Source organism: Scleropages formosus, chromosome 20, assembly GCF_900964775.1.
Source record: "Scleropages formosus chromosome 20, fSclFor1.1, whole genome shotgun sequence".
NCBI lineage: Eukaryota > Metazoa > Chordata > Actinopteri > Osteoglossiformes > Osteoglossidae > Scleropages > Scleropages formosus.
In genome coordinates this window covers 8,969,578-9,022,844 of record NC_041825.1, presented here as the reverse complement: position 1 = coordinate 9,022,844, position 53,267 = coordinate 8,969,578, and the positions used below count along the sequence as shown (strand labels likewise).

General features: G+C 43.5%; 4 protein-coding genes and 1 non-coding gene across 7 annotated transcripts; 2 read left to right on the top strand and 3 right to left on the bottom strand.

Annotated features, from left to right (window-relative positions):
• The first annotated feature begins 17,646 nt into the window (after positions 1-17,646).
• Positions 17,647-31,351, top strand: eri2 (ERI1 exoribonuclease family member 2). The gene is made up of 8 exons (XM_029246871.1): positions 17,647-17,844; positions 30,094-30,174; positions 30,271-30,398; positions 30,490-30,640; positions 30,728-30,828; positions 30,928-31,009; positions 31,080-31,224; positions 31,327-31,351. The coding sequence occupies exons 1-8, from the start codon at positions 17,820-17,822 to the stop codon at positions 31,334-31,336; spliced, it is 723 nt and encodes a 240-aa protein (XP_029102704.1). The 5' UTR covers positions 17,647-17,819; the 3' UTR covers positions 31,337-31,351.
• On the bottom strand, positions 18,760-18,831 carry trnat-cgu (transfer RNA threonine (anticodon CGU)). The gene has a single exon. It is a non-coding gene; the product is annotated as a tRNA-Thr (tRNA).
• Positions 19,307-28,719, bottom strand: rexo5 (RNA exonuclease 5). Of its 3 annotated transcripts, none has more exons than XM_018739288.2 (20): positions 28,569-28,719; positions 27,548-27,641; positions 27,137-27,258; positions 26,922-27,048; positions 26,421-26,559; positions 26,072-26,182; positions 25,880-25,968; positions 25,551-25,666; positions 24,974-25,112; positions 24,694-24,788; positions 24,496-24,598; positions 24,296-24,396; positions 23,984-24,104; positions 23,752-23,871; positions 23,530-23,667; positions 23,341-23,433; positions 22,211-22,418; positions 20,292-20,494; positions 20,090-20,199; positions 19,307-19,696 (listed from the first exon to the last, which is right to left on the bottom strand). In XM_018739288.2, exons 1-20 carry the CDS (start codon positions 28,583-28,585, stop codon positions 19,636-19,638), a joined length of 2,307 nt encoding a protein of 768 aa, XP_018594804.1. In that variant the 5' UTR covers positions 28,586-28,719; the 3' UTR covers positions 19,307-19,635. The 3 variants fall into 3 exon arrangements, with proteins under 3 accessions (XP_018594804.1, XP_018594820.1, XP_018594811.1); XM_018739304.2 differs by having other exon boundaries at positions 26,072-26,179; XM_018739295.2 differs by having other exon boundaries at positions 27,137-27,255.
• Positions 30,450-38,637, bottom strand: acsm3 (acyl-CoA synthetase medium chain family member 3). The gene is made up of 14 exons (XM_018738586.2): positions 38,362-38,637; positions 37,559-37,769; positions 36,474-36,681; positions 36,224-36,367; positions 35,939-36,095; positions 35,465-35,544; positions 34,993-35,116; positions 34,821-34,901; positions 34,297-34,398; positions 33,711-33,838; positions 33,277-33,376; positions 33,085-33,204; positions 32,842-32,959; positions 30,450-30,555 (listed from the first exon to the last, which is right to left on the bottom strand). The coding sequence occupies exons 1-13, from the start codon at positions 38,536-38,538 to the stop codon at positions 32,873-32,875; spliced, it is 1,719 nt and encodes a 572-aa protein (XP_018594102.1). The 5' UTR covers positions 38,539-38,637; the 3' UTR covers positions 30,450-30,555; positions 32,842-32,872.
• A 1,596-nt stretch (positions 38,638-40,233) lies between these two features.
• thumpd1 (THUMP domain containing 1) lies at positions 40,234-43,206 on the top strand. The gene is made up of 4 exons (XM_029246915.1): positions 40,234-40,491; positions 40,632-40,803; positions 42,057-42,305; positions 42,636-43,206. The coding sequence occupies exons 1-4, from the start codon at positions 40,288-40,290 to the stop codon at positions 42,995-42,997; spliced, it is 987 nt and encodes a 328-aa protein (XP_029102748.1). The 5' UTR covers positions 40,234-40,287; the 3' UTR covers positions 42,998-43,206.
• The last annotated feature ends 10,061 nt before the right edge of the window (positions 43,207-53,267 follow it).

Genomic DNA, 53,267 nt, shown 5'->3' with positions numbered 1-53,267 from the left:
AACCAATTATTTGCCATTTCAGAAAGGAACAGGTACACATCACGTGCATCCTTGAGTGTGTTTTTTACAGCGATCGAGCGATCAGATCCGTGACCTTTATTAATTACAGGCTTCCCGGGTGCAAATTAATGACCTTTTTTTCTTACTGTTTGAACGAAAAGAACATTCTGATATTATTTTACAGCTTTTCCTGCAGAACATCTATGGTAAAAATGTGTTCTTGCATAACCAAGGTCTTACTCCAAAAAAAATGACAATTTGACTTGTTATTACAACACTTTTAAAAACACACTGTTCCCAATACATTATGAGCGACGATCCCTGGAAACAGTACATAAATAAATTTAAAGAGGCTATAGGTCAGATCCGTATTCGGTACTTTTATTCCTTTTATTGAATGCAGTCAAATTGAACTTTGTGGCCCCAAAAACTGCCGCGTCGAACATCCAGCTATAAAACTGTGCGCTTTTACCGAATGTCCAGCGTTATCCGGGAGGGGCCAGAAATGCTTCCGTCAGTGGAGTCATTATTCAACGAAAGCGTTCATTTAATGCATTTTAATTCACTTGTCTTTGCTCCGCAACGAGCCGCCAAACGCTCCTCGGTAAACGCATGTATACAGGGTATATTCCAATGAAGGGAAGCGTGTACATTTAAATACGTTAAATGCCGAGCCCGCCACTTTAACATAAGAGCGCGATTCATCTAAGAGGCAGCAGGGGAAATCTCCCCCCCCCCAACTTCCCGAAACGGCGAAATCGGCTGCAGATCGCAGCTCCGCATCGCAAAGGAGCAGTTGAACAGAAAGTTTCACTCGGTATTGAACGCACCCCTGGGTTGAGTCTAATTGCTGGATAGCTGTGTGCATGTATGCATGCACAAGCGTGCAGAATACTAAGGTGAGGGGGAACGGGTATTGCACCCGGAAAGGGAGGAGCATCGCCTTGGATCCCCGGCCTAAGAGTCGTTCAACATTTGACCGTGTTCGAAAGACTCGTTGACGCGGTAGAAATGACGCCAATAGAGCGGCCGTGAAATGACCCAGGTGGTTTTCGACACCTCGCTGAGGATGCGGATCGGGTGCCGTTTCAGGTGCCTTCGCGTCGCGCCTCGAACTCCGGGTCCGCTCGAGAGCCTCGATGAGGGCCGGAAGCATCCGCCCGCTTCGAGGTGGACTGCAGCGCATGCGGAACGGCCACGGCGACACCTGGAGCCACAGAGCCGAGAAGGACAGGACGCACGACGAGATCATGAGCGACGGCATGAAGTGTCGGTTCAGTCCGGAGCTTTATTGTCCAGTCGCGATGAGGAAAAAACACCTTCGGCAATGCACGTGGTCGTGGAACGGAAAAGCATAATTAACAGAGGAATATACCGTATAAAAATACATAATACATGCAAACCGGTAAAAAAAAAAAAAAGTAAAACAACAATAAAAAGAACACGGCTTATTGCAACAAGTTCATACGAGTTATTACGGCCGTTGAGCTGAGAATTTGCTGCAGGCATAAATGATCTATTGGACGTGCTTTTCTTTGCCTGGGAAACTTTGAAGGGAGGACCTGAGGGCAGAAGCCGGATGGAGTTGCGGGACGGATGACAAGAGGCATCCGGAATTTTCTCTGTAGCGCTACGGACAGCTTTGTTGTAATGAACTCGCAAATGATGGCTTTTGAGGACTGACGGCGAATTTTGTTTTATTCTTGGTGGTTAGGCAGTTGTAGCCGATGGCCAAAACGAACGCGATGACAGATTCAGTGAGACTTGCAGACGACCGAGTATTACGTTTACATTTACATTTATTTATTTTAGCGGACGCTTTTCTCCAAAGCGACTTCCAACGAACTCTGTGCAGTGTTATCAACCCACACCTTATTCACCGCAGTGATTTACACTGCTAGATACATTACTTACACTGGGTCACTCATCCATACATCACGTATGACTTTATGACTTTACAATGACTTTATCTGCTATAGATACTTACATATGCTTATATATTTCAGGGTTACAACGTATGAAATATATAAGCATATGTAAGTATCTATAGCAGATAAAGATATGAGTGTCCATAGCAGACAAAGTCTCTTTTGAGATTTTAAAGATTTAAAATCTTTTTTTAAAAATTTTGGAAAAAAATTACTTTTTTTTTAAACGGTGGGAGGGTATTGGGATTTGTCTATCTTGTGTTTTATGCACCGACTCGAACGATGAACCTCGGTGTAGCAAGTGGTAAGTAACAAACTAGGTTTACTTGAGTCACGTGTCTGCAGCAATGTCTCCTTCTCTTAATGCATAAATTGTACTTTTGCTGAGATGCACGTCGCTTTGGACAAGAACGTCTGCTAAATGAATAAATGTAAATGTAAAGACACAGTTAATGTGTCTGAAAATGACAGCAATTGGTCAGTATCTTAATTATTAGGGATTTAGACGGAAGATTAAGGATTTGACCTCTGCTGTCTCCAAAACACATGTCCTTCACTTTTAAACTGCAATAATCTTATTTCTTCTTTCTGAATGTTATGTTATATGTTTAGAGATTTTTTTTGGCCTTTCCATCTGAAATGTTCCTCCAAAGTTAATAATATCCATTGCCATGTATTCATTTCTTGTATATAACAGCTTCTCTGTTCCCTTGTTCTCTTACTGCCCAGAAGTTCCAGCTCCAGAGCCAGTCCTGCTGTTATTCTGTCAAGGAAATCCCTGGTCTGGGAGTCCAGTGAGAGTGACACCGAATCACTCCGGGGAGTCCCAGTACCTCGTAGGCCAAGGAAATGTCTCAAGACCAGCTGAGAAAGTGCAATTTACACAGACGTGCGGGATGACATGCAGAAGAATGGAGTAGAATGGTGTGGAATTCGGTAGGACGGTGTGGGATGGTGGGAGTTGGCGCGGGGTCGTGTAAGGTGACGTGGTTAAGTGGAGACCGATGAAGAATACGTTGGGATGAAATGGAATACTACAGTATATGGAGGTGCGGCATTGTGCAGGACAGCGTGGGATGGTGTCTGACGGTATGACGGTTTCGAACAGCTTGGGATGGTGTGGGATGGTGTAGGATGATAGAGGACGGAGTGGAAATCTCGATGATGGTGTGGGATGGTGTTGAACGGTATAGAACGCCAAGGTCGCAATTTGCGAAAGGCACCATTCAAAACCGCAATCCGAGTAGTAGGACCCCAAAATACCCGTTGCTTCAGATGAATGAAGAGGAAACGTTTTTTGGTAATTTACTTACCGAGTAATGCCTTTTAACATTAAAGGCTTTTGCAATGAATCGTGTCACAGATTCGGAACTCATGCCCATCCCTAGTGCTCCGAAAATTAAAATTGCACAAGGGCTGGTACTGTGCATGGTGTACAGGTGGAAGACACCCACACACGCAGTCTGAGCCGCTCGGAGCAAGAGCCTAACCCGGCAACACAGGGCAGGGGACACCCAGGACGGGACGCCAGTCCATTGCAAGGAACCCCCAGCAGGACTCGAGCCCCAGACCCACCGGGCAGCAGGACCCGGTCCAACCCCCTGCCCCACCGCACCCCCCGGGTGGAAGACCACAGGCTGAATTTAGCGGTTGTTGCCAATGGCCCTGTAGAGAATCCTTTTACTGTCAATGACAAAAACCTAAATGTCAAATGAACACAAGCAGGGCATCTCAGTCTTTGGTCTTTGCTGTTTCAGAGACTGATGTGAAAGGACAGCTGAGAGCACAACTCTTTGAATATTGTATTTATATTGGGTACAAAGCCAAACAAACTATTAAATTATGGAGTTAATGGGAAAAGAAATGGACAATAGAATCTTTAGTATGATGGGGAAAAAACCAACAATTGCATTATATTTTTATGAGATTAGTTTCATTAATTGTCATGTTTCAAGTAACATGAAATACATTGTGCTATTAAACAGTAAAACAGAAGCACTACATGGTCCACCTTATAATTTACAGTGTATGATACTCTCAGTTTGAAGCTCATAGACTGAGAATATGGAGAAAATATATCTACCCTTACAAGAATGAGATTGTGGTTTTGTTAAAAATTAATAAAAAAACTATACACTATAATTGTATAGTGTATAGTTTGCCTGGAAGATGGCTTTAATTTAAATCCTAATGCACAGATATCTACTATATTTAGATACCACAAATTAATTTTTTTTTTATTTAGCAAACGCTTTTCTCCAAAGTGACTAATAACTGTTTTAGAAATGCACTAGGAATTATTTTCCTATTTATACACTAGTGTTACCTCTACTTTTGTGTATTTAGGGATCATACTTTGATGAAGGGTACTATAACAGGAGGTGAGATTTGAACCGGGGTACTTGGAGTGGACAGCAGCACCTCTAACCTCTTGCGCTGCCCCGTAAGATTTTATACGATTTTCATAAGCCATATTCTCTGTGCCATAAACCGCATACCCCAATGCAATCTTTATAAATCCTTTTGAAAATCCAAATTGCTCCATGCAACATGCAATGTGTGTATACAGTGTATATATACAGCATTTAAAAAATATGAGTTATGAAAGGAAGGGGGGCACATTTAGTGGGTCATATGACCTAGTTGTGCAAGGAGGAGCCCCATTCAGGAGGAGCAGAGGAAGTATGGCACAGAAAGAGACAGCGGCGCTGACTGCTGCTGCGAACCCTCTGCTTCCTGGTTGTTTCCAAATCTTTCCGAGTGCTTCAACGCAGAGAGCAAAACAAAAACCAGCACCTCTCCGAACCTTGGCTCCAAACGTGTGAGGTTACCCAAAGGGTCAGCCTGCGATCTCTAGCGCGTCTGCAATTGTTTTCCACACCTATGGAAGCAATTATGTCCCATATACGCTACCACAATAAGTTTCATTTAAAAAAAAAAAAAGGAATGCTATAGAAATTGTTTTTGCTTCCAGCTGTGCCATTTTTAGACATCGCCCGTATGGTACTTGAGTGTTTACAGGAACACCGTCCAAAAGAGGTCCTGCGAGCAGAGAGCTTGTTCTGGCGATACATCCTGACATCCAGGCTGTTTGTAGTAACGTGGCCTACATACACCTGCGTGTGTGTGTGTGTGTGTGTCTGTAGGCAACACAGGGACTCGGAGGGGCTTAAGTGAACCCTTGGAGGGGCTCATGAGACTAAATGACTGACTTAAGGCCTCCTCCTTAGTGGTCTTCCCTAGAGGGTACCAGTTACTTTTTCCCTTGTTTTTCCAGTTCTTTACTTTCTCCTTAGTATATATCATATCTGCCTGCCCATCTGTCCCTCCATCCATCCATCTGTTCACCTGTCCATCCATCCGTCCACCCGTCCATCCGTCCATCCATCCGTCCACCCATCCATCCATCTGTCCACCTGTCCATCCATCCATCTGTCCACCTGTCCGTCCACCCGTCCACCTGTCCATCCATCCATCCGTCCATCCATCCATCCATCCACCCGTCCATCCGTCCATCTATCCACTCGTCCATCTATCCACTCGTCCATCCATCTGTCCATCCATCTGTCCATCCATCCATCCATCCATCTGTCCATCCATCCGTCCACCCATCCATCCATCTGTCCATCCATCCATCTGTCCACGCATGGATCCATCCATCCATCCGTCCACCCATGCATCCGTCCATCCATCCGTCCACCCATCCATCCATCTGTCCACCTGTCCATCCATCCATCTATCCACTTGACCATCCATCTGTCCACCTGTCCGTCCACCCGTCCACCTGTCCATCCATCCATCCGTCCATCCATCCATCCATCCACCCGTCCATCCGTCCATCTATCCACTCGTCCATCCATCTGTCCATCCATCTGTCCATCCATCCATCCATCCACCCGTCCATCCGTCCATCTATCCACTCGTCCATCCATCTGTCCATCCATCTGTCCATCCATCCATCCATCCACCTGTCCATCCGTCCATCTATCCACTCGTCCATCCATCTGTCCATCCATCTGTCCATCCATCCATCCATCCGTCCATCCATCCGTCCACCCATCCATCCATCTGTCCACCCATGGATCCATCCATCCATCCGTCCACCCATGCATCCGTCCATCCATCCGTCCACCCATCCGTCCATCCATCCAGCCATCCATCCATCCATCCATGCAGTCATCTGTCCACTCGTCCATCGTCCATTATCAATGACCGCTTGTCACCTGCAGGGTTGCTGCATTCTGAAGCCCACCCTATAAGCATAGGGTACGAGACAGGATGGGACATCGGTCCGCTTCAGGGCGATCACACACACACGCACAGCGGGCAATTAAGAGACACCAACTGAAACAAAACGCACGTCTCACACAGGAAGAAAATGCCAAATGTGCATGAAGAGAGTCCAGTCCAAACCCGCACGAGAACACGCGCCGCCTTGAGCCGCGAGGCGCCACCGCTACCCTCAGCATCACCGCGCAACGCGACATACGTCATAGCTACGGCTTTATTTCCACGGAAAAAGCACAGGCTATCGGATACGAGGAAAGAGACCGGAATTTAGAAGCAGGCCTCATTCAAGATCCACAGGAGGAGACGTTACGCCCCACGTGTTCATCGCAACGGCTGGACGCAAGGACCCCAACGTACGGCTCACGGCTATCGACGAGTCAACGTGTAAACGTGCTTTAAGAGACCGGGCGGCTGGATGTAGGCCATTCGGTTTCGTGCTCTGCTACTCCATCAAATATTTAAATGTCTAAGGAGGAAGTAGAGAGCGTAGGGCAACAATAATAGTATTTAAGCTTCCCCAACTTATTTTAATAAGGCTACGAATCTGACCTCCTGTACTGGGTTAAGTCTTATGGAATCGGATTAAACGGTCCTTATCTGATTACTGGTAACTGATTCTAGGATAGCCTTCATATCATGTGAAGAACTGCTATTTCCCGGACGGCAGCTAATGAGTAGCGTCCTTGAGTTCGCACAAAGACCCCCATTTGAAGGACTCTCTCCTGCCTCCCTCCGCTCGTGTCTCCGACATGCGCTTCGCCGCCGCTGCTGCTGCTACAGCCCGTTTCTGGGTAGCGCCGCGAGCAGGTCTGCGCTTCCTGGAACAAGGACAGCGTCTCCCCCCCTGCGATGCGGTCGCTCCGCGTGTGTCTCGGGCAGCCCGGGGGTTTATTTAGCGAGGAATCGGTAGACCGCATTCTGTCACACGGCTGTGATTGTCGCGGTGTGGAGGAATCTTGTTGTCGGTGTGAACGGCGTGCGATGCTGAAAGCACTGACTGACCGGCATGTCCGACGCCACTAGAAGGTTCACAACACCCAGGAGTAAAGACGTTAACGTTACTGTACTTCATTTAGCAGACGCTTTCCTCCGAAGCGACTTCCAACTTACTCTATAGTGTTACCAGCCCACACTCCTTATTCACCGCGGTGACTTACACTGCTAGATACACTGCTTACACTGGGTCACTCATCCATACATGAGTGGAACACACTCTCTCTCTCTGTCACTCACACACTATGGGTGAACCTGAAAAGCATGTCTTTGGACTGTGGGAGGAAACCAGAGCACCCACAGACTTACACTGCTAGATACACTACTTACACTGGGTCACTCATCCATACATGAGTGGAACACACTCTCTCTCTCTGTCACTCACACACTATGGGTGACTTAGTCATCGATCCACCTGAACTGCATGTCTTTGGACTGTGGGAGGAAACCAGAGCACTCCGAGGAAACCCACGCAGACACGAGGAGAACATGCGACCTCCACACAGGCTGAGCGGGGATCGAACCCACGTCCTCTCGCACCGCCCAGGCACCGTGAGACAGCACAGTAAGCAGTAAGACAAGAATAAACCTACAGTATGACTCTGCTCAGGCCATAGCAGCTGGCATGACCCCCCCTCTTAGGGAAGGGACTGCTGGATCAACGCCGCTTACCCCAGTTTTACTCGCGGCTCGTTTTTGTCGTTTAATCGTTCTTTTGATGCTGTAAACGTAACAGCAGCAGCAGAAAGGGTAAAAACCCGCAGCACGACACCTCCTCCCAAGCCCGCCTTGTCACGTGAGATTATTCAGCGCTCTCCAGCCTATGGAATCGCCCGGCTGCTTCTCGATGCTGCTCGCGAGGAAGGCGAAGATCAGCTCGGGGAGGGCAGCCGACGCACGCCGACGGCTCCGGCTTCGCGTGGCGAGGCCAACAAAAGGACCGGGGTGTCGGACCTGCGACCTTTGGGTCCGAGGCCTACTTTTTTTTAACGGGCACGATGGCCCGGCTCATGGGCGACCGCACGGGTCCGAGACCAGCTTTCGGTGACGGCGGGAGCGCTGCGGGCCCGGAGCTTTCATCTGGCATGTTTAGAAAGTGCCGCCTTAAACACGCTCGGCGTTTGGCTTTTCCTTCACCCTGCCAGGGATCAGCCTCACTATTTCCGACATCCAAAAAAAAGATTTTTTGATGTCGGCCTTAAGGTGTTTTAATGTGTTTCGTTACCATCTAATCATACCGTGTTTTTTCCATGCATGTAGAAATTATTGGGCGCTAATAAGAACACCGGCCGAGTGCTATTGCACCGATGAGGCCGGCTCAGAAGGTTCGTGTATCGCCGCGAAGCACGTTGCCCTACGCCTCCTACATGTTCTATGACTTCATTAAAATTGCATCAGCACCGGGAACATTACAGTCGCCCGGTATTGCCGGTTTTGATGACCGTGACAGTTTCCGCGCAAGTTAAGCGTGTAATTTTCGTAAATCTTCTACCTTCTGGTTTGGACGCCGGCTTCGGGAATTCACGGCAGAGGCAGCAATGTAAACAATAACGCACGAAAGTGTGGCTTTTGGCTAGAAAGAGGCCAAAAAGAATGGAATCTGGTTTTGGTAAAAATTTAACTCTGTTACACTTTGGAAAATTTAAGCGGTGATGTGGAGTCAGCTGCTGGGAAACCGGTGGGTAAATCTTTAAGAATGTGGACTTTTGACCAGAATGGAGTGTGAGTGTGACTTGCAAAATTTCCCCTCCTCATTTTGATTTAGTTGCGTAGAAAACCTCTTCTGAAATCCTTCCGAGGACGCGTTTTCCGTGTGCTTCGCCAACACGGTAAAATACAAACAAATGTCAGTGCTGATCACTGGCCCGGTCCTGCGTGCCAGATTTACCGTAGTTGTACCTTTCTCCATTTAACTTCATAATGTTCGTGTTTCAAAAATTATACAGTATGTCTGGAAAATATAAAAAGACTAGGGGGGGGACATGGTGGCGCAGTGGGTTTGACTGCATCCTGCTGTCTGGTGGGTCTGGGGTTCGAGTCCTGCTGGGGGTGCCTTGTGATGGATTGGCGTCCCACCCTGGGTGTGTCCCCTTACCCTCTAGCCTTGTGCCCTGTGGTGCCGGGTTAGGCTCTGGGTTGCTGCAACCCTGCTTGGGACAAGCAGCTTCAGACTGTGTGTGTGTTAATCACTATTCTATGTGAAGACAGATTTTAACAAAATACTTTCAGGGTAACGGTCCTTCCACAGTCCTTTGTGCATCCAGTGACTAACAGTGTAACGGAGTCGTATTCTAAGGGAATATATATTAGTAAGCTAATGAAATTTGCTGTTTGCAAAGAATGTTTTTTTTTTTTTTTTTTGGTTAATTTAATATTGCATTGTTTCTTGTTCGGGGGTGCGGTGGCGCAGTGGGTTGGACCACGGTCCTGCTTTTCGGTGGGTGAGGGGTTCGAGTCCCGCTTGGGGTGCCTTGTGGTGGACTGGCATCCCGTCCTGGGTGTGTCCCCTCCCCCTCTGGCCTTACGCCCTCTGTTGCCGGGTAGGCTCTGCGACCCCGTATGGGACAAGCGGTTCTGAAAGTGTGTGTGTGTGTGTGTTTCTTCTTAAGCTGCATGAACACATCTGCACCGAAGAGCTAAACTGTAGGAAGCGCTTTCACTTTTATCGCAGGTAAATACATTTTGCGTTGTAATTACCAAAAGAAACGTGAGAAGTACATATTTAAGAATATTTCCCCACCTGTTCTTCTACAGCCTTCTTCGATCATGAATAAAAGGTTAATGCGACCGCTGCGGGACAAAGTGGACAACACCTCACGCCAGTATATTTTCCAGACAGGTATATGGGAAGCAGAGGGATATGGTGGTGCGGTGGTGTAGTGGGTTGGACCAGGTCCTGCTCTCTGGTGGGTCTGGGGTTCGAGTCCTGCTTCGGGTGCCTTGCAACGAATTGGCGTCCCGTCCTGGGTGTGTCCCCTCCCCCTCCGGCCTTACGCCCTGTGTTGCCAGGTTAGGCTCCGGCTCCCCGCGACCCCGTATGGGACAAGCGGTTTCAGATGGTGTGTGTGTGTAGAGGAAGCACGAGGCTGGATAATGACAACGGTTGCAGATTTACAAACTAAATTCAGTGTGTGTCAGAGGTGAATAAATGTTTGGATCATCTGATGGGGGGGCTGGACTGTTTAATGTGCCATCCCTGGAAGGGGCAGCAGCTCCTTCCCCAGAATGTGTTTGTGCATGCCGGTGGCAAGAGCCGGCGTATTTCAGTCTGATGCAAATCTTCAGACAGCTGCCTCCCCCCCCCCCCCCTTTCCTTTCCTTTCCTTTCCTTTCCCACAGTTCCGCAGGCCCTTCCCCGACTATCGCTCCCCGTAAGCGTCAGGTGCTTGCAAACGGTGCTCATTAGTGAGCCCGGAGCAGCCGGCGAATCCCCAATTCCAGCTTGCTAGGTCACACCCTGTGATTGTTGTGTCTGGCTACCTGTCAGCGCTGGGATTTGGCAGATGACATCAAAAAAAGGTGCAGACTGCAAAGCTGCCGCTGTCCGCTCGCTGACATTCTATCTGTGTGGGCTTTGTCTCGCGGCGTTCATTTTCACAATCTACGGGAACGCGTTTGGCTTCGATATTAGGCTTCATCGAGCCCGACGCGAAAGCAAACGGACAGAGGCGAACACGGCTGCTTTGACTCAGCTTGTCTCTCCCCTTAAAATCCAGCACACTGTTTGCATACTTCATCAGGAACAAAAAACATAACTCGCTTCACGTTGAATCTAGAGAGCCCGCGCAAAAGAATGGTTTTGAAGCGCAATAATTAGCAATGAACTTTAAGACATATGGATTGTCTTTCATGGACGTGTTGCTCAATGAAGCAAAGCTCTATCCTTTGGATAACAATATATGTTCTGAGTTTTACACTATAGCCAAGCAGTGATTAAATCACTGCATTTATCTCTAAAGCACTTTACAATGTTTAGGTTACAATTATTTACCCCTTTATACAGCTGGGTAATTCTACTGGAGCACTTCAGAGTAAGTACCTCACTCAAGGGTACTACAGCCAGAGGGGGATTGAACCTGCAACCTTGGGATCTAAAGGCAGTAGCTCTAATTACTACACTACTAGCTGCCCCTTCCAATAGGCCAATTTAATATTGATTCATTGGGTGGATGATTTTTTCCAACGAGATACACAACATTAAGATGTTTACAATTATTTACCCATTTATATAGCTGGGTAATTTTACTGGAGCAATTTAGGGTAAGTACCTTGCTCAAGGGTACTACAGCCAGAGGTGGGAATTGAACCTGCCGCCTTTAGGTCTAACCACTACACTACCTGCTGATTATAAATCATATCATCAGGTTTTGTTTCCAAGGAGGTTAGCTGTATCAAAACCGTAGCACGTAAACGTACAATGTATTAAAGCGCGCGAGGAGGCTGTGATCTGGTAAACCACCACGGTTCCCTGTACTAGAGAAAACAAATGCATGTCTCCTGCTCAAAGCACAACACTGCCATCAATTTAAAATTTCTCAGCGTCAAAGTCCTTGAATCACTTGGGTAGCCCAGCAGGGTAGAAAAGAGTTCTTTGCAAGGAGACCATACCGCGGCAGAAATCGCAAATGTCCAAAGTTATTACATATCATCCGTATCCTTCTCAAGGCGATGGCGTGCAAACGTTCTCCGACGCTTTGATGTCGGCAGCCTTCCTCCGCCGGATAATGAAGAACACATGCGGTCCATTTTCATCACGATGGTGTCCTAAAACTACCATTTTACAAACGTTGACACCTTCGCACTGCGAACTTTATCTAGAAACATCCTCCGGCCTCGCGGCTCAGTTCGGTCCTCATAGCGAGTAACAAGTGAGATAATTCCTTCAAGTGGAGCAGCTCAGTTCAGGTGGCAGGCGGCCGACGGCAGTCTAACCCTTGGTCAAACTGAGACAGGTGTCTGTCCCAGGAGGAGCAAAACACCTTTCTTATGTACCCTGGACTCGTTCACCAACTCACACATATGGCCCTTCAACAACATACTTGTTGTTCATACAACATGAATGAAGAGCTGTAAAAAAAAAAAAAAATCCAGCTTTATTAATGTCAAAAACAATGAAAAAGCTTTGGGTAAATGTGCCAGATATTTTTTTCTCATTATTATTATTATTATTATTATTATTATTATTATTATTATTATTATTATTATTTATTATTTTAAGAACAATAATAATAGTGATGATAATAATATATTATTATTCTTATAATAATAAGAAGAAAAATAAAAACAGTGATGATAATAAAAATAAGTTAAAATTATTATTTTTATTATTATTATTATTATTATTATTATTATTATTATTATTATTATTATATTTTTATTACATTTTAATAAATACTTTATTATTAATTTTTAAAAATATAATAATAATAATAATAATAATAATAATAATAATAATAATAAGTATAATTATAATAATAATAATAAGAAGAAGAAGAAGAAGAAGAAGAATAGATGTTTCCACATAGTGAACAGAAAAAGAAACTTTCAGAGTCAGCTGGTGTGCTATTTTTTTCCACCCAACAACTGAAAAAAGTTTTTTTAAAAAATGACCAAGAACAATACTCAGCGTCACTAGCCAGCAGAACAAGTTTCAGTGAAACTTTTTAAACTGTTCTGGCGCTTTGCGGATCAAGAAGCTAGACTGTTTTCCGTACACCTTTAAATATTCTTCCCAGCTGAAAATTAAAATTGAAGTCAAATTCAAAATCAGATCATCGTATACTAGCCTTCACATGACACTGTCAAAGAAGCAACTAGATTATCCAAATTTCAGTATTTCAGATTGTTTATTCTTTTGTGGGTTCACAAGTGAACTGGTTTTGGTTAAAAATGCTGTAAACACACTTTTAAAATAGTGTTCAAATAAATAATATTCACTCATTGTTCCTAAGAAACTAATAATGGCATTTTTAGACATGACTGAAAAAGTAATTTCCGCCTGAATTTTTTGTCAAAATCTTGGGAACTGCAAGGCAAAAAACATGTTGAATGTATTTCATTATTTGTTGTTACTTAATAAAAAAAAAATGATACATTTTCAGGGCTTCAAACTTTAGATTTCAGTATTTGACAAATGATACAGCAAAATATTTTTAGCAAAATCAGATGAATGTGTCCAAGGATAATGTTTTTTATGAATAAAAATTCTTCCTTTCCAAGTTAAGGTTCAAACTACTATTCTTTCTTTACTCATTGTATATTTTATTACTTTTATGTTGAACTATAAAGTTGTGCTTCAAGAAATACAATTTAAAGAAAATATAATTTAAGGAAATTTCACAATGGCATTGCAATAATGAACTTCAATTGTTGGTTACTGAGATTTTTTTCAAATGAAGCTCTCAAAAGTGTCAACTTCGGTCTCTGGAGCAACTGTTTCTCAGCGCATCTGCTTAAAATAATCAAAATGCACTTTGCCCTGCCGCAAAAATATGATTAAAATGAAATACGCGGAATTATTTTCGGGAAACAGAAACGCGTGCGTTGTGTGAGCGACGTATTTTTGATGCCCTTGTGATTTTTAGAACAAGAATGTGTGCTCTTGAAAAAAGGGTTTTAAAATTAGCACGGCCATCAAAGTACATCAGAAGGACGGGGTATAGAGTTCCGGTCCAGATAATGACTTCAGCCAGAACATCGTGAGACGAGAGAGAGGAGAGGCCCTCTGACTGGGACAGGCCACCGCTGAGCGTCCCACCAGCTTGCCTCACTGTTGCTGGGTATGTTCAAAACTCAAAAATCCTTATTAATACGCAACAAAATCACATTTGCTTAAACTCCCCTGCTTTACTCACACTTCGACTGTAACCATTTGTCCTCAATCCCGTTTCCTCCCCGGCATGCGTTCGGTTAACAGACCTCTCCGTGTTCCTGCCTCCAGTTTTTATCTGCTCCACTTTCCCAAAGATTTAATGAATAACTTGCAGCTCAACGTGACGCCGCACACTCGCGCTGCCTCTTGGAGCGAGAGCAGCGCAAGCGACTCATCAGATTGAGCGTTAATATTTTTCAACTTTCACATTTCCGGTTCAAAAACGGTCACCGCCTGTAGCCTACGTTTAGCGTCTAAAAGAACAAAGATGTTTCTAAATGTTATTACGGGTCAAATTACAATATATTTCTTCTATGTAACGGCTTCGTGAAATACTAAATTTGGGACTTTGTTGTTTTTTGTTGTACGCAGCAGCCAGAGGAAAGAGAGGCAAAGACAAGGAACTGAAAATATTAGATCAGTTTAATTATGGGGTTAATATAATATGCAATGAGTGTAATTCAAAGCACTGCATTAAACTGCAATTAAAGTTTTCACCAGAGAAATTACTTTGGTTTGTTAAAATCTTGCTGGCAAAGGCTTCTCTCACATGCTTCCAATTCGTAGCAGAAAGATGTGTTCTGGTCTTTTATAAAAGTGCTTCTGTCTTATTAATCACACAGCAAACTGCATGCAAACAAAAGCTTGTCATTAGACATGATATTCCAAGTTCTTATTTATTCCAACAGGACTGACCAAATATACTTGACTTAAAATGTATGACAGAAATCATAGTTTTTACTACTTAATCAATTTTTAACATTTTCAAGGACAGGCTTTATTGTGTCATCTGTATAATTATTACAGCTTTACATTATAAACTCAATATTTAGGCATGGGCCAACTTTTTCAGTGAGTCTAAATATTATATTAAATGACTTTTCCCCGAAAAGTTTCCTTTTATGGTTTTTAAATCAGGTAACCAGCTTTACTCAGTTTGCCTTCCTAAAAATGTTGTACGCTGTATGTTGTGAAGCTTTAGAAAATGACATTACCTGATAAAACTTGATGAAATGGTAAAATATAGGAGAAGTAAGAAGTATTAAAAGTGTAGGTGAAAAGTACTGAAAGGGGAAGCAAAAACAGGAATCTATGAAATTATGTGTCGGATTTGCATGTAACAGGATGAATAAAGAGAAGAAATAGTTGTCTCGGATAATTTGCTGCAGTTTAGCAAGATATTTGTGATCAGTTAATGGCTTTTATCATTTCTATTATTACGTATATTCTTTCGAGAATTAATTGCTAGTCGTTTGATGAAACTGCAGTAGCTGATCGCATTAGACCTTCCAGTTACGAAGATATTTTAAAGGTTATCCTGGACTTTAAGATTAAAAACTATCTGAAAATTAAATTAATTCTTGAAAGTTATGCAAAAGCAATTTTTAATGCTTTATATATTTTTAATGTGATTATTAAACATATACAACAAAACAAAATAGGGTATATGTCAATTTATGTATTTTGAATACACAAGTCATTAATCGTAATATCCTAATATTATGAATTGATTGTTAGTCGAGCGTACGTTTTGCACCTTAAAAATAAACTCTTAAAGAACAAAGGGAGCCGCTTTGCCTCTATGCCCTAAATGCTGCATCTCTCTCCCACACATACACACAATTATTGGACTTAAAATTTAGCTTCTTGATACTATTATTAACTTAATCACCTACTTTTCCACATCTGCAGGAACAAGCGATCCAAATAGTTTAGCTCTCAATGACTATAAAGGCTGCTGAAGAACTAATGATGACATAAAATACTGTGAGTTTTTAAATCAATGCAGCTGTTGCAAATTATAGGCTCCACTGGTCAGTATGATCAGGTGATCAGATGTTCCTGGCTTGCATCAGGTCTTTGGGTGATACGTGCAAGAGCAATAAGGATTTTTAGGGGCATTATGATGGTGAAACCGAAACACAACTGCCCCCAAAAGCCCCTCATTCTCCCTGCGGCATCAGGCGTTGTGTAAGGGTCCGTGTCCTGCCTTTTATCGACTGCTACTTACAGCAAGAGGAGATATGAAGGGTCCTTGGTTGGAGACAAGATTAGACAGCAAAACCCAGGAATCCCAAACCAGATGAGTCACCTCTCTGAGGGTTACTTTTAAGTATACGAGTGCTAAATCACGTAGGGAAATACAACTGATCCCAGTAATTGAAATACGGGGTTTCGGGGAAGCGATGAGAACCAGGAGCGGGACTTTGCGGGCCAGTTGGATTGCAGTAAAACTCATCTCGCCCCCAAAATCCCGCATCTGAGGTCAGAAGTGGGCTCAACGGGCAGATTCCCCAAAACACATAGAAGCTCATCAAGGTCATTAAGCGTACATGAGACATACCATCCCTACTGTACAGACACAACTTTTTTTTTTAAATTAAATGCTATGAAAACAACAGTTCTGTAGTAAAATGAAAATGACATTTGTATCATATTATGACAAAAACAATTTCACTCAGCATATACAGCACAGTGAATTGTTAACGATATTACTCGCTCATAACATTTTTGTAATTAGAGGAGCCTTTTTGTCATTTGCTTTGTCTCTTCACAAAACAGGCCACTTAACACCACGTACTGCAAACACAAGCAGCCAGACCACACTTTCAGTCATGTCATCCAGAAAAAAAAAAAAAAAAAAAAAAAAAAATGGCAGAGGGAGCCTACAGCTGAAGAGGCAAAAAGTGATACAAAAACATCAAATTGCAATCAGTGGGAAGGATAATTGTGGAGACAGTGTAAAAGTGGTCATTGTGGTAATTTGGGGTGATGATGATGGTGATGATGTGACATTTTGGTGCTGGTCTTGGCTCAGACACAGTGTCCTTGGTGGTTCCCCCTGGGAGTCCAGGTACACACACACACACACACACACACACACACACACACACACGCGCGCGCGCGCGTGCGCGCGCCCGCATACAGACACCCCCCCCCCACCCCAGACCCAGACACTGTCTGCAGTCAGAGAGATCAGGACCATAAAAATGCAACCGCATTACCGGGAGCAACAGCCACGTCCCCAAGGTCCGCAACCCCGAACATGATCCCCATAACACACCCCCAGCAGAGGCGCTCCAGCTCTCACGTGTGTCCCTCTCATCCGCTCCAGTCAGGTGTGTGTCTTGCGTGCGTGTGACACATCATATATATAATGTGACATTACTGCATTTCGGTCACACACCTGCACTACTTCGGTCCTGCCTGGGCATCGTGCCGTGCGCAGGAGGAGGAACGTGCACACACTGTTAACAAACTAAGAGCTACTCGGCGACACACACACACACACACACACACACACACACACACACACACACGCGCGCGCACGCACGCACGCACAGACAAAGGGACGGGGTGAGGTGGTGAATCAATGTAAACTCACCATGATCACCAGTTCGATCGATGTGCTGAGCAGGTCCAAGAGGACGCCGTGCTGTCCGCTGTCTGCTCTGACTGCTGCTGTCCGCCCGGGTCCCGTCTTTTGTGTCTTTAAGGAAACGCGTCTGTGTGTGTGTGTGTGTGTGTGTGTGTGTGTGTGTGTGTGTGCGCGCGTCTCTCTCTCTCTCTCTCTCTGTGTGTGTGTCTGGAGCCGCCGTCTCCTGTCGTGGCTTTCGGGGGAGCACAGCAGCTCCGCGCAGCGCCGGGCGATCATCATCATCGGCAGGCCGAGCGGAGGGAATCGCCCCGTTCGTTTCCGCGGTAACAGGTCGACCCCCAGCAGCGGCAGCCGCGCGATGCGGGACGCGGGACCGGCGGCGGGTGAGTCGCGCCGGTGGTCCCTGCGGAGCTCACAGCACCTCTCCTCGCTGCGTTCGCACGGACGGAGTGAAACACGTGTGGGTCGGCACGGAGCTGCGTCTCGTTACCGTGTTTTTTGATTTCCTAGAAGTCGCTTCCTAACGTAGAAACGGGGGCAGAGACGTTCCTAGAAACCCGGGCGGAGGACGTCATCATGAGTGACTCGCGCAGCCTTCTGTTCTGAAAGCCCGACACGCGCATCTCGGCTCGCGCGCCGCTCTTTTAACCCAAACGAATGAACGAATAAGTGTACAACGAAAGTACTGTACATTCATTGGAGTCCAGGAGGGAATATATATATATGTATATATGTGACACTGTCCATCACACATGACACACTGTGTACAATCATGTATCACCAATGAATCATTTCATTGTTGCATTAACAGGCTGTATTATTTGTTCACTGTCTTGCTTTCGGAGTTTCTGTATTGTAGTCAGGCCTTTATTAATTTATTAATTTAATTGTTATTAATCTTGTATGCAGTGTTATGGCAATAGTGTGGTTCTTCCAGGCGTGTCTCTCTTTTACATTTTGCACATTTTCATCCAGCGCTTGTCCAGTGCGGGTTCACTTGTTTCTTTGTGAAATATTCCCACGGGTTCTGAGGCTTCGTCGGTTTTATTTATACTTGCATGAAGAAAGTTGCGAACATGTTCATAATCGCAGGAGAAGGCGTGTGTGTGGCAACTGCTGACAGACCATTTGCTGACCCCTGCTGGATCTGGAATGTGGAATCTGGAAATACGTGTCGTACACAGTTGAAATAAACTTTTCTGAAATGCATACAATTTTACGAAAAAGGAATGCCATAATGTTGTTTGGGCAAGTTTTTTAAAAATGAAATATATTTTATTAGGCCGAGTCCTAATAAAAGGCACGGACGGGGTTCGAACCCGCGATCTTCGGTTTACGAGACCGACGCCTTACCACTTGGCCACCGCGCCTGCGCTCAGCTCACACCAAAATCCTCTAAAATACGGTTCAGCCAGGAATTTTAATTTTAATTAGTCTATACTCCTGATAGCGGGGTAGCAATCCGGCTGGTTTTTCATTTACTGTATAACAAGTCATTGTTTACAGAGGCGAATATCAGTATCATTTTAACAAATGTACGCGAATGTATAATGCTTTATTTATACGCAATACGGTGGTGTGACAAATGCCTGTACTACGGGTCCGCAGCCAAACGAACCTCCGTCTGTTGGCGTAATCATGCACTTTTTGTATTGTTTTGTGTCCTCACTGTTCAAAATATGCATAAAAATTCAAATTAAGACTGCCAGTACTCTTAAAAAGACCATGCTGCGGTCACTTCTTCCCACCGCGAGTCGAGCACGCGCCCGAGCCACGAGCTGCCGACGGCGGGGCCGCTTCGTGTCCTCAGCTCGACGCCCCGGAGCACAATACATAAAAAGCTGTTTCAGGAGGCGAAAAAGCTTTAATTTTAATAGAAAATAAGTGTAACCTTTAATGAACCACTCACACTAAATTACACACCGTGTAATAGCGAACCACTGAGCAAAAAGTTACACGACAACCGAATCCCTGATGACAGACATGATGATCATGACCGAACATCGTTGTGTATTATTAAAAGATTAACATTTTTCACAAGTGTGAAAGTAACGACACGAAAAGGTTTCTTGTATTAAGAACAGTTTCATATCAAGGAGTCTGTGGGTCTCTGGCCAGGCAGTCAGTCCGCTGGTGTAGAGGAGGGCCACACTTCTCCCTTCACGATCCGTCCATCACTCGCAGGAGTCTCCCTTGATACCCATGAGACAGAGACCTTCCACATCCAAACCGGCCCTGACGACAAAACCATACAAAACTGAAACGTTTCCAAAAAAATTTTTTTTTTTTTTTTTTTTTACTGAATTACTGAATACATTAAATGGAAGAAGGAAAGGAACGGGGGACGGCAGCTCTTCTTACGGCCCCTGCCAGATCCGGTGGAAAGAATATTCGGCTTGCGAACGCAACCACTAGTGACCGTCCATTTTCATGTTTGTAAATGTAAAAGCAGGGCTATTCTACCCGTCGTCTAGGCGGACGGAAGGACAGAAGAGCTAAGACAGCGTATTGGATCCGGTGGCGCCCTGCCTAGAAGGTCTAAAACCTTCTCGGAGCCGGCCCTCCGGGACCCGAACTCGGGCCTGTTGTAGACGCTAAACGAATGAAAATGCCTCTGGACTCTGATACCTTTTCTGTCCAGGAAGAAGAACCACACTCAGTGTTTTATCTGGTAGCGACTGGAAGAGTTTCCCCAGCTTTTTGTCAAGTTTTCGAACGAGTTTCTTCATTTTAGCCTCCTGCGGATATGAAATACACATAGACAGAATACGGGTGAGTCCACTCGGATGTTCCGGAAATCTCTTTCCGGCGGCCGCGCGACGTGACTCACCCAAGGCAGCTGACCGGAGGCGCCTTGTTCTTGCCGGACAGCGGACGTGGCGGTGCTGGCGCATTCTGCAGAGGTCTGCTTCGTATGGCTTGTCCACGAGGAAAGGTGGCACGGCGTCAGTGCTTTGCAGCTCCTCAATTTGTTACCGTTCAGTTCGACGGATGAATTCGGGCCAGCCTTAAGACTCTCAACGTTCTCATATTCTGAAAGAAAGAATGAGCTCTTACAAAAATTTCCAGGAGTACGTCACGCTGAAAACACAAACTTTTGTTATGCTTTACTCATTTACATTTATTCATTTAGCAGATGCTTTTGTCCAAAGCGACGTACATCTCAGCAAAAGTACAACTTATGCATTACATCAAGAGAAAGAGACATGGCTGCAGACATGTGACTCTCAAGTAAACCTAGTTTGTTACCTTCCGCTTGCTCCTGATACCCTCCTACCAATTTTTGTTTTTTTTTTTTTTTAAATATTATCAGATACACAAGCAAGCAAAAACAATGCCGGAGTAGCGGCTGAATAAAGGCTCATCTGGGGATGCTCATGAAATTACGGTGCATGAACATTTACACCGTACATGAGCTGGAGAGATCTTGGGCGAAATGGGTCTGGAAAAGGTGAGTTTTCAAACCCTTCTTGAATGTAGACAGCGTTTCCGCAGTTCTGAGTGAGAGGGGAAGGTCATTCCACCACAACCGAGCCAGAACCGAAAACCTCCGTGCTTTACCTTTCGTGCGCGGGACCACATTTAGCAGATGCTTTTCTCCAAAATGCTGAACAGTGAATACTAAGTTATATTTGCATGACATTTTATCCATGGCAACCTACAATGCTAGATATATAGGGTGTCCATAAATGATTACCAAAATCAGAATAAATATAATTAGAATTTTTAGTGGAAAATTTAACACAAGTTTTACTTTTGCAGGAATTTACAGTTGCACAGAGTTTTTTGTGCATGGATGTTTGGCTTATACAGTGTATCTGCCACTACTAGCCGTATGAAATGAAACATGATGTCCATCAGCGACAAAGCAAAATGCGTTGTTCGGCTTGCGGAAACTGATTCTCTTGTGAGTGTTCAGAGACTGTTCAGAATAAAGCACTGAAGGAATCCCCCGTTGTGAAATTAGAAAAGTTGTGGATGAGTAAATTCTTGGAAACAGAAACAGTGGAAAACGTAAGGAGCCGTGGCAGACCAAGTTTCCAATGAGACGGTGGTAAACATCCAAACTGCTTTTGCTTGATCACAAGCAACATAAGACAAGCTTCACACAAGTTCTGGATAAACTCAGTAATTCACTCAATTTTTTTATATATTACCTTTTAGAACAAAACTGCTTGTAATTACCAATGTTAATTATAATATTACTGCATAATGTAACCAGGATATTCATATATGGTTACCCTGTACTACACTATTATTTCAACTATGTAGTGTAACTAAAATTTACATTTAGCAGACACTTTTCTCAAAAGTGACTTCCAATCAGCCCACACACCTTTTTTCACTGCAGTGACTTACACTGCTAGATACACTACTTACAATGCTACTTACAGTGCTTACATACACTACTCATCCATACATCGGTGGAACACACTTTCTCTGTCACTCACACACTGGGGTGAAGCTAAACAGCATATCTTTAGGCTGTGGGAGGAAACTGGAGCAAACCCACACAGACACGGGGAGAACATGCAAACTCAACACAGACTAAGCGGGGAATGGAACCCACGTCCTTTTGCACCACCCACCCAGGAGCTGTGAGACAGCAGCGTAACTTGCTGTGCCACCGTGCTGCCTAAATTTCTCCTCTCTTCTGGTATAAACATAAATTGTATATAACCACAGAAAAGTGTTCTAGAACAGCTTGGACCAGACAAACTTCCTAAGCGAAAGGGGTTTCTGACTCACTGATGAAGGCATCTTTCCGGCGCTTTCCCGGTGAGGTCTTCTTGGGTAGGATAACCCCCTCAGCTGGGCCAAATTGGGTGAAGTCTGGGCAGAGGGTTGTTTTAGGAATGCCCATGATGTAGATCACATTGCTATTCAGCACATCACTTTCCAGTTTCTTCAGGGCAACCTCCAGGTCCAGGGTGGATTCCTTCACAGGCTTCTGCACCTGTAAGATGTATGACACAGTACAGTATTAACCTGTAAGATTTTTAACGCACCGCTGCCAGCCCCAGGAAAGAATTTAATAAGATCCTTTCATATACAAGTTAACTCAAATTAAGAGCATTTTCTCAAAATGTCAAAATTCTTGCTGCATACAAACAAAATCAACCAAATGTCTGGCTAAATATTTTAATTCAGAGAATACTTCACATTACGAGTAAAAGGGACAAAAACTGCTGTTCCTTTTTAGTTTGAACTGAATTATTGTTCTAAACTTCTAAAATGCTCTGAACAACTGGATTACACCACACATGTATACTTGTACATGTACATGTACATTTTTCAGAGAATTAAACAAAAATACTCAGACATGTACTGAAAGCAGTGATTTAGCGTTAACACTGCATGCTTAACATTTCATCTTTGTCAGCAGTCCTAGCTGTAGCTGGTGCTTGACTCCAGGAAATGGGCAATTTCTATGTCTGCTGAGCCAAATAAGAGTACATGTACCCTTCTGAGTATTCTTTTCCACTGGTTTTTTAGTTAAAAACTATTTACAATTTACACAGTAGCATGAAGCTTCAAAATCTTAATTCGCTCTTGCTGCTTTTCATTTAAAAATACGACACACTTTTATTGTCTGTTTACCACTTGTCACCGCTGGTGAATTTGTGACCGACATCTGGTTTAGTGCATCTGATTTTTCACAACGGTAACGAGTCCGACTTTTATAATATAGTTGTACCTTATTCATACAAGAAACTTTCAAAGAAAATAAGGTGATGTTTGTCACTAAATAGCACAACATCCCTGCCCGTCTCTGAAACTTTCTACTGCAAAATCTATTTTCTAAGCTTCTACTGAATCACTTGTTTCACCACGAATTTCAAAATAAGCATTTTGAAATAAACCAGAGAAATAACTACTTTAATAGGATATCCATCCAGCTCATAGCCATTGAGTGTGTCCACAGCTAGGTGAGCTCCCTCCAGCATTTCAAAAACAATCTCAGCGTGAGCCTGGAGGAGGAAAGAGAAACAGAGTCTCAGTACACAGCTACCTGTTGGATGTGTCTCCGCTATAATCACACAGAAACATATCGAGAGGAAACATACTCTCCACATTCCATCCAGAATCCTGATATGCTGAATTGGACCACAATGCTGAAAAAGCCTCCGCACAGATTTTTCTCTGTAGCACTTGGGCAGCGGTCCTGCATAAACTGTGCACATATCTCTCAACTGGACAAGCATCTGGAACAACACTGAAATCAACAACTCTTGCTAATACAACAAAATACATTATAGAATAATCACTTGTCTAGAATGAATGTGCACCTTCTGGAAATGTTCATCCAAGCACGTGTCTGAAAGTGTCCCTGTGTGTTCTGCTAAGGAGGAGAACTCGACAATACTGAGAAAGTGAGAAGGCAACTCGCACTGGGAGGAGGACAGGACCTGCCGGAGGAGTAACAAAGCCCAAATTATACTTGTGATTTTCAGCACTTCTTGTCTCAGCAGTTTACCAAAGTCCAATCTGGGCTTATGCTTCAGCTGCACTCGACATTACCTCTTGATCTGAGCTGCATATTATCGTGTTCCACATCTCAGTGAACAGGTCTTTATCATTTCCGGCTGCCTTGCAGATGTGAACGCCTGACAACCCTGCAGCTTTCATGGCATCAGCAAACCTGAGTGAAGCACAGACAAGGCATCATGGTGATTTACACACTGAACTTGTGGCCAAAAGGCTGTTTGGTTAATGACCCATGAAGGATCTTGCAAAGACACCTTTGAATAGTTAACTCTACTTGTCTGCTACAATAGCATAGTTTCCACTCCGCAGATGCTTAAAGTGAAGGTCAGAGGTCCGCCAATGTACCTAACGTAATCTGTGTGTTGTCCGTTCACGGCTCCGTTCACAGCAATCGCCTTTCCTGCTTGACATCTCATCCACTGTCCATCCAAATCTAACTTAGCGACCTGTAAACAGAACCGGATGATGAAAAACCCAAGGAGTTAAAAGACGCAACTTACTGCTTTCTGATGAATGGAGTCCAGTGAAGGTCATCTTTTGCATGCCTTCTTTGGTCCTTTGCTGATGAAGTACTGTGCCAGCTCCAGAGCAGCCACAGCATCTTCTGTTGGATTGTGACCATTCATCTTTCCATTCTGGATCTGCCTGCTGCAGATATGGGTGCAATTAAGTGATCCTCCTTAGTAAGGCATATGACCAACAATCAGCCTGAAAGAAATATGAAAAGCAGCTACTTCACCTACTTTAACACAGCCTTTGCCAAAAACTTCAGCTTGAACTTCCTGCCACATTCTTTTTGGTAAAGAAGTGAAGTGTCAATGACATGAGGGTGGATCAGCTGTGAGAGAAACAGACCAGAAACACTGGAAGTAATGATTTTTCTTAAATCAAATTTTCGTGCTCCCAAGAACAACTGATACCATCTGTAACAGCATACTGTACATTACCATAATAATACCACATTTTTGCCATTGCTGGTCTTAATGCATGTATGTACCCAACATCATGCGCCATAGACTGTACCTTCAAAGCGTGAAGGTCGTTCTCCAGAGAGTGACCCACCAGAACAGCATCTCGGGGCAAAGCCTTAATCACCTGAACCTGGACATCCTTCAGCCTCGTCTTCACTGGCATGAGCATGGCTTTGGTGATCCCTGAAAACCTTGGAGGTGGGGAACACACAATCAAATACTTTCACAGTGGGTCTTTTCTTCCAGCATCACCCCAGATGAACACAAATTCACAAGCAAATAAATGAGATCCAGCTGGACATCTGAGGAGCAGACATAGCCAGAATTCACAGGAAACAGTACTGTTCAATGCCAAACCATGCATGTTTTTTTTTTAATGACAAGTGATAATGGCAAAGCCAGCAAGCAAAAATAAAGCACTGAGCTGTTAGCCAGGCTGAGGCTTGATTTGAGGCACCATTTACATTTTAAAATGTACACAAACGACTAAGGCGCAAAAAGCATTCCAGTTCTGAAACTGTCCCTAGCTTGAATAAATCCTCCCTACAACAGCCTCACTTCTACCTGTCTGCAGTAATTTCGCACCTTGCTTATAGGGTCTTTTGCTGTACTCGTTTGAGGCCTCATACCTGGTGACATAGTTCAGGATAGGATTCTCGGGCTTCACCAGCTCATCCAGAACACAGCAACCTTCACTGTCCACCAGGGACACGCGTGTCAGCTCTGCTCCACACGCTGTCTCACACTAAGACAAGGGCGTGGGACGTGGAGGTGGGCACACTTGAGAGATCAATCTTTATCCCACACAGGAAATGTAACAACTTCTTCCATCCACAAAGGCTTCTGATTCGTATTACCGTATCAAATAAGTGGTCTAACAATGCTTCTAAATACATGCTATTGTTCTACCCACAACCAGACAGCTTGAGAAGAACATTTTCCAGTTGTGCGGACACACCATTTCACAGTCCAGGCCATAGAGGGGGCTGCTGTCTGCGACCTGTTCATCAGTCTGTGTGGGCAGGAAAGACTGACATGTAGGCGAGCCTGGAGGGAAAGGTAGAAGGGAAATGTGTGAATGGGAAGGAGCTGCCCATGACTTATTTCTTGAACATTACAAGAAGAGGAGAGATTTTATACACTTGCTCACCTTTCAGTGGGTAGGCATTCCTGGCCATCTCCTCAGCACTAAGAAGGTAGCTGGTGAGACCCTGAGTCTTTGTGCCATACTTGCAGATGATAGGATGAGCGCTAAGGTCTGCTGTGAAGACAAAATGATAGAGCATCCTAGCTAGTATCCACAGTAACTTACAATCATCACTTTAACAAATGTTTTAAAGGGGTATTAATATTAAATGGACATTACTGATATTTTGATCAGCTTGCCATGTTCCTCAAAGAAAAAAGTCCTTTATTCTACTACATACCGGCTGTCATTTGTGACATATACATGTATAACTCACATTTAAATGTAACAGCCTTGAATGTTTCTTACATACCACTTTCCTGGCATTCCAGGTCTTTTTTAGGCACGCAGCTGTTTTCGTCCTGTAACGGACTTGCGCTTTTAGAACTGGCTAGTTCAGCTTTTAGGATCTCGGAGGATATACTGCCAGGGGATGGTGAAAAACTGTGTCTCTGGGAGTAGAGAAAACAAGTTCACATTTATTCACTCAGCCGATGCTTTTCTCTCCAAAGCAAGTTACAATGTTAAGACACCCGTAATTATTTACTCATTTATATAGCTGTGTATTTTTTTTTACCGGAGCAATTTAGGGTAAGTCCAAGGTATTACAGCAGAAGGTCTTCGGGCTCAAAGACAGCAGCTCTAAGCAATTTGCTATTGGCTGCCCCCAAACAAATACCACTTCCCTGTAAGTGACTAAATAGTTATATGTTGCACCCAGTAAATTCCCAGTATGTCAGCCTAATTTATGACAAATTACATGACATGTTACACACAGATTATGACTTCTGGTAAGACTACATGTTCAACTTACAATGTTGTATCTCTTCCTGAGATTTTTAAACTGGACATAATATCTGTAAAAGTGGAGTTGAGTGAAACCTTCCAAAACCGTCACATTAACCCCAGATAACTTTTTCTGATGGCAAAGATGACACCACCTGCAAAAAAGCAAATGGGCGTTATCAGATAAGAGTTGGAAAGTTATTTTTTCCATTTCTTTTGACTATTTCTGAGAAGTCTACTTACTCTGGCTGTTGCAGATCATATTTTTTCCCTAAGCAGGCAAACAAAAGCAGGTCTGTCAACTGTTTCTGAGACAAAGGTTCGCGGAAACCCTCAAAGGGCATTGTTAACTGAGGAAAGTCCTGCTGAAAAATGAAATATCAGAAATGGAGCAAGTTACAATTCACAGAAAAAATTAATTGCAGCTTTATTATGTTAAACGTAGCAGCTGGTAGCACAGTGGTTACAGAAAAAAACTTGCAACAAGATGTTTTCTGGATCTACCGCCCCCCTCCACTGCTATTGACTGTTTTACCCTGAACTGCCACAGTAAAATACAATACCATAAGTCACTTCTGATAAAAGCATCACCTAAGTGACAAACTGAAAATTATGTGGAATGTTGGAGGTTCTGTGTTGTGCTAGACCCCTTACCTTGGCGTCTAACTTCCTTGATTTTGGAACTGTGCAATTCGGAGCTGGGGTTTCGCTGGATTTCTTTTTACGTCCAGGTTTGGGTGTAAAAAGGCTGGAAAGCAAAGAGAGTACACATTTAATCTGCTATATTTCAGAGCATGTGTGAGAGAGATCTATAACAGTGTTTTGGACTGTTTCCTTATGATCTGAAGGTTCTCAGTTTCTCAGTCTCCACTCCTACTCGAGCATCCTTGATCAAGGTACTTTCAGAGTCAAAGTCATTTATTTGTCATTGGGTACACAGGGCGTGCGTGCGTGTGCGTGTGTTTTGTGTGCTGAGTATTTTCTCCCCTCGGGGCTTGCCGTAGGCGGGATTTTGTACATGCGCACTGGAGTGCATCAGTCTACTATAAGTTTCACTCGTATTGGATCCAATAAAACTTGTAAATTGTTCGGAATCAACCTTGACGGGTATCGTTTGTTATTTTCTTTACCTCAAGTGTCTAGGCGAACTATACATACACGAACGCTTAGTTACACAGTGTAACACAAGGGTATGAAAGTATTTCGGGTCTGGAGAAGTTAGTCAGTGTCCAAAAGTTATTTTCCCTGAACTAATAGCTAAGAATGCCTTATGGTATAAATAAGAAATGAATTATTCAATAAAAGTGTCAATTAAATTCAACATGAATCTCGAGCACCTATTTTACTAGTGAAGCATTCGAATCCTAGTCATCATCATGTGCTCTGAAGAGTACAAGACTAAGACACCGACCGAAGCATAATTTTTTTACAACATTCAACCCGGGAAATCAAATCAATGCGGGATGAAGGAGATAACATGAGCTAATGATCCAACTGAGGTCATAAAATAAATGAACAAATTTAAAGAACTCTATGTTCATTGTAGCAGTCACGACTTGGTCCCTGCCTGACACACACGCTCCAAAAAAAACACAACAGAGTAATTCCCATCGGATCTGTGTTGTTGCATCAAACTGAGGCAACGTGATTCATTCAGTTCTGTACCGACACTTACTTTGTATTTATATTCATTACGGGGACAAGAAAAGCATGTACACTTAGGAAGGTGCGTCCAAGCGTCAAGAAGCCAAGTAGAAACCACAGTGTACACGTGCTCTTCACGCAACACGTGACGGACGGCACAGGCTTCGCTCCGTGTTCGATCGAGTATCCCTAACAGACGTAACTAGAGGAGTGTCTATAAAACAGGAAGTGACGTTCTGTATGTCTCTTTGGAGCGAGGATTTGAAACGAGTTCTGGTAGCGACTTTGCAATCTTGGGATCCTAACTTTACGTTCAGTTACGTACTCCACCACTATGGCCACAAAGAAACTGGCAAAGTATGTAATCTGAATTATATCGCATTGGCTGTGGAATCTGTTTTTGTTCTCAGTTAAAAAGCCGGTTGCTGATTTTTTTTTATTTTTATATCACAGGGAACTTGGCTTGGTTAGGAAATCCAGCAGAACAACGTCACAAAGTGAAAGTCGCAGAGCGAACGCTGGACCTGGGAGCAGTCAGTAATCATTTCCTCAGCTCTAATAATACAGAGACGGCCCTCCAGATTCTCGAGTTTCATATACTGGACTTCAATGATTAAATAAATGTGAATTTAAATTTTTTGGGACAAGTTCTCTGTTCTACGACCTGCAGAAGACGCTTGCTAGAAATGTAAAAAGAGACGTTCAGCAATTCATAATCTTATATTATTCTATTTTATGTATGCAACAATGAATACAGTAAAATATTTTTATTAAAAGGTATTTTTTGATCTCTGTTGCTATGAGAGAAAAGCCTGAAACTAGTAGTAGACGACGCGCACATAGCAGGAAAATGTAAACAAAACTTAAAACGTTCAGTAAATCATAAGCATAGAGAGGGTATACCGTATGTTGTTTTACTGATTATACACAAATTGATTATGTATGCAAAAGATATTTTTAAAAGCTCAAGTACGGCACAGAATTGTGGGATCTACGCGATCTGTCGGCGGTCGCCGCTTCTCTTTGTCTCACTGCGGCTGCGCAGTCGGGCCTCGGCATCGGGAGGGGCGCTGGGGCGCAGCCCCCTCGCGAATAATTTTTTTTGACCCTCTAGGGTCGACGGTCTTCACTTTTTTTTCTGCCTCTTGGTATCACTTCCCGAAGCTTTAGGAGTTTCTTGCACAAATTTCACTGCTGCGAGAAACGCGACATGAAACGGCCATTGTGATCGCTGCGAAACAAACACGTAACTATGGCTACGGGCAGCGGAGGTACTGCACCGCTAGGTGTCAGTATAGGGCGGTATCAGCCGCTATGGGTTTTACCGCTGTAGCGCAACAGTAAATGTGAGCGCGCGCGGGTGAACAAGCAGCACGTGTTTCTGGAAAAATGATGTGACATTATTGAAGCACTTGTATTGCGTTTGTTCATGTTAATGTTCTTATTGCCATGCAGACTTTTAACATGCAAACCTAGTGACTTGCCCTGTCCTGTTAGAAGTAGAAAGGTGACCAGGTCTGAGGCTCACTGATGTGTTTTGCCGAATTCTTTTCCAGGGCAGTTCTTTTCCTTTCTGATAATTATTGACTTTGAATCCACTTGCTGGAAAGAGAGGAGAAGTTATGACCAAGAAATCAGTAAGTTGCTCTTCGGTTTCCACAGTTGATCGCCTTATGGTCTTGAATTTTTTCCCTCCTGATCCTTATGCAGTGATGTCTTGGTTGTTTTCGCAGTTGAGTTTCCTGCAGTTCTTCTGAACACCTCCACTGGGAAGATTGAATCTGAGTTTCATACTTATGTGCAACCACAAGAACATCCCATATTGTCTGATTTTTGCACAGAATTGACAGGAATCAAGCAGGTGCTATTATCTTTGTGAACATCCTGTTTATGTGAGTCTGTCCCAGCTGGTCTAAGGCCTAAATGCACATCCTTTTTTGATTCCCCTTTAGGTGCAGGTTGAAGCTGGAGTACCTCTCCAGATATGTTTGTCTTGGTTTTCGCGTTGGCTTGAGTCACTGTGCAAGGAGAAAAACATAGTATTTGTCAAGGACAATGTCTGTCCTCCCACTGCTTGTCTCTGTGCCTTCGTCACCTGGTCAGGTATTCTGCTTGTTAAACCTCCCCATGTTCTTTATTTATTTTGTAGTTTTTCAATTATAAGACAATTGTAAATGTTAAATTTTTCAGATTGGGACTTGGGGATTTGTCTTCAATATGAATGCAAGAGAAAACAAATCTGTAAACCCCAAGAACTTAATAGATGGATTGACCTTAGAGCAACATACAAGGTATATATGCTGACATACAGTTTGGCTTTGAGTATTCATCTCCTGTTAAACCTGTTAAAAAAAAAAAAAAACAAACTGTTTTTTCCCCTATTGTCCTAGCTGTTTTATAATCGAAAACCAAAAGGACTTAATGGAGCGTTACAAGATCTAGGAATTGAATTTTCTGGACGGGAACATTCAGGTAACACTGATATGTTTATGAACAGTTTTGTCACAGCTTATCAGATAATAAAAAATCCATTTGGTTGCAGGACTGGATGATGCCCGTAATACTGCACATTTGGCTTGGAGAATGATAACTGATGGATGTCTAATGAAAGTGACAAAGAGTCTTGACTTGGTGAGTGGATTTTTCTTGGATTCAGGTTCTACAGTGCTCCATCCAAGTCCATACAGGTGAATGTGTTTTCATAGTAACACTATTACTACAACTGTATTTTCGCTGTGCAAAGTTAGTACTGCTGGGGAAAAAAAACTTATGTAAATTCTTTATTATAGGCTCCGCTGAAGACAAGACACCAGGCTGTACAGAAGAATCCTAATCTTATTAAAAGGGATAAAGAAATGAATGAATTTGGATGTGCTATCACTAAAAGGACTCCAAAACAAGAGTCTGCACAAAAAGAGAACAATGCGAGTACTGGAATGAATTCAAATACTGAAGTATGTCAGAGCCTGGTAGCGCCAAAGACTCTTCTGGATGGGTTTACCAATTCAGTTGTGCAAACAGGAGTTCACCCACAGGATTTCGGCATTTCATACCGCTCACTGGACAGATCATCCAGGTCTGCAACTGTACCATCCCAAGTAGGTACCAGCTTCGTGCTGGTCTCCACTACTTTTAATTCCATCAAAGATGCTTCTCACAGAGAGGCTGCCGATGCTGTGACATTGGTTACTGAATCAGAGAAGTCCCCTGTACTCGTGGAATCAGAAGAGCCTTTTTCATACGATGACGTAATTCTAGAGGACAAGAATGTCTATGACACCACATGTGCAGAAATCTCTGGATATGTGTTGAATGGAATGAACAGTAAAAACATAAAAGCAGACCTCTCTCCAGCATGTGCGAATTCTGCTCAGCCTCTTCAGAGTGTATTCGAAAGTTCAAACACAACACTATACTCAGCTACCATGTCAAAACCTGATGGTTCCAGTACAGCTGTTTTTAAAATGCCATTAGCAAACTGCAAACCTGGACTCGGTGCAATTAGATCTTGCCCAAGTTCATCTAACTTTAGAAAGGGTGACTGTGGATCGCAAACAAAACATTCAGGCTTTAAAATAACCCCTTCCAAAAGTTCCTTTACCATCTACAAGGATGATTTGTGCGTTTCCAGTCTTTCCTCAGATAGCTCACATTCTACATCATCCCTTGATCTCTCCTCACTTGTGAACAAAACATCTGTGCCCAGTGTGCGTACTGTGATAAGCAATAACATTAAAGTCACAGCACCCTTGTGCAACTGTGGGCGTAGAGCTAAGAGGTTAACGGTGGCAAAGGGGGGACCAAATCACGGCAGAGTGTTTTACAGCTGTCCTGTTGGGAAAACTGGCAACACAAAAGGCTGTGGGTTTTTTAAGTGGGCGTCACCCCTTGTCCCAGTGAAATCACGGACTGTGGCATCAACATCTTTGTGTTTCAAACAGACTTCCAATTCATTGCTATCAGAGAAGAGTTTGTCTAATGGGAGTTCTCCTCCGCTAAAGAAATTTCTTAGATCTTTGAGACATTAAAATGCAGATGTGCTGCATAAGTCAATTGCATAGCTATGGTGTGTAAATGAATTGTGTCATTATACTTACTGTGGTTCTGAACTTCTGCAAGATTTCTAATTGTCTTCACTAGTTTTAAATCTATGATAATGGTATTTTATTGCTAAGTAAAGACCTCAGCTTTTAATGGAATAATGAAATTTTTAATAAAGTACAGGAAAGATTTTTTTTAAAAGTCTCGGATGTTAATTTCAAGGAAAAAGCTATGTATCAGAAACAAGGACAGAAGATATTTACATGCTTAACTCCTTTAAGGCTCCTCACAAGATTAAGACCTTCCCCACTCTTTGTTGCGGAGCTCAACTCTTCTTATTTTGCCACTCACTGTTTTTGGCAGCTGATCCACAAACTCAATCTGGGGAAAAATGTTACCAAGTCATCATCATGTATATGCATAAAGCTGCTAAATGGCACATACCTAAGCCAGTTCAGGTTGTATTTAATGATACGTCAATCTCTAATGCATAATAGGACTTTTACCTTGCGTGGATATTTATATGGAGCTGTAACTCTCTTCACATGCTCCTGCAATTCCACTGTAAGCTCATCATAGTCAGTGGACTTATATGCAGGATTCAGAACAACAAATGCCTTTACAATCTGTGGGGGGTGAAAAAGTGTAAGTAATTTCTTTAATCAGTTGGCTAAAACATTAGAATGGTATCTTTATACCTCTCCTCGCACTGGATCAGGGCTGCTGACCACAGCTGATTCTGCCACGGCTTCATGCTCAGTCAGTGCATTTTCTACTTCAAATGGCCCAATGCGATACCTGGAAGGATCCATAGCAAATACTTTTACGCTGTATACACTGCCGTTAATGGTGCAGGATGTAAAACCTACATTGTAAATGTTATCTGAAATAACATGGAATTTATGCAGACAGTGCACTATAACAAATGTTCCTACTTCAGATTTAAAGTTACTTTGTAGTTATTTTATTTCCTATATCTTTTAATGCAAAGCCATATTTAAATGTTTACTTCATGCCATGTTCCATCATCCTGGACTGATCCAGGAGACTCCAGTTAGTCAGTGCTGGGTTAACTCCTGGCCTTTGCTTTATGATGGGTAAATTCTGAGATACTCATTTCCAATGAAATTACCCAGCAGAGTTTATGACATCATCAGCTCTTCCCACAAACCACAGATACCCATCCTGGTCCATCACTCCTCTGTCTCCAGTCAGGTAAAAATCACCTCTGAAGCACTGTGCTGTCCGCTCTGGGTCATCCTGCATTAAGGGATATGTATGTATACATACATACAGTGCTGATTGAAAGTATGTGAACCCTACAGGGATGGTCATTCTTGTATAATATCACAATTACAAAATCTAAATATTAGAAAACAAATAAATGGCTGATTTATACACCAGATTCTACTTACTTACTTGGTTTAACCAATGCAACTTGGGGTTTGCTTGTTTTTTTTTTTTGCCTGCAGTACTGTGTTTCTACTACTCACATAATTTCTATATAAATTATTGGTCATTACACACTTATTATGCCATATGAGAAACACTAATTCTCATTAAATAACCATTTTGTGGTAAAACTAAGGGAGGCAAGGGTTCACACACTTTCAAGCAGCATTGTACACACACACACACACGTGCGCGCGCACAAAGGTGTGATTTAAAGGCATGTTAAAAGAATAAGACTCAAATGAGTGGAAGCACGGTGGCCATACAGTGTACTTTGTGAAGAGTGAAAAAGGTCTGTTGGGTTTCACTCTGATTGCGAGGTTCCCCTCAGTGCCTTGGGGAACCACTTTACAGGCATCATCCACAATCTGAAACACACACAGCATGAACAAATCTTCAGAAATGTCCACAGTGTTGTACACAACATCTGTAGATGAGCCTCTTTATCGATAACAAACTGGAAAAAATACCATTCTTGTTATTGAGCTGTTTGTGCATAACACTGCAAAGTCTCTTTGGAGAAAAAAAATGTCAGCTAAATGAATAAATGTAAAGTACTGCGGGACCAAAAATATTATCAATACTCAGTATCAGAATTAATGAAGTCATACACAAATACTGGTGGCATACATTAGGTTTGCTTAAATACCGGGGGACATGGCCCCCATTCCTCCTGATTGGCCTATGTGGAAAAACAATGCAGTTTACATCTGTTAGAATCATTTTTAATATGTCTGTCATCATTAGCGGTCATTATTTCTACTTAAATCTCAGCCTCTGCTGTTTTTACCTGCACATCATACGCTGGTGACGGCTTTCCGAAAGACCCAGGTTTGATCTCCATACCTTTAAAAGTTCCAGCAATCAAAACCTAAGGACAGAAGTTATTCCTTTACTTTACGTGGCTTTTTTTAAGGTAAAACTGTGATTTTTTTTCTTTCTTTCCGCGTGCGGAAACTGACTGTTTCAGTCTGTCCGTATCCTTCGTAGATGTCTAGCCCAGTGCTGGCTTTCCATCTCTCCATCACCTCAGGGTTGATGGGCTCTCCAGCACTCACACAGTGCTCCAGATTTGGGAACCTATACCTTCAATGCAGAAAATAAAGCAGGACAAAGTTTACATTTATATTTATTCATTTAGCTGATGCTCTTCTTCAAAATGACTCACAACGACTTACCCACTTATGCAGCTGGGTAATTTTTTTACTGGAGCAATTCAGGCTGAGTGCCTAGATCAGGGGTACTAGAGCAGGAGGTGGGATTTGAATGTGCAAACTGCAAGTGCAGGGTGAGAAGTGCTAACCACCATAGCCCATGCTACACCTAAATGTATCAAGCTGCTGTTCTCACAGGGTGACAGGAAGGCTGATTAAGAGGAAGGGCTAACAGTACTGGCTGTCAAATGGAATATGGAATTGAGGTGCACCTTAGTACCTGGACATGTCTTCTTGCACAAGCATTCTGTACACAGTTGGGACAGTGCAGAATGTTGATATTGGGTACCTGGACAGTGTCTGCAAAGAAAATGCCCCATCACAATTTTTCATGAGGTTATTTTCACTATCGTAATGTACTGGAAACATGGGTACACTTGCTGGAAACTACTTACCCCCCCCACAAAGCATTTGATTAAAAATATTCTTCAGGAACTGAGCCCACATGTTTGCTCAGCTCTGCTGCAGCACTTCCCAGGGATGTAGGACACTTGTGGGGTTGTCCGCTTTGACTCTTCTGTCCAGTTTGTATATGAATTTTATGTCCAATTTAGTATTTCCCAGGTGATCTCACACTTTTTACTGGTACTATATATTTACAGAATCCAGTTTACATGAACTTGTTCTTTGTTCCACGTGACATTAATGAAACAAACCTGTGCTTGATAAAGTGGAGTCCGATTGTGAAACACACCTGCATCACGGTAGTGGTGTCAAACCGCGGCATATGATGTACAAACACGCAGGACCCCTGAATCCAGGGGGCGAAGATGCTGCTCCAGGCCGACTTGGCCCAGCCAGTGTCGGAAGTGTTCCACAGGACGTCACGCTCTGTCAGATCCAGCCAGTACCTGCAGCACAGGTGAGTCTGAGCAAAACAGGAGGTTGGAGGGCAGCTTTCCATAAAGCAGCATCAAGTAGGGGTTGGGGAGGGTCCATGAGTCATTTTTCTGTATGGCGCCCCATAAAGGTGTCATACCTGCCATTCACGGTGAGACCAATCCCAAAGCTACAGTGGCTGTGCTCCGTCATTTTTGGAGATCCCGTTGTGCCGCTCGTGAAGAAGATGGTCATGGGGTCATCGCTTCTTGTTTCTACACAGGTGTGGTCACTTGACACAGTCCTTAGGAGATGAGCAAAGCATTAACATTAATGATACCCATTTAAAGCAGGAGTATTTTATGTCCCGTTCAAACGGTGATTACATACACAATTTGATGGCGTTTTACCTTAGAAGTTGGTTGAAGTTCATCCAGCCCTCCCTCTTCTTGTGGGACACCAGGAGTTTAGTGTGAAGAGAAGAGCAGTGTGAGGCCACCGAGTCCAGCACTGGGGCCAGGGACTCATCTGTGATGACGCACTTGGCCCTTGAGCTCTGTAGCCTGTGCAGGATGTCCCTGGCAGTCAGCTGACATGTTCCAGGGATCAGGACTGTGCCTACAGGATACACACACACTCTTCAGGTGTGTTCAGGTATATGGACTTCTGGGTAACATGGATTCAGTCACATACAGTGCCATCTCAATGTACCATACAGTACTGTACACATCTACACAGTCTCTGGGTGCAATTAATGCGTCAGTTCCAACTGGTACAAATGTATACTTATGGAAGTTTCCAGAACAGAACTATTTCAGAAATCAACGTGTGTCTGTTTTTAATAATCTTGTTCGCTATTATAGATGTCCCTTGAGTAACACAACTTCATTTTGATCAACCACTCCAATACAGGATCGCAGTCATCTGGAATCTATACCAGGGGCATAGAGCATGAGGCAGGGGACACCCTGGACAGTATGCGAATACTGGCAATCACACACACAAACATGCAAATATATTTATATATACAGTATTTGGAGTGACAAATCAACTGGAAACACGTGGCTATGGACTGTGGGAGGAAACCCACAAAGACTTAACCAGATTCGAACAGCCCAAGCACTGTAAAGGGGTTAATGGGTTAACACAGGTGATGTCTTTATTGATCTCCAAGCTTTTACATAATCCCTTCATTATTATTATTATTATTACTAACACCAGGTGTGCCACCATACTGGTCCTAGAAAACAACATCAACAGCAATAATAACGATAGACAGATAGATCTTATTTAGCATTTTTTCCACAGTGAAGTAAAACAGGGGCCAGTGAAGAATACACCTACGAAGGTAGTGGTGGTGATGACTTTAAGCCACAGCAGCACCACACAGTGGACAGTCTTAGCACTTACTGACTGTAGCCTGCATAATTACAGTGCCGTGAGACTTTTTTGACCAGACTTTCGAAAGCGGAGGCCACTTGGCACACACGCGCACCAGTTCTCATGCAGGCCACGTTGAGGAGCCACCACTGGGGCACCCGGGGCAGGAGGAGCAGCACGCGGTCCCCCCTGCGGAGGCCACACGGGCCACACAGCACGTTGGCCGCGCGGCGGGAGTTGAAGGCGAGCTCCTCGAAGCTCCAGCGCACCTCCGGCGCGCTCTCGCTCACCCACCATAAGGCGGCGCTCTGGGGCTTCTGGCCTCTCTGGAACAGCGCAAGGCAGACAGGCTGCGTGTTTACATGCATCTCCAGCGCAAGGAGAGCTCAAACCAGACAGCATTTACTGTGGTTACGCTCCCTCGCAAAACCTCTTTGGACCGAACCACAATACTATATGAAAAAAAGATGCAAAAGTTTTTTAATTTTAAAGAAATGGGTGTCACGATAAACTCTAATCCCATTGAATATCATTCCCAAAATTGTAACTTGATTATATTGGCACGTGACCACATATACAAACTAAGCATAGGCCAAGTAGATAGGCCATAGTCCTACCTTTTGAACACTTGGTATATGAAGAGGTATTTTTAATTAGGTTCAAACTATAATAATAGGAAAGCGATAAGGATAACACTTTTATCCTTGTTTACTGTTTTGTGTTTTCCACAATGTGTGTGTGTAATATGTATGTACCCCTGACTTGGTTTCCTTTTTACCTGAGGTGCCTGTGGAATGCTGTGTGTACACACACTCTGTCTGGTATTGTTTTCTCTGTTTTTGTTTGTGATAAAAATAACAATGCAGACAGTGTAGTTCATTTATTAAATAATAATAGCACACAAATAAACGAAAGTACCTTCTCTCGCTCAGTCCACGCATCTAGCACGTTCCTGGCGAAGTTGAAGTACTCGGGTACCTGGGGCTTGTACAGCTTCTTCAGGCTGCTGCGCGCATCGAAGTTCTTTGGCGCCAAAGTGCCGTGTGCGCGCGCCCGTCTCGGCGAACGCGGCGCGTGTCCGCGGAGCCTCAGCATCGTTCTCCCCGCGAGCTGAGCGAGTGAACCTGGTGAGGCGCGCGGACGAAGAAATAGGACCCCTAAAATGGCGTGTTGTGTGATACAGGGAATTTTTTTTTTTTTTTTTTTTTTTTTAAGTCCTTGGCTGAAGCGGCGCAGTGAGTGTGCGAAAAGTGACTAAGTATTAACCCGTGTCGCCAAAGTCACCCGACAGGCGCAGGAGGGGCTTTATCTTATACAAACTAACTCGGAAAACACATTTGAGGCAATATGAAAGAAACAGACAAGAGTGGAGCGAAGTGCACCCTTGCGGAGTGGAATGGATTCGTTAACTTAACTTAAGTTGTTGTTCGAGAAAAAGACAAAAACCAAACATGAACGTAAACAAACGTCAAAGTCTTTTCCAGTTTGCGTTTATAATTCTTCCCCCCCCCGAAAAAAAGAAATTGTTTGCATAAAGCTGGTGTTTATGTCTGAATGCCTGCTATGTTTACTAACATTCCAGATACCAGCAGAAAGACATGCCCAGTGCATTTTACACGTCTAGGTCTTTTATACCGTCTTTGTCAGAGAAGGCGGGGCTTATTACGTCATCACGTAGCTCCTCGATAACGTGGGCCATAAAGAAAAGATTAAAAAAAAACTTTATTGACAAAATAAAACTCAGCAATTACAAACGTTGTATTAATGAATACAGCAAGGAACACCAGAAGAATGATGACAAAAGATCAGCGTAGTGGCGCGCTACTACCAGCGGACCCAAAGGTTACAGGTTCGAATCCCACCTCCATCTAAACAGGTACTTATCCCAATTAATACCCAGCAATGAATAAAGACTTGTAAATTACATGAACAGTCAGTCGCTGTAATGAAACACATCAGTTAAGTGAATTAATGTAAATAATAAAAAACGTAAGTATGAAGAAAAGGAAAACTCCTTGATAGGTTAAGATGTTCTCGCAGCTTTGAGCTTTAGAAGCTCGAATTATGTTGTTATAACGGGAAACAAAGCCAAAGGGCTTAAGTTTGATTGAACTAAATCATTTCGTAGTATCATTACTAGAAGTACACTTATGCATGTAATATTTCGCTAATAAGGAAATAAGGTTAATTACATCGTATGTATTGCCTTCTTTCATATTTGTATAATCCAAGCGATCTGTTCTTAAAAGTAAAGGAGAAGTCAAACGAAAACCAAGTTTCCATTGCATTAAAACGGTCCGACCGGAATATAATAAATTACAGATCCAATTTTGGCAGTACGACTCCCGCACAGCAGGTGGCAGTATGACAACGTCACACTTTGTTGTAGTACGGCTCCGTTACAGTAAGTTGCAATGGGCCTCCTGTGCAGCAGGTGGCAGTGTTCGAACAAGCAGCGATGAATTCGACGCCCAAGCAATCCATCGAGAAAGAAGACGGAAGGGCGCACGGTATAAGCGTAAATGTTCGTGCGCGTCAGGCTTCGCCAAGTAAAGTGCGAATGAGCAGTTATAGGAGTGTAAATCAAATATGTATTTGCACGTTTAGTGGAAGTTGGGAGGTTTGTCGAGTCACGGCTAACAGCGGCGAGTTCGCGCGTTTCCACAGCCATTCAGACACCGTAAAAGTGATAAGGAAAAGAGTGTTTTTCCCCTCCTCCCCTCCTCCCCCCCCGCGACCAATCTCTCTGGCGGATCGCACAGCCAGTTCCCCTGAAACGCTCGGCGCTCGGTGGTTTGTTCCGTGACGACACGCCTCGGTGTCCCACACATCGCACAGGCTGAAATGTCCGAAACGCAGGACTGCAGCAGGAAAAGGAACAAAAAGCGCTATGTGGGCTTTAAGAGCAAGAGGCAGAAGGGCCCCCGCGAGCTGGAGGTGGGAATGCAGGGCGTCCTCATCACCTGCAACATGAACCAGCGCAAGTGCACGGCGGAGGCCTTCAGCCTGCTCAGCGAGTACGCGGACCAGCTGTACGGACCCGAGAAAGTACGGTGCCGGGCCGTGCCGTGCCGGGCCGGGGCTCCAGACCAGCGCACGCACGGCACCGCACCGCGGCGCAGGCGTGTGCTGCTCGTCGTTGTCATCTCGCATCCTTCCTTGACCTTCACCTTGTCCCTGCCTTGCAGCTGGCCGATTCCGAGGAGAGCGAGGGCGATGCGGGCGACGCGGACGACGCGGAGGCTGCGCTCAAGAAGGAGGTCAGACAGATGCGCTCGTCTGCGCAGAGGAGCGAGAGGCGCTTCCAGGCCCTGGACAGCGGGGCCAACAACGTGGTCTTCATTCGGACGCAGAATTTAGGTGAGGACACCTACTTTTTTTTTTGTTTTTTTTTTTATGGGTCAAACTAAGACAGCTCACTCACGTGCGCTGCGTTTCTTCAGCTTTACTGTTGTTGTTAGTGAGGAAAATGTACTTGTTTGGCTGAAGCCTTAGTTTCTCCATAATAAAAATTGTTTTGTAGGTGTCATTGTGTAAGGATTGTCACTCATATTTACATTTATTCATTTAGCGGGCACTTCTCCAAAGCAACTTACAATATGGTTACAATTATTGCATGCTTATAATCATTTACACAGCTGCTGGGTGATTTTACTGGAGCAATTTACTTAGGGCAAGTACCTTGCTCAAGGGTACTACAGCTGGAGATCGAACCTGCGACCTTTGGGTCCAAAGGCAGCAGCTCTAACCACTATGCTAATCTTATATATTACTGGATCAATCTGTGCTAAGAACCTTGCTCACAGGTCTTACGGCAGGAGCGGAGGTCTGAACCCATGACCTTAGAGTTGTAAGGCACTCTAGTCAGTGTGCTGAATATACAGTATTCATTATGTACGGCTGGGGCAGCTGGTAGTGCAGTGGACCCAAAGGTTTCAGCTGTAGTACTGTTAGGCAAGGTACTTACCCCAAATTGCTCCAGTAAAATCACCCAGGTGAATAAATTTACATCTATTAATTTAGCTTATGCTTTTCTCTAAAGCAACTTTTAGTTTGCTTGCAATTATTTACCCATTCGTACAGCTGGATAAGTAAATGGGTAAATAATTACGTTGATTTGGAAAAATGTAAACTACATTAATAATTGCAAATGTAATTATATGCACATTATATGCATTTGTTCAGATGTATATGTTAACTTCTTGAAATTCTGCTTTACGATGCGATTTAAAACTCATCTCTTCCGGGCTCACTTCGCCCATGATCTCTTCAGTTCATACAAGGTATAAATGTTCACAATCGTACTTGGATCAGTCCTTTACAGAGTCACTCCTGCAACGTAATGTAAATGTTTATATGAATCTCCAAAAAAAAAAAAAAAAAATTACTAGGAAGGTGATTCGGAATTGGCGATGTTCTGTTTTATGCAGCTACTTGTGTGATGAACGTTGGTACATATGGTGAAGGAAACTAACTGTACTTAAGTCGCACATCTGCAGCTATGTCTCTTTCTCCTAAGGTAACGCAAATTCTATTTTCTACGAGATGTATGTCGCTTTGGAGAAAAGTGTCTGTTAAATGAATAAATGTATGATGTGATCTCTTCCAATTAGACCCAAACATGTTGGTGCACCATATTTTACAAGATTTGCACAAGACGAAGAAGATGAAGTCTCGAGTCATCCTGCGGATGTTGCCAGTGAGCGGGACCTGTAGAGCATTCATCGAAGACATGGAGAGATATTTGAGCAGGTTCCTGGAACCATGGTTCAGGACCCCCAATCAAGGAACTTTTCAGATCGTCTTCAAAGCTCGCAACAATAGTCACACGAAGAGGGAGGAAGTCATTAAGGTGCTGGCAGGTGAGTGCTGATGGAGATGCACCATGACACACTGCATTAAAGAAGACTCAAGGATCACATTTTCTTTAGTGCCTTTTAACTGAGACCACCATTAGCAAACACTTGATAGATTCCAGATTTTTTTTATGTTTTATTTTTACCTTCAGGCGATATGTGTAATTTTACTGCCTTTGCAGTGTACCTCTATAGTCAAAATTCCTTGGTGTCCTAGCTTAAGCATTATTGTTCTGTATCATTTTGTGTCCTTGTTGTTCACATGAGTAAAACTATTTGTGAATGTGAAGTTTTTATGTGACGTTAACTTTTTTTTTTTTTTCCCTCCCTTTTTAGGATTAGTTGGGAAAATGAATCGGAAAAACAAAGTGGACCTCACCAACCCCCAGTATACCATTATAATTGAGGTGATTAAAACTGTGTGCTGTGTGAGTGTGGTGCAGGACTACATGCTGTTCCGAAAGTTCAATTTACAGGAAGTAGTGAAGTTGGATAAAGCTGAGGAGACTCTGCGGACAACTTTGGGATCACAGCAGAACCCAGCTGAAGAGGAAGCAAAGGAGCTGAAGCAAGAAGTGGCAGAAGATGGTGAAAAAGGATCTGAGCAGGAAGAGAAAAAAGAGGAGGTGGAGGAAACGATTGCTGTAGCAACAGAGAAGAGGAAGGAGGATAGGGAGGATCCTCTGAACCAGCAGTAGTGAAGGACCTTGTATAATGAACTTGAGGTATAGATGTCCTCAGTATTGTTTTATGGTGAACATAGTTTGTGGGAATTGATTGTTTCTGATTTTAAGTGTCTTTATAATCTGATTTGATTTGAATACTGCAATACAGGCAGTTCCCAAGTTACGAACGTCCGACTTGCGTACAACCCGTACTTATGAACCACCCCCTTATTGACCAGAAGTGGTGTTTTTTTTTTTTTTGGGAGGGGGGGGGGGGGTCACCTTAAGTAACAATCAAATGAAAACTTCATGATTAAGCCTTTGACAAACTGACGTAAGATACCCACCATATCTAACTGTTCCGACTTGCATCAAAATCCGACTTAAAGGCAGCCTGAGGACACGGAACTCGTTTGTAATTCGGGGACTGCCTGTATTTCATAAATATCCTCTTAGATATCCATCCTGTTGGTAATTGTCCTTAATTTCAGCTTTCATGTATCATTTCTGCAAAAAAAAAAAAAACTGGAAGATGTCTTGTAAAGATGGAGCTGTTTGTTTGAGTAGGTATCATTACATCACTGCTGTTTACACAGAACTGCTAAAGGCTCATTCTATGTGTTTTTAGTTTAATGCCAATTTAGTCTATTCTGGAACACATTAAATTTAAGTTTCTAGCAGTGTTACATTTTCCCAATTTTTTTTGATTTTTTTTTGCATTGTGAAGTTGTGTAATACGCTGAGCCTTATGCTAAGCTTTTCACTAAGCTGTTCGTCTTTCGCACCCTGTAGGTAGAGGCGATGCAGGTGGGTCACCTAAGGCCTTGCTAAATTCCTGTGGGATAGGAGCCTCCTCAACCTATGTAAAAATAATGACTTGCCTTAGATTTTAATTTTGTACCATGTTACGCCTTCTTTGCTTATCCCAACCTGGAATCTGTCTACAGAAGAGTGAGATTGCATACCATTCTACAAAGTGATATATACTGACTCTGAAATAGTTTCTAGAAATGTACATCTTTAAATTGTAATGTGTGATTAAAATACAAGTTCTTCTTTGTAATGTTGGAAAATAATTTAAGGTACATGAAACCATAAAATGCATCACGGTAGTTACTATGCCATGTTTTGGTGAATGTTACTAGGCACACTGCTCTTAGTAGCAAGCATCTGTTTAAAATTCTAAGTTGTGAAGATTGTGTAAGTTATAGGGAGTTACTGAAAGCATTAATAGACGCTTATTGAAGTGGAGAAAGATTAATCTAGTTTTACACTAAATTTAATGAAATTGGAAAGGCTCTATAGCAAAGAGAATAACTTTGATCTATATTTTTATAATTAAACAAAAGGCAGAAAACCATTTTAACTGTACACATTTCTAGGGTGAATGTGCTTACAGTGCCAGTATGAGAACTTTATTATTATTTTTTTTTAGCTCCAGGACAGTCAAGTAAAATGTCAAGAATATATTATTTATAGACTTAGGGTATGTGGGTAAATAATTATATATGAAAAATGTACTGTTTTCATGAGCTTCTAATTTTATTAAATTTTCTTTGGTGTGATTTGGCAGTTAAAGTGATGTATATGGCAATTTTTTGGCTGCTGTTTTATACATTGTATTTCAAATAACTGTTAAAGTGACAAATATATAAGAAAAAGGCTTTAGTTGTGTTTTTGCAGAACATTAAGTTAACAGATGTATATGCATGTTTACTTAATGCGTTCAAATCCATTATGATTTTTTCTTTTCTTTCTTTCAGTGTTTCATGGCACAGTGGGTAGCGCTGGTGCCTCACAGCTCCTGGGCTGTGGATTGACGGGTCGGGTGGAGTCTTGGGCAGTCTGGAGTTGGCATGTTTTCCATGTGATCGCATGGGTTTCCAAAGATAGATCTCCAATGATAGATCCAATTAGCCCTCAGTGTGTGGTTTTTGTGAGAGGTTGAGTGTGTGTGAGTGCTATCACCCTGTGCTTCTTGGATGGGCTCCGGACCACCACGGCCCCGCACTGGACAAGCGCTTAAAGACAATAGACTGATGGGATTTTGGCGGAAAAAGGTGCGTTTTGCTGCTCCGCAAGGGGGCGCTATTTCTGCATCTTTGCTCTCGTTGGGACAAAAGACGCAGATTGTCCTCAAGAACAGACACGTGTCGCACGCATGTATCGTCGCATTACTAACTCAGCCTTGTCCCGCTGAACATGTTACTCACATTTAACCAGTGATCGAGTTCAAAGCAGGGCGCCCGCGCGCGCGTGTGTGTGTGTGAGCGAGACCCCAGGCCGTGTCCTCGCGCACCTGCCCCCTACAGTGTGGCGCAAGTTCCTTCCGCACGTGCCTTCTTCTGTCCGCTCACCGTGTCCCATCAGCATACGATACGTGGGCAGTAAAGGTCAAGCGTAATGAATCATGGCTAAGATTTTTTGATTTCATATTTTTTTTTCTTTTTTTTTTTTAATAAATTCATTTTTACATTAATTTGAAATAGTCTCAGTTCATTCTTGGTTTTACTCTCGGATCGGATGTTGTGTAGGTTCAGTAAGTGAATTCCGGCGAGGGAGGGATTTTAACACTCATGTAAAATACGATTTACCTTCATTCATCGTGTCTGACGGAGTTTCTGCTTCCCAACACCTGGCCTGTGCGGACGTGGGTTCGAATACTCGGTCTGTGTGAAGGTTGCGTGTTCTGTGTGTGCGCGCGCGTTTTCTACGGCTGCTCCGTTTTCCTCCCACACTCCGAAGACATGCTGCGCAGGTGGACTGGTGAAGCTAATTTGCCCATAATGTGTGTGTCTACATGCACTGCGTCCCATCCAGAGTGTAACCCCCTTCCCTCCCCAGCCTTCCACCCGCTACTTCCAGCATAGGCTCCGGACCAAAGCTACCCTGTCTGCGGTGAGTCTATGTGTAACGACCAGTGACTTTGAAATAAAACCTTGCAGTGACACATTCTTAAATGCGTTATGTGGAGGCGGTCAGAAGGAGAAGAGGCGTTGGATGGTCGAGCTGTAGCTGCAGAATAATTCACACGAGTAATGAACCAGGTAAAACACAAGGGGTGTGTTGTGTGAAGCAAACCTGTGTATTTTTTTGTGCCAACTGAGATTCTCCTCTCTTAAGACTTGAGTTCTTCTCTCGAATCACTGAAAAAAAAAGATCTCAGTCTATAATGACATCCTTGACTTAATAATGTGGTGCGTCTATTAAATTGTCCCACTTAATGGAGCTGTTACAATGTCTTCCACTTGAGAAGAGGCTAAACAGCAAGTTTAATCTGTAACGTGTGCTAAATGTTGCCCTGACATTTTTTTGGAAACAATAATGATAATAACAGTTAAAAACAAAGTGTTGAAGCTGCTGTGACTAATTGAAACTGTAGAATTTATAGTGTCATTATTATAAATATTGTCCCACTGACATTTTTGCACTTGCAGGGAAACCATTCGAAAGGCCAGTAATGTGATCATCTCTGGGTTCATTGTACTGTACTGCTGCATATAATTGCATCGTTTTATGGGAAGACATAAAACCCAGTTATGCTCTAAATAACCGAGTTTCAATCAAGTTTGTTCCGTCGCCGTGACACAAGTTGGGACACTATTGTTTAACAAGTTCATTTAAATCTGCCACACGATCCATAACCACACATCTCGTCACCATTTGGGATATTATAGTACTGACAAATTTCGCATATTCATGTTCACTTGACACAAGGCAGGTGTAGCTAAATGTAATAAATTGTGAATCTGTTCATTACATAAACTATTGATGTTCCAGTTTTGGTGTCTAAAAAAATCGGAACCGATACAACATTTTTGATCAAACGTTGCTATTTCTAAAATCAAAGCAGCGCTCATTTATTTCACATGTTGGCTGCACAGATTTTACATTTTATATGCAAAGTTTTTTTTCTGTTTCACAGGCTTGCATTACTTTGCTTTTCTGCAAAGCGGCGTGCATCTCGGAGAAAATGCAATGTGTTCATTACATTAGGAGAAAGAGACTTAGATGCAGACATGTGATTCTTAAGTGCCGTTATTTTGTTTCTTTCCACAATATGAGCCAATGTTCATCACGCGAGTATCTGCATAAAACTTCATCCCAATATCTGCAATTCCTTCCCAGTAATTTATATATACGTATATATTTATTTATATATGTACATATCTCTCTCTATATATATATATATATATATATATATATACACACAGTATACACTGTATATGTATATATGTATAGATATATAAGCATTTGTTACATTACAGGAGTAGCTGAGTGAAGGTGTATCAACTGTTTAACAGGCATGATCTCAACGTTATAGTGCATGAACATTTACACTATATTATATATATATATATATATATATATATATATATATCATTGGCATCCATCAGTCTAGAAAGACCATGGAATTGCGCCTTGGTTTTGTCCACTTCACGGTGGTTTGCATCGCCGGCCATGACTGTGAAGGCCCAAACGAGAATGACAATCCTTGCCGTTTTATATATATATATATAAATAGCTGTGTAATCAATATGAATTGGCATAAAACAATAACCACGTTGTCAATGTTTATTGGTGCGGTGGCGCGGTGGTCAGAGGCGCTGCTCTGCGCATGAAGGATCCCGGTTCGAATCCCTGCTCCAATTGTAACACCCTTGATGAAGGCACTTACCCTACATTGCTCCAGTAAAAATGACCGTGCTGCATAATTGAGTAAATCGCCGTAAGTCTCGCTAAGCGTGACTCGTAAATGTCAGCGTAGCTGTGCGAGTGTCCCTGAAGCGTGTGACGACACTCCGTGCTTCAGCCCGGCGAATTCATCCTGTCCCTGCGTGGCTCTGTCCTGAATAGACAACAGGGCAGCGGATGTCACCGAGCCCCTTAATTAATGGCCCACAGGAGTGTCCCTGGGTCCGGTCCTGGGCGCTTCTCGGCTTTGCCTAATGCCTTTCTCCTCGCCGTGCCGCAGCGGATCTGGAGCTCGCGCCTCCCCGAAGAGTTTCACTCTCTGCCCTCATTAGGGCTAATTACCTGGGTGGGAATCCATCCTGGGCGACCTGTCCATCATTAGGCTGTGACAGCGACCCCGCTTTGTCGGGAATTAGCATCACTGCATCGGGGCCTGACATTTAGAGGGGAGAATAAGAATCCTAATGGCACTTGAAAAGAAAGATGCGCAAGGCCCTCTGCTCCGCGCGCGTGCGTTTTGTTGTTTTAAAGCCGCCGCACCGAAATCCTGTCGCGGCGAACTGCGCCGGAGTAGCCGGGAGCGTGACGTTCCGGGCGGGCATAAACGAACGGCCGCCGCCTCCAGGTTAAATCGCCGCTCAGACTGGGGTCAGGTCCCAGTGGCAGCGGCGGGGACCTGTGCGGCGACCGCCCTATAATGAATCCACGGGAGGAAGGAGCGGCGTGATCGGGGGTGGGGGCGGGGGAGCAGAGCAGGTGCAGGCGGTGCCGGAGCAGCAGGTGCGTCGGAAGTGTGTCCTTGTCTCCGGTTAAGGGCATTCCTGCCAGGAATTTGGAGATATCCCTGCTGGGTAATTATGGCACCGTTGCTACCATTAGCTCCAGCCAGGCCCGCTCTGCCTTCCGCATTCATTTTGATCAATTTTTCAACAGACTGCTTACTTATCGTGATCGCATTTAAGCATTGCTAACACGTCCGCAAAGCAAGCCGTGCAGAATTATTCATTCCTGCTATCAATTACATTTCCGGCGACTTATTTTTATAGTGGGGCGCTACTGCGGTGCTGGTGCGCTGTGAGCGCGGAGGAAATTTGCGCAGCTGCGTCGAAAAGATGCGTTTCCACTGCCTTGAATCAAACAAACTGCTTTTAATATATTTATTAACATATATTAATCAGGTTCCACCATAGTGTGTGAGTGACAGAGAGAGTGTGTTCCACTGATGGATGGATGGATGGATGGATGAGTGACCCATTGTAAGTAGTGTATCTAGCTGTGTAAGTCTGTAGGTGCTCTGGTTTCCTCTCACAGTCCAAAGACATGCTGTTCACCCATAGTGTGAGAGTGACACAGAGAGCGTCTATTCTACTAATGTATGGATGAGTGACCCACTGTAAGTAGCGTATCTAGCTGTGTAAGTCACCGCGGTGAATAAGGTGTGTGGGCTGGTAACACTACATAGAGTTCATTGGAAATTGCTTCGGAGAAAAGCATCTGCTAAGTGAATAAATGTAAATGCAAATTTATTATTCAACAAATATTTTAATATATTTTCCCGAATATGATTTTCAGTCTTTAAATAAATAAAAAATATATGGGGGAAAATAGATCTCAACAGTAAAAGCATCTCTGCTTACTTAACGGCACAATTTGTTAATGTCATTTTTTTTATTGAAAAAGTGCCGGTCCTGAACCCGACAGCCAACATGTCCCGAAGCGTAATAGTCCAGCTACAGTTTTCATTTATCGATGCTTTGCATGTTTCTAATTTAAAAGAGGTGATCAGGTTCTACCGGCCTGAAGCCAGAGGCTGAACCCAAATTCCTGCGTTAAACAACTTTTAATCTTGTGGTAAGCAAGAGAACTGGTATCTCGGACCTCTGATCAACATTTCAGGGGCAAATTCAATCTGATCTCCTGTAAAGGTGCACTACTACTACTACGTAAAACAGTTTCACAACTGATTTAGGGAAGTCGGCGCGATGAGATGTTGTAGCAAATCAAATATTTTCCACGAGATGTCCGTCGCTTTGGTTGAAAAGCATCTCCTAAATGAAGAGATGTAAATAATGAGCAGATGTTCACTGCTGTGTGTTCTGGGTGTGATGAGAGAAGGTCGTTGCTAAATTCACCACAGTGAGAACGTGGCGAGGAAAACAAATGAAACAACCGATCAGCACGTGTCTCTCGTTTCGGCTGGACCTTAATAATTACGCCCGGACCTATACAAGTATACGTATTTGAAACGTGCTGAAAGTTTGACCGACTTTGCACTCCTGCTGTTCTCGTAACCCAAAACCGTAGATATAGCGCCTTTTACCGGTATCCGATAATCACGTAATAGCCAAATGCCTTTCAGGAATAGAACAATCGTGTGCTGAAGTGCATTAAGAAGGATTTACTTAAATGAGATAAATCATTTATTTCTATTTTATTGATTTCCCACACATCCAGTTCTCGCGCGTGCCGCCTAATCCTGGCGCTCCGTGGATGGGCCTGAATAATTAATCTCGGGGATAAGCGGGCGAAGCGTTTTTCCAACGAACGAAGGCGCTACGGTTCGTCCCCGTTCGACCGAAGCTGGCTCGCCCCCGTAACACGCCGTCTAAATGTCACGGAAACAGCAGGAGCTGGAAAGGTTAGCCTGGTGTTATCAATGCTGATTAATTGTGCATTAATTGATGAGAATTTGCATCGCTCTCCGCTTGGCTGCGGCCGACTTGGTTTTCAAGCGCGGGCGACTCCCCGTCTGCCCGAGACGCCCTGCAGAAGTCACACCGGAGGGTTTGCCTTTTAATTACACTTGCAGACTTCTTCAGTACTGGATACGGATAATTATCCGAGCTCCCCGTGGTGCCCGGCCGTCCGCCCTGTCAAAGCCGTCGCTCAGGCATTGTGGGGAGTAATGCTTATGTGAAAGGTCATGGGTATTTGAAACAAGGATACAAGCTCCTCTGGTACACATTCCCCCATGACAGGATTTGCGTCTATTAGAAAATAAAAAAAAAGGCATAACGTCTCATTGACCTTTATGATCCTCCGAGACTTTTTCGCTACTTGCGGGTCTTGCTTCTGGGAGCCGAGTGTACATTTCAACAATAGGCCGAGTCTGTATCGAAACCGAAGCGGTGCTGTGAAATCCCATGTCTGGCGGTAAAAACTGTCAGGTATTTGAAATACGTTTCGAAAATTGTCTTCCAGCCTGTTGTATATTTTAAAATTCATTTTTCAAACCTATATGTTTTATTATTCCACTAAATACTCTTTGCCGCTGCTGCCGATTAATATTTGTTATTGCTATTGTAAATGAAGAGGAATAGAAGTTTGTATTTGCTAAATGATGGTCACAATCACCTTTTATGTCTCCACACACGCATCATCTGAAGCCGCTTGTCCCATACGGGGGTCACGGGGAGCCGGAGCCTAAGGCCGGAGGGGGAGGGGACGCACCCAGGACGGGACACCGGTCCATCGCAGGGCACCCCAAGCGGGACTCGAACCCCCGACCCGCCGGAAAGCAGGACCCGGTCCAACCCGCCGCACCCCCCTCCTTTTATGTCTAAATTATCTAAAATAATGCAAATCACAGTAGATTTGACAGAAGCCATAGGGGTCTTGACAATTATAACATATAATCAAGCTGCATCAGTTCAGAACGAAACGTCCGCAGTACTTTTCTAAAGGGGTTTTGCATCCTGCAACGCAGACAGAACTGCCAACAGGTTTCTGACTAGAGCCGTACGATCTGACAAATTAATCCTTTTTTCTGTCTGAATAATTACAGCCTAACAAGCTATGCTTCTTAATGCTTGATTCCAGCACTTAATAGGTTCTACTGCTCCATTATCAGTGTCTCGATAGCCTGACACTTGCTTTATCTACATTCCAGCGACTGTTTGCGTTTGGAAACATAAAAATCTTGTGAAATTTTTTTTCCTTAATTGAAAATGTTTCCTCACAAATTCCATATAATAGAACAGCACACAAATCAATTTAAAATGAAGATATTTTCTCAATGACTTTTTTTTTTTTCAAAAAAACAATTTTTATCTCATCTAATGTGTTTTCAAACACATTTCCAGCAGTCGTCCCTTAATTTTAGAGCATCGGTTAATAGTTTGTAATTTATTTTTCTCGAATGAACTGTTTGTTCATTACTCAGTATGTTCGTATCTTGGGTTATCCTTTGCACCCCATGATGCTCTACGTTCTCGCTGGGAGAATTGCCTTTCGACGTGATGCTCGTCCGCTGCGCTAGGTTAACGGTAGAAGACAAAATGTTCCCCGTCGTCCGTTGCTCTCCCGATCACCGTGCTCTGGTCCCATAGGTCGTTTGCAGGGCCGTCTGGAAAGGCGCCTACAACATCAACTCTGCCTCCGCCAAGCTGGCAGGAAGAGGAGGAATTCTGTGTGGAAAAATGGTGCCAGATCCCTGCGGAACAGTCCCAGACGCATTTTTTTTTCAATTCGTGATCTGACCGGGCTTCGCATCCTCGTCTCACACTTCACCGAACAATCTTTCGCTGCTGCTCCCTTTTTTAATATAGTCCCTCTGGCTTTCAGAGATACGAGTGACATCACATCAAGCTGATACTTGCCTCCCTAAACTGTTAATGTGAAGGATAACTGTTCCCGACCAGGTAAAATTCCTGCGTGCGAAAACATCTGTCTTCTTTCAGATGATAAGGAATCCGGCATAACCCAGCATCTACATTGTTTCAATTAAAAAAACAATAAATTGTACAATTAAAAAAAATGAACGAACACTTTTTTTTAAGTCCAAGCAATTTGCCTTTGCAGAATGTGATTTATTGGCCGTGTGTGCTGACGCACACGAGGAATTTGCTGTGGTTCTAGATATTTCAACAGCTATTTTACCGTAATTCCTCAAATAAATCTTTTTTGGACTCCACATTTAACTTCTGAATAACGAGTTACCAGTTTGCTCTGATTTTCTAATCACTGAAGCAAAGATAGATAGATAGATAGATAGATTGTAAAAGACTTAATCCCAAAGGAAATAACACGAGACCCATGGGGGAAGTGGAGAAGGACAAGGACAGAGACAAATTCCTCAATGCGCACGCAATGAGTTACCTGCTTAGGTGTACGAGGTTCGGGCTTCATCGCACGGCACTATCAGGTATGTTTTTTTGGAAAGTGCTCTTTGACCACTAGCTGCACCTGCAGCCCTGTAGGCACCTGGATCACCGTAGGCTTCGCTGTGAGCAATGATGAGGAGAGCACCCAAGCCATGTTACCTGCCCATCGGGACACAGGCCAGTTTATGTTCCCTGGACCCCTTATTGCTTAACAAGAAAACAGTCAGCGTCTCACAGTGCGAAATAGCTACTGCTGCAGATTTCGAGATGGGCAGTTCCGCTGTCCGAAGTTGCCGCGCGTTGCATGTGAGTGACCCGAGCTTAAAGGCTTTATTCAATAAAACACTGTGTTTTTATTGTATTTTCCTAGACATACTGTATGTTCGTTTAAATATTCAAATTTCCAGATTAGAATATTCAAATATCCATCCATCCATCATCAACGACCGCTTGCCCTAATGCACAGCCGTGGTGTCCAGGATGTATCTGGGATGCACAGAGCATGA

Bases quoted from the DNA above. Each gene is read 5' to 3' on its own strand.
- acsm3 (XM_018738586.2), bottom strand. From the start codon at position 38,538: ATGCTGAGGCTCCGCGGACACGCGCCGCGTTCGCCGAGACGGGCGCGC. The intron at 34,902-34,992 runs GTCAGTTTCCGC...TTCTGTCCTTAG, and splicing joins GATACGGACAGACTGAAACA to GTTTTGATTGCTGGAACTTT. The intron at 32,960-33,084 runs GTAAAAGTCCTA...ATTTTTCCCCAG, and splicing joins CATATAAATATCCACGCAAG to ATTGAGTTTGTGGATCAGCT.
- rexo5 (XM_018739288.2), bottom strand. The intron at 22,419-23,340 runs GTAGTTATTTCT...TACATCTTACAG, and splicing joins TGGATGGATATCCTATTAAA to GTGCAGAAGCCTGTGAAGGA. The intron at 20,200-20,291 runs GTGAGTCACGTC...TCATATCCGCAG, and splicing joins CCTCCGGTCAGCTGCCTTGG to GAGGCTAAAATGAAGAAACT.
- eri2 (XM_029246871.1), top strand. From the start codon at position 17,820: ATGCGGGACGCGGGACCGGCGGCGG. The intron at 17,845-30,093 runs GTGAGTCGCGCC...ATTCTTTTCCAG, and splicing joins GGACGCGGGACCGGCGGCGG to GGCAGTTCTTTTCCTTTCTG. The intron at 30,399-30,489 runs GTGCTATTATCT...ATTCCCCTTTAG, and splicing joins AATTGACAGGAATCAAGCAG to GTGCAGGTTGAAGCTGGAGT.
- thumpd1 (XM_029246915.1), top strand. From the start codon at position 40,288: ATGTCCGAAACGCAGGACTGCAGCAGGAAAAGGAACAAAAAGCGCTAT. The intron at 40,492-40,631 runs GTACGGTGCCGG...CCTGCCTTGCAG, and splicing joins AGCTGTACGGACCCGAGAAA to CTGGCCGATTCCGAGGAGAG. The intron at 42,306-42,635 runs GTGAGTGCTGAT...CTCCCTTTTTAG, and splicing joins AGTCATTAAGGTGCTGGCAG to GATTAGTTGGGAAAATGAAT.